At 35.1% G+C, this 72,089-nt stretch overlaps 3 protein-coding genes and 1 pseudogene across 3 annotated transcripts; 2 read left to right on the forward strand and 2 right to left on the reverse strand.

Annotated features, from left to right (window-relative positions):
* The first annotated feature begins 4,657 nt into the window (after window positions 1-4,657).
* Window positions 4,658-9,108, forward strand: LOC125828032 (hydroxyproline O-arabinosyltransferase 1-like). The gene is made up of 7 exons (XM_049507335.1): window positions 4,658-5,240; window positions 5,312-5,581; window positions 5,673-5,770; window positions 5,852-5,921; window positions 7,369-7,440; window positions 7,527-7,640; window positions 8,814-9,108. The coding sequence occupies exons 1-7, from the start codon at window positions 4,824-4,826 to the stop codon at window positions 8,871-8,873; spliced, it is 1,101 nt and encodes a 366-aa protein (XP_049363292.1). The 5' UTR covers window positions 4,658-4,823; the 3' UTR covers window positions 8,874-9,108.
* A 1,825-nt stretch (window positions 9,109-10,933) lies between these two features.
* On the forward strand, window positions 10,934-15,165 carry LOC125828033 (hydroxyproline O-arabinosyltransferase 1-like; annotated as a pseudogene).
* Window positions 15,166-16,347: 1,182 nt separating this feature from the next.
* LOC125828029 (uncharacterized) lies at window positions 16,348-19,838 on the reverse strand. Its single transcript, XM_049507333.1, has 9 exons — window positions 19,691-19,838; window positions 19,545-19,601; window positions 17,867-19,444; window positions 17,751-17,794; window positions 17,495-17,674; window positions 17,230-17,343; window positions 16,963-17,145; window positions 16,669-16,713; window positions 16,348-16,572 (listed from the first exon to the last, which is right to left on the reverse strand). The coding sequence occupies exons 3-9, from the start codon at window positions 19,431-19,433 to the stop codon at window positions 16,438-16,440; spliced, it is 2,268 nt and encodes a 755-aa protein (XP_049363290.1). The 5' UTR covers window positions 19,434-19,444; window positions 19,545-19,601; window positions 19,691-19,838; the 3' UTR covers window positions 16,348-16,437.
* Window positions 19,839-23,453: 3,615 nt separating this feature from the next.
* Window positions 23,454-24,454, reverse strand: LOC125828036 (uncharacterized). Its single transcript, XM_049507337.1, has 3 exons — window positions 24,012-24,454; window positions 23,679-23,936; window positions 23,454-23,566 (listed from the first exon to the last, which is right to left on the reverse strand). The coding sequence occupies exons 1-3, from the start codon at window positions 24,361-24,363 to the stop codon at window positions 23,514-23,516; spliced, it is 663 nt and encodes a 220-aa protein (XP_049363294.1). The 5' UTR covers window positions 24,364-24,454; the 3' UTR covers window positions 23,454-23,513.
* Window positions 24,455-72,089: the final 47,635 nt, after the last annotated feature.

Raw genomic sequence — 72,089 nt, forward strand, 5'->3', positions numbered from 1 at the left:
CTTATTAACCATGGAAGGGCACATCATCTTTCCATTCCAAGCTAAGTCATTATCCATGGAAAGGTATCATTCAATAACCAATCCAAGCTAGATTTCCTTAGGATAGCTCTTAATCTTTGATTCAATTATGTGAGAAGACCTTTCAACCTTAAAATCCTTATTATGTGAGAAAACCTTTCACAATCGTGCTTTCATGTGTATATGAGAAAATCCTTTCAATAACACATCAACAACATCATCATTGATACTTTACTCTCAAAACATTTTTAAAACATTTGCATAGATTTCATAAGAAAATGCATAATTCCATAATTTACCTTTCAAGGTTCAAAACCCACTTTCAATCATCAACATTTAGAAAGCATGGGTTAGATATGTGTTTCATCATAAATTCATGTAATTCTATCAATACATGCTTGATTTCATAAAACTCTTCCTTTATAATCAAAATCCCACATCATATGATCATAACTTTATAACATGGGGATTACATGGGTTCATGGGGAAATCATCATAAAATCATAGTATTTCATCAATTCCTGCATAAGAGATCATAATTCAATCATTTAAACCAATAATCAAGAGAACCCATGACAATTGAAGAAAATCCTAACTCAAATGGGGATTTCTAACTTTGAAAATAGAGGAATTTGTGAACTCCATGAATGGAAGGAATCCATGGATGAAAACTATCATACCTTACTATCAAAGCCCACAAGCAATTGGAGAATGGAGACTTGACCTTGAGCCCTAGCTTCACCCTTTTTCTTCTTCAAGTTCTAGAGAGAGAAATATTTGAGAGTTCTTCTTTTTGATCAATTTGAAGAGAATGAACTAATTTGGGGGTCAGAATCACTTATATAAGGGTCTCAGTGAAGGATAAAATGAAGTAGTATAGGGATAAAATAATTAGGAAAAGACCCAACTACCCTTCAACTAACTGTCAAACCTACCATCCACGGCCACGACCGACGGACCGTGGTCAAGATGACTTTCCATCCTGCACGACTGTCGTTCGTGATCAGAAACATGATTTATGTCCATTGAACCACGGTCCCCAACCACAGACCATGGTGTGACCGACGGTCTGTTGGTCAGATCATGGTCCTGGGCCTTCAGGGTCTCTTTGGGGGGTGCCTTCCACGGACCACACCTACGGTCCGTGGTCCCATCCACGAGCTATGGGTGGCCTCCATTGGTTGGCTCCTGCAGCTTCTAAAAAATGTTGTCTTACCCTCTTTCGGATCCAGGGTGTTTCAGGTGTGTGTGCTAGATGAGGGGTGTAAAACCCTGAATTTGTATTGATTAATCGACTTTAACATTGATTGTATTGCATGGAATTATTGTTGTCTTGAGGTTATAATCAAAGATCGGTGGTTAGAAATATTGATTAAGCTCTCTAACACCAATTTTGACTTGGACAAGCTTAAGGGAGTTGGGTAAGACTTAATAGTGAGGACTTGATAAAATTTACTCTATGGGTTTGAGCTAGGGATGGATTTTTTTGAGTATTTTCAGATTTAATGATATTGAACTTGGAATAGTGTATCTACTCAAGTTTTGTTTGGTGTTTTATTGGAAAATGTGTTGAAGTTCAGGAGAGTCCAAGAGGTATACGTTTGATAGTTTGGGAGCATATCAAGTGTTTCTTAGACCAAACGGTGTCCATCGTATCAATCGATGTTGTTCGGTTAATTTTTACCTATTCAAGTTGAAACCATTATCGCTGTGCACAGACCCCTAGTCTTTTCAAACTTGTTTTGATCTCATTTGTGTTAACTCCCTATTTTGTTACTTAATTTTGTCGAAATCATAGTTGTTAGATAAAAAAAAAACCCCATTTTCATATATGGTTATTGGGAATTCAATTTGCTATCATGTTTGAGTGATGAAAATCAATTGAAAAAGAGTCTCATATGCCAATCCTTGTGGTTTGACCTCGATCTCATAAGTTGGGTATTTATTTTACATATGATTGCCTATATCCTGAAAAATGGGACATAATCAAGAGTTTATCACACTCCCTGCTGTAGTAGAACGATGGAGTGCTCCTCATGGTGATCTGCCTAGTCTTGGGCACTATTGGTGAATTATCCTTCTACCGAGTTTCTGTTATTGTTCCTGATTGTCATAAGTGTTTTTGAAAAATAAATATATCTAAGCAAGTGGGTAAGTAGAGCAAGGAGTTAAATCAATATCACAATTGTCCTAGCCCCATAGAGAGCATTGAATTGTTTATTCGGATATTATTACAATTAAATTTGTTACGAGGTTAAAAACACATGGATCAACTTCACTAGTTAATTAGATATTAAGCAAATAGATGTGTTATTAAATAATTTTATAAAGAACAATATTGTAATTTAATAAATGAAAGAAATGGTATTCTTCAGATTTCGTTGCTTCAACTTCGATCCCAAATATAACTTCAAGGTATTAATTAGCTCCCAAATCAAAGGTGTCGGGGTGTGTATTCTTAAGAGTATTGCCTTGATCAATAATGTAATGAAAGAGAAAATTTATAGTGTAAGAATCTATGTATATTTCTTAGCATTGTAAAAAAATTCAACCTTTTATAAATGAATGAAACATCTATTTATAGGCAATAAATAAAATACATCAATCAATGAAATCACTACTCTTGGACTATATGTATAGACTACATAATCCAATGAAAATGGTACATTTAGAGCTACCGCTACGTACTCCAACGGGTAAATTTGTCGTGATTCATGAAATCTAGTATGGACCTAGCTAATATTCTTGTCCCTTCTTTCCTTTAATACGTCTTTTGGCCACAAGTCTTATGTCATCTTCCACGAATTTCCAACATTATCTGCAATAAACATTTGGAGAGTAATTTCCCTGGATAGTCACCCATGTTTGGAAAATTACCTAGGAATATCACTTATGTTTGTTTTAGGACCACAATATCACTCAACTTTACCTCTTTTCCTCAAAATATACTTGACACAAAAAAAACATTATCTTTCTCCTAATAGGATGCCATGTCACATTATTCCTTTTTTATTATTAACATTTTTTTTAAAAAATTTAGACAACCCATATTACCTAGTAAAAAAAAATTACATAGCCCAAAAATTTCTACCCTAGTTCTGGGGGATTAGGCGGCAAATCCAAATATGAGCTCCTCCAATTCTTCAAGAAAATATGTGGCTTCCTCCGATTTTTCAAGCGAGATAATATTTTTATATGGGCACTAATGGGCAAAGGCACATTTTTGTTGAGTCTGGAGCCAAAAGGACAATTTTTTTCTTTAAAAAACAAAAACGACACATAAAAAAAATAATCAAAAGGGAAAAATCGCTCCTGACGGAGCGATTTTGTTCTGACAAAAATTGACGTCATTCCGCTAAAAGAAATAAAAATTGTTGCCTTCGCAAAGATTTTGTCAAAAAAAAAAATTTTCTTTAAAATCACTGCTATAGCAGCGTTTTTAAGAAAAAAATTTTAAAAGTTCGATTTTGTTTAAGAAATTAATTTTTTTTAAAAAAAATCCTACCCTTGCAGAGAATTTAATAAAAAAAATTAAAAAAATAAAAACTGAAGCCAGCGATTTTCATAAAAAGCTTTGTTTAAAAAAATCTTTACCCTTTCAGCGATTTAAATGAAAATTAAAAAAAAAATTAAAACTGAAAACCGCTGCCTCGACAGCGATTTTTTCTTTAAAAAACTTGTTTTTTTTTAAAATGGTTGCCGCCGGAAATTTATGTAATTTAAAACTGGTTCTTTATGTTTTTTTTTATAAAAACGCTGCTATAGCAGCGATTTTAAAGAAATAATGTTTTTTTTAATAAAAAAATCGCTGCTAAGGGCAGCGATTTTTATTTCTTTTAACGGAACGACATCAATTTTTGTCAAAAGAAAATTGCTCCGTCAGGAGCGATTTTGTCATTTTGGTTAAAAAAAAATTTGATGTGCCGTTTTCGTTTTTTGAAGGAAAAAAATGACCCTTTTGGCTTCGGACTCCCTTTTTATTGATATTTTAATTCATTAGAGTAATAAGGTAACCATATTGTCAAACTACAAAAGGATATAATGTTTTTAAAGAATTAAAAAAATGTTAATAATAAAAAAGGAATAATGTGACATGGCATCATATTAGGAGAGAGATAATGTTTTTTTTGTGTCAAATATATTTTGAGGAAAAGAGGTAAAGTTGGATGGTATTGTGGTCCAAAAACAAACATAAGTGATATTCCTAGGTAATTTCTCAAACATGAGTGACTGTCCAGGAAAATTACTCAACATTTGGATATATAGTGATTTCAATTATTTTTTCAGTGACTTCTTGAAGGAAGCTTTTTTAATGATTTCTTTCTAGCTCATTCTTTGGTTATATTCCAATGACATGTGCGCTCCATCCTAAGCGTCCACCTAGTAATGGTTTTAAAAAAAAAATCTATGCATAAATTTATGGATAAAGTTTTATATTTAAAAAAATTAAAATCACAATTTAAAAATTACAATCATATATATTTTTTTAAATGGGGATAATTTGAAATTAAAATTATATGCATAAGGTTGATTTGAATTCAAAACATGAAATTGGATGGTAAATGTGATGGCAAAATGGCTAGTAGTAGCGAAGGGATTTGATGAATTATGAGAGGCGGGCTGTATAGTGAGTGTTTTTATTTAGGAAATATAGTCAACGTTTTTTGTGTGAGAGAGGCTCCACTTCCTTCCCACACCAACTCCCTACCAGCTGAGCAGGAGAAGACTTTGCTATCACCTTCCTTCCTTTCAGTATAATATACCCGTTTCATCGAGTAAAGGTGGAAGTTGATTGAAGAAGAAAAATGGGTTGGGGGAAAATGTTCTTCACAGTTGTGATTACGTTTTCAGCAGCATTAATCACATACAACATTCTCATCTCAGCAAATGCTTCTTTCAAGCAAGAATTTCCTGGCCCATCTTCAGCAAAAAGGTTGTTTTCTCAAGATCCAATTATCAAGATGCCATTAGAGAGATCAAATAACAACAACAACAACAACAACAAGAAGAAGAGGTTGTTTCATACAGCTGTTACATCTTCTGATTCTGTTTATAACACTTGGCAGTGTAGGATTATGTATTACTGGTTCAAAAAGTTTAAAGATGAACCTAATTCTGAGATGGGTGGCTTTACAAGGATCTTACATTCTGGAAAATCAGATAGATTCATGGATGAGATCCCTACTTTTGTTGCTCAACCACTTCCTTCTGGAATGGATCAGGTCAATCAATTTATTAGAGACTATCTACAATTTCCTATTCCTTTTCTCACATCTCAACATGTCAATTTCAGGGTTATATTGTCCTCAATAGACCATGGGCTTTTGTTCAATGGCTCCAACAAGCACAAATTGAAGAAGACTACATATTGATGTCAGAACCAGATCATGTTATTGTCAAGCCCATCCCTAACCTATCTAAAGATGGACTTGGAGCTGCATTTCCTTTCTTTTACATTGAACCCAAAAAGTACGAATCTGTACTAAGAAAGTTCTTCCCTCAACAAAACGGACCTATAACCGATATTGATCCCATAGGAAATTCACCTGTCATTGTTAGCAAGGTACTTCATTACTTTTTTTTTTTATATATATATATATGTTTGTTACTTAATTCTTCCTGTTGCTTTTCTTAACCAAAAAAATTCCCTTTAGGAAGCTTTAAAGAAGATAGCTCCCACATGGATGAATGTTTCTTTGGCCATGAAAAAGGATCCTGAAGCAGACAAAGCCTTTGGTTGGGTGCTTGAGATGTAATCACCCTGCCCTACCTAGTTACTGAAAAATAATAATGCATAATCACAAATTGTCTCAACTTTATAATTCATATGCAGGTATGCCTATGCAGTTGCATCTGCTTTGCATAATGTCGGTAATGTATTGCACAAGGAATTCATGATTCAGGTATCATCATTTGTTTTCCTATTTATTTATTCCATTGATAGTTTACATTATTGCCTTTTCCACTCCAAGCCAAAACAGAAATAAAGAAGATATGCTGTTGCCCAAACAAATTATTCAGCTATGGTGTGTGGGTTATTTTTCTTTGATCCGGTAAAAGTGCAAGTTTCATTACTGAAAAAACACCCAGAAGATGCTTACGATGTATAGCAAAACGAATCACTGGTGTCAAGTACTAATGCATTTTCAGATGCTATGCTCACTAACTACCTTGTATAGAATGCTAACCTAACTACTAATACAAATAAGACTACTATTTCTGAAAGTGCTAAGGAATGTGGAATATTGCCAAGGAAAAGCCATGTGAATGTATTCTGGGAATCATGGATCAGTATACACCTTTTCCATCTGATTTGAGTGCCTATCTAAGAGTTCCAAAGTATATTGTGCATTTGGGACTTGCTTATAGCACTGAGATATTTCTGGATATAAACATAGGCCAAATTTGAAGAGGTTTCTGAGAAAAGGCTTTCATACCATCCAGGTTCTAGAATAGCCATTTGTTTATTTATACACAATGAAACCAAAGATTTGATGTTTATATTTCATGTGCTGAAGACTTCCTCTGTGAGATGCTTCATCTCCCCTTAGCAATAGAGACAAAAATTGTTGCAGAAGTATGAATTTTGGTAAAACATTAAACCTTTTCTTTTTAAGAGAAATTTGTTGCTTCACTAGAAAACTCTTAGGGCTCGTTTGGTACGAAGAATAAGTTGACAACTAATCTCGGAATTCATTTTCTGATGAGTTTTCTCATGTTTGGTTGAGATAAAATCGCGGGATAACTTTCCTAGGATCAGTTATCCCAGGATTGTAGTGTTATTTTTATCCTGCATTGAGGGTGGGATAACTAATTCCGGGATAATTAATCCTGGGATAACTTGTTCCCCAGCAAAATGAGCCCTTTTTGTATATAAATTTTGATTCTATGTCTGGAACATGTGTAAAGACAGGAGTTGTAATTTGAATGGCAATGCAATTCTTGTAAGAAGTATCAATTTCCTGTAGCTTTTGCCTTTTCCTCTTAATTTTCGTACAATCTTTAGAAGTTTGCACTACTTTGAGCAAACTGAAATAGCATAGCTCTCCTCGTTTACTCTCAAACCTTCATCTGTTCCATATATGCATCTGCTGATACAGTAAGATTTATCTCAGATAGACCCGATTTCATTCCTTTAACCTTTTCATTGGCGTGGTTAGCAGCATTGCTTTTCTGCTTTTCATATACCAAAGTTGCAAAGACCTCCTGGTTAATGTGGTTTTATTTGTTTCATGGGGAGTACATTTGAAAATTTAAATCGTTATTTGGTTGTGAGGTGAAGTTTCATTGCATTATTTCTTCCTTATGTACCAGAAATCTAATTTTCCATGTATTGTTGAATGTTTTCAGCCTCCTTGGGATACAGAAATAGGCAAGGCGTTCATAATTCATTACACATACGGATGTGACTATGATATGAAGGTAATAGCCACTTCCTACGACTATGAGAATACCAAGTTACATGTAATAAACATAATGATGATTGATGGGAAGAACATGCATTTCAGGGAAAGATGACCTATGGAAAAATTGGAGAGTGGAGATTCGACAAAAGATCATATGATAATACCTGGCCACCGAAGAACCTTTCTCTGCCTCCACCTGGTGTTCCAGAGAGCGTGGTATGGTTTCCTGTCTTAGTCAGTCTCTATCTTAAGCTTTAGTTACCAGATCATAACAAAGAAGGGGTCCAGGAATCAGGAGGCATTTTTTTTCTTATTATCAAATTATACATCTAATAATTAAAATCATATCTTATTGTTCAAATATTTTTAAAAATAAAGCTCATAATTACTTTACTGATAAATGTCCCTTTCTATTTTGTTTTGCTTCTCCATTGCTGTTAACACTGGCATTGATATCTTTTTACTCAATGGATGATTTACTTTCAAAATAATGGTGGTAGAAGTGAATAGGTACAAAAGAGTCTTATCATCTTCTACTAAAATATTTACTAGTAGCATGTAAAATTTTCCAAATTCTGAACTCTGGTGAGATATTCCGAAAAGGTTTTGAATTATCAGAAGAAATTATCAATGGATGATTTCCTTCATCTTCATTTGCATCATGCTCTTGGTAAGAAATTGAATGCTTTCTTCACTTGATCAGAAGTTGAAACCTCGAATGTGTAGAGAACAAAATTAAACTTTTTTCATGATTAGCTTTTAAAGTCTGTTCCATATGTTAGTTTCTTTGTCAACTCTGTTCATTACACTCTGTCAGATACTTCAACATCAGTTTGAATTATTCCAAAACAAATTCTAACTTCATGAACTAGCTCCACAAATATCAACTTTCCCTCATAGATTCACCTAATCTATTTTTTTCCTTTCTCTTTTATGTGTCTAAGTAAAACAATTGATCTAGTTGATAGCTTATATATTGGTTAATGGTAACTGTGTACAATTAAGTAACTTGCCCTTAACTGGAAGTGAGCTTATTTTGATAGAACTTTTAACAGCAAATTATAGTGGGTGCGACAAAAAAGTATTTGACCTGAAACAAGGCTTATTTAAGCAAACAATAATTAGTACATATTTTATTTTTGAAATATACTTCATCTCTGTATGTTCCGAGTGCAAATGTCCCTACTAATTTTCTTTTGATCTATAAATGAGCTTAGATGACGTATATTTTTCTTCTCCATAATGGTGCCTTACAATCCACATTTAATGTTGAGAGATCTATTTTGATGTTGTGGCATGCATGAAGTGCCTGTGGTCGATGACAGAGTTCTTATTTTGACCTTTCATCCAATTTCTCTAGTTGAGTATGAATGTATTTGTTTTTGGCAGGTTACTCTGGTAAAAATGGTGAATGAAGCTACAGCTAACATTCCGAACTGGGGTTCTTAGAACTGTGTTGTGATTGAAGCTATTCCACTCACGCAAGATGTATGATGGGTTTGTAGTTTGTAGTTTCTATACCCATGTTGCACACGAGAAAATCTTGTTCCCTCCCAATGATCATTGTTAGAATATTTGAAACTTTCTTGTATGCAGTTCCATCTGTCCTTTATCCTATATGTTCCAAACCTCTGTGTATAGTTGCAAATCTATTCATATGCAGTAGGCTGCCATGTTGAAACTATTAGTTTACTAGTTGCAGCTCTTCCCATTGCTAGCGACAATGATGGGGGATCTCAAGTTTTTTGTTATTTGTTGCTTTCAGTTAGACAATATGTTCTGCATAGAGCAACAATCTGGATAACTTCAAGGTTTTGCTTGTTATCAATTTACTAGGCTGCAGTTAAAGTGAGCTACAAACATCCTCTGTACTAGTTAGAATTCAATTCACTATCATGTTTGAGTGGTGAAAATCAATTGAAGAGTCCTATATACCAATCCTTGTGGTTTGACCTCGACCTCATAAGTTGGATATTTATTTTACATATGATCGCCTGTGTCCTGAAATATGGGACATAGTCGAGAGTTTGTCACGCTCTCTACTGTAGTAGAACGATGGAATGCTCCTCATGATGATCTGCCTAGTCTTGGGCACTATTGGCAAATTATCGTTCTACCGGGTTTTTGTTATGGTTCTTGATTATCATAAGTGTTTTTGAAAAATAAATATATCTAAGCAAGTGGATAAGTAGAGCAATGAGTTAAACCAATATCACAACTGTCCTAGCCCCCACAGAGAGCATCAAATTGTTTATTAGGATATTGTTACAATTAAATTTGTCACGAGGTTAAAAATACATGGATCAACTTCACTAGTAAATTAGATATTAAGCAAATAGATGTGTTATTAAATAATTTTATAAAGAACAATATTGTAAATTAAATGAAAGTAATGGTAATCTTCAGATTTCGTTGCTTCAACTTCAATCCCAAATATAACTTCAAAGTATTAATTATCTCCCAAATCAAAGGTATTGATGTGTGTATTCTTAAGAGTATTGCCTTAATCAATAATGTAATGAAAGAGAAATTTTAGAGTGTAGGAATCTAAGTATTTATAGGCAATAAATGGAATTCATTCATCAATGAATTTACTCCTCTTGGACTATATGTATATACTACATAATCCAATGAAAATGGTCCATTTAGAGCTACCGTTACGTGCTCCAACGAGTAAATTTGTCTTGATTCACGAAATCTAGTATGGACTTAGCTAACATTTCTGTCCTTTCTTTCCTTTAATATGTCTTTTGGCCACATGTCCTTTATGTCATCTTCCACGAATTTCCACCGTTATCTACTTTAAACCTTTGGATATATATAGCGATTTCAATTACTTTTTTGGTGACTTCTTGAAGGAAGCTTTTTTTTATATATATATAATTTCTTTCTAACTCATTCTTTGGTTATATTCCAATGACAGTTGCGCTCCATCCTAAGCGTTCACCTATTAATGGTAAAAAAAATAAATTCTAAATTTATGGATCAAGTTTTATATTTAAAAATTTTAAAATCACAATTTAATGAAATTGGATGATAAATGTGATGGCACAACGCCTAGTGTTTCCTCGGTCTCTAATTACTTATCAACTTTTTCTTTTTTAATTGTCCCTAATTACATGTCCATTTTGACAAATCAAGAAATGACAAACTTTTTTTCTCTATTTTACCCTCAATTTATTATTTTGAAAAATGTAAATATTTTGAAAATCTTAAAGTTTTATTTCATCCACTTTATAATCAATAGAGTAAAATGATAAAATCACTGTATCAATTATTGTTTTTCTTAGGTGTCATTTCAAGAGAGAACAATAATTAGAGACCAGATGGAGTAATAGTGAAGGGATTGGATGAATTATGAGAGGCGGCTGCTTAAAAGATATTGGTGAAGTGAATTTTCAGTTGTAAAGGGATTTAGGAAATAAAGTCAACGATTTTGTGTGAGAGCGGCTCCACTTCCTTCCCACACCAAATTCGAGTGAATGTGGAAGTTGAGTGAAAAGAGAAAAATGGGTTGGGGGAAAATGTTCATCACAGTTGTGATTACGTTTTCAGCAGCATTAATCTCAGAAAATGCTTCTTTCAAGCAAGAATTCCCAGGACCATCTTCTGCAAAAACGTTGTTTTCTCAAGATCCAATTATCAAGATGCCATTGGAGAGATCAAATAACAACAGCAACAAGAAGAAGAAGAGGTTGTTTCATATAGCTGTTAAATCTGATGATTCTGTTTATAACACTTGGCAGTGTAGGATTATGTATTATTGGTTCAAAAAGTTTAAAGATGAACCTAATTCTGAGATGGGTGGCTTTACAAGGGTCTTACATTCTGAAAAATCAGATAAATTTCATGGATGAGATCCCTACTTTTGTTGCTCAACCACTTCCTTCTGGAATGGATCAGGTCAATCAATTTATTAGAGACTATCTACAATTTCCTATTCCGTTTCTCACATCTCCATGTCAATTTCAGGGTTATATTGTCCTCAATAGACCATGGGCTTTTGTTCAATGGCTCCAACAAGCACAAAATGAAAAAGACTACATATTGATGTCAGAACCAGATCATGTTATTGTCAAGAACATCCCTAACCTATCTAAAGATGGACTTGGAGCTGCATTTCCTTTCTTTTACATTGAACCCAAAAAGTTCGACTCTGTACTAAGAAAGTTCTTCCCTCAACAAAACGGACCTATAACTGATATTGATCCCATAGGAAGTTCCCCTGTTATTGTTACCTAGGTACTTCATTATTTCTTTTAATAAGTTTGTTACTTAATTCTTCCTGTTGCTTTTCTAAACGAAAAAAGTTACTTTAGGAAGCTTTAAAGAAGATAGCTCCCACATGGATGAATGTTTCTTTGGCTATGAAACAGGATCCTGAAGCAGACAAAGCCTTTGGTTGGGTGCTTGAGATGTAATCACCCTGCCCTACCTAGTCACTGAAAAATAATAATGCATAATCACAAATTGCCTCAACTTTATTAATTCATATGCAGGTATGCCTATGCAGTTGCATCTGCTTTGCATAATGTCGGTAATGTATTGCACAAGGAATCATGATTCAGGTATCATCATTTGTTTTCCTATTTATTTATTCCATTGTTAGTTTACATTATTGCCTTTTCCACTCCAAGCCAAAACAGAAATAAAGAAGATATGCTGTTGCCCAAACAAATTATTCAAATATGGTGTGTGGGTTATTTTTCTTTGATCCGGTAAAAGTGCTAGTTTCATTACTGAAAAAACACCCAGAAGATGCTTACGATGTATAGTAAAACGAATCACTGGTGTCATGTACTTATGCATTTTCAGATGCTATGCTCACTAACTACCTTGTATAGAATGCTAACCTAACTACTAATACGAATAGACTACTATTTCTGAAAGTGCTAAGGAATGTGGAATATTGCCAAGGAAAAGCCATGTGAATGTATTCTGGGAATCATGGATCAGTATACACCTTTTCCATCTGATTTGAGTGCCTATCTAAGAGTTCCAAAGTATATTGTGCATTTGGGACTTGCTTATAGCACTGAGATATTTCTGGATATAAACATAGGCCAAATTTGAAGAGGTTTCTGAGAAAAGGCTTTCATACCATCCAGGTTCTAGAATAGCCATTTGTTTATTTATACACAATGAAACCAAAGATTTGATGTTTATATTTCATGTGCTGAAGACTTCCTCTGTGAGATGCTTCATCTCCCCTTAGCAATAGAGACAAAAATTGTTGCAGAAGTATGAATTTTGGTAAAACATTAAACCTTTTCTTTTTAAGAGAAATTTGTTGCTTCACTAGAAAACTCTTAGGGCTCGTTTGGTACGAAGAATAAGTTGACAACTAATCTCGGAATTCATTTTCTGATGAGTTTTCTCATGTTTGGTTGAGATAAAATCGCGGGATAACTTTCCTAGGATCAGTTATCCCAGGATTGTAGTGTTATTTTTATCCTGCATTGAGGGTGGGATAACTAATTCCGGGATAATTAATCATGGTATAACTTGTTCCCCAGCAAAATGAGCCCTTTTAGTCTATAAATTTTGATTCTATGTCTGGAACATGCGTAAAGACAGGAGTTGTAATTTCAATGGCAATGCAATTCTTGTAAGAAGTATCAACTTCCTGTAGCTTTTGCCTTTTCCTCTTAATTTTTGTACGATCTTTAGAAGTTTGCACTACTTTGAGCAAACTGAAATAGCACAGCTCTCCTCGTTTATTCTCAAACCTTCATCTGTTCCATATATGCATCTGCTGATACAGTAAGATTTATCTCAGATAGACCTGATTTCATTCCTTTAAACCTTTTCATTGGTGTGGTTAGCAGCATTGCTTTTCTGCTTTTCATATACCAAAGTTGCAAAGACTTCCTGCTTACTGTGGTTTTATTTGTTTCATGGGGAGTACATCTGAAAATTTAAATCATTATTTGGTTGTGAGGTGAAGTTTCATTGCATTATTTCTTCCTTATGTACCAGAAATCTAATTTTCCATGAATTGTTGAATGTTTTCAGCCTCCTTGGGATACAGAAATAGGCAAGGTGTTCATAATTAATTACACATATGGATGTGACTATGATATGAAGGTAATAGCCACTTCTTATGACTATGAGAATACCAAGTTACATGTAATAAACATAATGATGATTGATGGGAAGAACATGCATTTCAGGGAAAGATGACCTATGGAAAAATTGGAGACTGGAAATTCGACAAAAGATCATATGATAATACCTGACCACCGAAGAACCTTTCTCTGCCTCCACCTGGTGTTCCAGAGAGCGTGGTATGGTTTCCTGTCTTAGTCAGTCTCTATCTTAAGCTTTAGTTACCAGGTCATAACAAGAAGGGGTCCAGGAATCCGGAGGCATTTTTTTTCTTATTATCAAATTATACATCTAATAATTAAAATCATATCTTATTGTTCAAATATATTTTAAAAATAAAGCTCATAATTACTTTACTGATAAACGCCCATTTCTATTTTGTTTTGCTTTCTCTATTGCTGTTAACACTGGCATTGCTATCTTTTTACTCAATGGATGATTTACTTTAGAAATAATGGTGGTAGAAGTGAAAAGGTACAAAAGAGTCTTATCATCTTCTACTAAAATATTTACTAGTAGCATGTAAAGTTTTCCAAATTCTAAACTCTGGTGAGATATTCGCAAAAGGCTTTGAAGTATCAGAAGAAATTATCAATTATAATAGCCCTCAAATTATGGAAATAGTGAACAGGGATGATTTCCTTTATCTTCATTTGCATCATGCTCTTGGTAAGAAATTGAATGCTTTCTTCACTTGATCAGAAGTTGAAGCCTCGAATGTGTAGAGAACAAAATTAAGCTTTTTTCATGATTAGCTTTTAAAGTCTGTTCCATATGTTAGTTTCTTTGTCAACTCTGTTCATTACACTCTGTCAGATACTTCAATATCAGTTTGAATTATTCCAAAACAAATTCTAACTTAATGAACTAGCTCCACAAATATCAACTTTCCCTCATAGATTCACCTAATCTATTTTTTTTTCCTTTTTCTTTTATGTGTCTAAGTAAAAAAAAACAATTGATCTAGTTGATAGGTTATATATTGGTTAATGGTAACTGTGTACAATTAAGTAACTTTCCCTTAAATGGAAGTGAGCTTATTTCGATAGAACTTTTAACAGCAAATTATAGTGGGTGGGACGAAAAAGTATTTGACCTGAAACAAGGCTTATTTAAAGCAAACAATAATTAGTACATATTTTATTTGTGAAATATACTTCATCTCTGTGTGTTCCGAGTGCCAATGTCCCTAATAATTTTCTTTTGATCTATAAATGAGCTTAGATGACGTATATTTTTCATCTCCATAAAGGTGCCTAACAATCGACATTAAATGTTGAGAGATCTATTTTGATGTTGTGGCATGCATGAAGTGTCTGTGGTCAATGACAGAGATCTTATTTTGACCTTTCATCCAATTTCTCTAGTTGAGTATGTATGTATTTGTTTTTGGCAGGTTACTCTGGTAAAAATGGTAAATGAAGCTACAGCTAACATTCCGAACTGGGGTTCTTAGAACTGTGTTGTGATTGAAGCTGTTCCACTCACGCAAGATGTATGATGGGTTCGTAATTTGTAGTTTCTATACCCACGTTGCACATGAGAAAATCTTGTTCCCTCCCAATGAGCATTGTTAGAATATTTGAAACTTTCTTGTATGCAGTTCCATCTGTCCTATATCCTATAGGTTCCAAACCTCTGTGTATAGTTGAAAATCTATTCATATGCTGTAGGCTGCCATGTTGAAACTATGAGTTTAGTAGTTGCAGCTCTTCCCATTGCTAGCGACAATGATGGGGGATCTCAAGTTTTTTGTTATTTGTTGCTTTCAGTTAAACAGAGTGTTATGCATAGAGCAACAATCTGGATACCTTCAAGGTTTTGTTTGTTATCAATTTACTAGGCTGCAGTTAAAGTGAGCTATAGACATCTCTGTTCTGTACTCTTCTGTTCTGTTCAGGTCTGAGTGAACTCCCCTACCGATGTATTTTTACATCCCACAGCTTCGGCAGACCGCTTAGCCCCGTTCATCTTCGGCGCAAGAGCGCTCGATCAGTGAGCTATTACGCACTCTTTCAAGGGTGGCTGCTTCTAGGCAAACCTCCTGGCTGTCTCTGCACCCCTACCTCCTTTATCACTGAGCGGTCATTTAGGGGCCTTAGCTGGTGATCCGGGCTGTTTCCCTCTCGACGATGAAGCTTATCCCCCATCGTCTCACTAGCCGACCTTGACCCTTGTTATTTTGAGGTCATATCTAGTATTCAGAGTTTGCCTCGATTTGGTGCTGACCATCCTAACATTGATTCTCGTGCTTTGCAAATCTTAGTTAGTTCAATAAATTAGTTAGAATTTATGCATCCTAAATTGCCTTACAAGTTGCAGAATGGCAATCTGGAGGATGGTTAATATATCATATTGACATTTAGGCATCCTAACTCCTTGAGCTTGGTGGTCAGTTCAGTAAAACTCTAACTCATCAAACATACAACATCGTATTACTCACCTTATTGCATTTAATTCAACCTTTAGGCAGTAAACATTGCATTTGTTAGCTCAATTAGTGATGCAATTTTAAAATTTCTGTTTTGTAAAATTACTTTGCAAGAGATGTAACTTACGTGGAACAATGTGATCAATTAAGATTTGTATATAGTCAATCCTAACTTGTTTTGAATTGAAATGGTGTTGTTGCTGGGGTGTATGCATTTATTAGCAGAATTGTAAGTAAGATTTGTTTGGTGCTATAACTTTAAATCAAGAAACCAAAAGACTGGGTGAAAAGAAACTGCAGATCGAGATATTTAACTAAAAATAAAATATTTATTTACATACATGCATCTGAATGTACAAGATTATAAACAATGGTACTGGCGTTTCACGAGAATATTAGCACGTACTTCTGCAGAGGCCAAATAATTACATCCATATACTTCAATTGGCTCCCAGATTATGAAGTATCAAGCTGTCAGTTTAGATACAGCCGGCAATTCTTTGAATTACAGTAGCAGGGGATTTTTTCGCCTTCATCTTCATGGTTAAAATTGTAATCATATGTTATCTCTTCTCCAGGATAGATATCTCTCTCAGCAAAGAATACTACCTGCATAATGACACTATTATTAACATATTCTGATAAGAGACAACTATGAAATATAACAAAATATAAGCGAAAAGAAGTAGAGTGGAATGTATCTACCTTCATCTCATTCCTCACAGAAATGATTCTGGCAACGCAGTTTGGCTGGTAAAATGAATTAGCAAAAGAAGAAAAGCTGAGTCCATCATACTTGATCAATCAAACTGACATCAATCTTTTATATCTTTTTCTCTTATAAAAAAAAAACATAAATTACATCAAAATTATTAAAGCAGAGATGACGAAAGAGACAAAATGTCAAACAGCAAGCACTTCATCAAAATAGTTATACGAAAGAGTAACATAATTGACCAGAGAGAATAACTGGACAAAATTGCTGCGGAAGACACCTACCAGGCATGAATGGTTCACAAATCGGGCAATCCCTCCCTTTTGGGTTGCATCAACTATATGCTCTTGATCAATCCTAAAGAAATAACAAGCACTCTTATACTGCAATTTCTTTCCTGACAGGTACTCAATTTCTCTTTTGTCAGCCACACGGAGCCCCACTATCTCACCCACATATTCAACAACCTAGAGGTAAAAAGTGAAAGTAAAGTTAAATTTGCTGATGAGAAACTTGCAAATTCAGAGGAAGAGAATAGAGACAGATGAGACCATTTCGCTTTGTAAAATAAACCTAGACGTGTAAAGACCAAGAGCATGAATGCCAGATTTATACACAACCAAACTCTTCCACGCTTTGGAGTGCTTATAGCGAACATATTCCTTCTGCAAAAATAAAGAGTAAAAAAGAAGAACACATCGGTAGCATAGACTGAAATCAAAGCGCACAAGAATTAAAAAAGCTATACACGTGACTTCTCAGTAGGAACACTATAGGTTTGACAATTGTCAAGCAACCCAACTGTTCCAGACATACCCGATAATCATATCCAACATCTTTAGGTGGAAGCCTCAGAATCTCCTTTCTTGATGGCTTTTGTCCAGTTATGTGAATCCAGGCATTTAATTGCTCCTGGGCAACAAGGCCTCCACCGCCAGACTCAGAATATTGATGAAGATTATACCGCACTCCTTCCTTTTTGCGTCCCTTGTATCCCTGAAGGTAGAACAATCTTAGAAAATCTTTATCCAGGAGTCAAGTATATCTAAACTGTTATTAAGAAACAACAAACCTCTGTTCGAGCACAGGTAGAACCTCCTTCTCCTGGATGAATACCTACAGTACCAACCAGATTATTGTTAGAAATGTCCCTAGAGCGATTTGAGAATCGGGTTATTGAAATCATACCTTCAAGTGTCAACTCATTAAGGCCCTGTTTGTGAAACTCCTTGGACAATGGCTTCTGTGGAGTTGGCAGAGAACCATCTGCAATATTACCAGTTTCTATAAGGTAATCATACCTTCTCTTCTCTAGAGAGTAGAATAAGTGAGCCCCTTGTTCACCTCCATGGCAATGGGCTCTTTTGGATTGCTCTAATGATTGGCAAGGATCCAATTCACTAGATGTCAAGAGATGACTTTTAGATTTTTTGGTAGTTACAACACAATTGGCATTACAACTTTTGACTTTCTTGAGATATGGAGAACTGTTAATGCGTCGATGTTTTTCTTTTGCACTTGCCTTCCTGAATTTTACAGAAGTCAATTTTGCAGTGGAGTTTCCAGAAGAGCTATACTTTTCCAATAAGTCACAAATTTTTCTTAGAGAAACAAATTTGACTGGTTTTGATGGATTCGCATTAGAAATTACTCCATATTTCTGCCCCACTATTGGTCTTACAGCCCTTCTATAAGCCTTCTCATGCATCTCAGGAAACATAGAGGTATCTACCAAACTGCACTTAGCTGCAGCGTCAACACCTAGATAATATCCCTCATTTGCCTGCCTAACAGGTGTTGCAGTGTCCAGTTTCAGTCTCTTTCTTCTTGGTAATTCACAAGCTACAAAGGTATCATCATCACTGACCTTTAAAAGATCTGACTGAGTACCAACAGCTTTTGCATCATGGCAATTAACTTTACCACTGCAAGAAAGAGTATTCAATGAACGCATTCTGAATCTCCTTTCTCTGAAACTTGGTTCTATGGAATACACACATTTTTCTGCACTGCCATTTTCAGATAGGGGGGGACCTTTTTCATCATTGCACGGATGTTGCAGACCAGAACCACAAGTGTCCTCTGGATAGCCACAAGCAGAGTAGACTGTAGGAAGAGTTATATCCAACTTTCTCCATTTGGTTCTTTTTCTAATCACCTTTTTGGAGAAATCAGACACTTTCTGAATATGGTGGCTCTTTTCTTGAATGCTGAAGCTAGAATGGGTCTGCATTTTGTTCAATTTTAAGGGATCTCTTAGTCGAAGTTCATCAATCAGACTATCAGAAGAATTATCAGCAAACCCTTTGGATGGTCCTGCATCCATGGGGTTGAATTCACAAGCAACACCAAGAAACTCTGCACTTTGTTCACTGCCTTGTGCATCATTAGATGACCAACATCTGTTGATTCTTGATCCTTCATCTACAACATTACTTGCCACAGTCTTTTGATCATCAGTAGTGAACTCATTGTCATGAATCACTGCAGATGCCTCACTAACAACAGGTGCAGATCCTCCAGAAGAAACATTGGATATTTCTGGCTCCTTTAGATATTCAACATTTTGAAAAGCAACATCACAACTGGGTTTGTTTCCACTGGCATCAGCACTTTGTCCCCTCATTTTTTCATTCATGTTCAGGAAACCTGTTGTTTGTTCCTTAAATGTCAGACTAGCTGCTCCAGTCACCTTTTTGGGAACATCTCTCCATTGAGAAGAGTGACACTCCAGTTTATTTATCCTATTCCGCATTAAATCACTTCCTGCCAAAGAGGCCACATTGTCCAAGGGCACTTTCTGACTGTCATTCAACTTACAAGCAAATAAATTCTTAATGCAGCCAGAAACGTCACTCTCTTCTACCTGATTAGTATCCAGAGGTTCACCAATGAAATGATGTTTTTCAACAAAAACATCCGGCTGAACAGCACAGTTACAGAGGCAAGACATAAATGAATTTGATGCTTCCGGAAAGTAATTTGCTTGCTCAACTGATGGAGAAATATTACCTTCAGAGCCTCCATGTCTAAGCCCATGTAAAACCAAGAAATCAATCAGAACAAAAATTTGAAGGACTAGAATAAGATCAAGTCAAATGAATATAAACAGACATGATCATTGAAAGAACAACTGTTACTGATTTCATTGTTATAGTATAGTTCTAAATAACTTTTCATTGATACAGTGAATTCAATTTCCCAAACCCCCTACCCTAGGAGCCCAACAGTAATCCTTTCCCACTTTGTTCCCCAAGTGACTTGAAACTCAACCTTTTGGTTAGTGGAGGGTCTTAACCATTAAGCTCCTCCTTTGTCTATGGGTATCATATAACTTTGAAGGATATATTTAATGGGCCTCGCTATATTGCAGCATTTTTATTTTTTTTTAAAAAGTAAGTAAGTTGTATATTAAAAAGAGGAAAAGCTTAGCGCTAAGATGGTGCTAAGACAGTACAAGTATTATAAGGAGATCCCTATTGTTGCAAAGATTACATGAAATTTATCATGCTATGTTCATCCTTTACATCCGCGAGATTACTCATTGCACAAAAAGCTAAAAGCCATAAACATTTGTATTTAAGCTGCTGTTCACTATCCATCTTCCCTTCGAAACATTTGGCATTCCTTTCCTTACATAAAACTAGATTGCATCATACAAGGATCCTCCTTTCTACTTTGAAGTAAAAGTAAAAATATTTCCAATAGGCAAAGGGTTCATAAATATTTTGTATTACTCCAACCACTACCTTAAGGTTTTGGATTGGATGTGCCCAAATTCTTTCAAATTTCTAGATTCGAGTCTCGCTGCAGTCCATCAACGAGATATCTCCATGTGCTTGGTGCAAGAGGAAAAATATTGCGCTCACACATCAGAGGAAGAGGGCATACTACAGACATAATGAGATCAATAAAAGGGTCCCTCTCTGCCATTCCAATTTTTAAGCTGAATTAGTTTACACAATTCAACAGCATATCAGAGCTAACATTTGGCAAGCTTAGTCTCACTCACATCTCAATTTTAAAATTATGATGTGAATTCTAGAGATGAATTGCACGTGCGGGAAGTTGTTGAGTTATACAAAATCCACATTTTCTATATGATTCTTGGTTAGATAATCATATTCCTTTTTTTGATATAGCCATGATACGGGGCCATCTTGCACACTCCTTGACTAATTCCCTGAGATACCTGTTACCTCCCACCAACACAGGTTTTGTCCACCAAGGCATAAATAGATGGGAGAATCACCTAGCGTTTTTGCCTCCCTAAGATTTGAACCTGAGATCATAGTTCTCAACCTACTTCATTGACCACTAGGCTACACTCTTGGGTGCATTGGATAATCATATTTTTTCAGACTTAGTTTGGGAGAAAATGTACTCCTAGAAGTTTCATATCAATCTTTTCTTTTTCTTTTTTTTGGCACAAATAAATTTGTTGCCACCTGACGAAATTTTGCTTCAAAGTTCACCATTCATTTTTTTTTATAATGTTTCAAAGTTCACCAATCTACACATGTTGGATTATCATCTCTTATAGAAATAAAGAAAAGAAGATTGCATATATACATTGTTGTCCTCAATATTAATTAATTTTAAGATCCGTTTTGAGGTATGCTTTCCAAAGTTGAGCCACAATCCAAGAATTTTATTTTTTGAAACATAAGCACTAGTCAATTTCCCTTGTCCCATACAACTTTAGAAATGTATTATCAACAAACTAAGTCATTTTGGGAAGCAACTTTTTCAATCTTTTTTTTTGTCCCACAGTGGTACCCAAACCAGCTTGAGGGTACCTCGCACCCTCTAGTATCTCTTCCCACCAAGGTTTAGGTTGATGGGAAGAATGCCTTAATTACATACATAGTTCTAAAGTGGAAATCACCTAGTGTCATCTCTATAATAATTTAAACTCTAAGCAACCTAATAGGCGAATTAGTCCTGCTTCAGCAAACTAATAGAGTTGAAATTTATCAATGTCAACTTCAAGCTAAGGCTGGAATTGGATAATTAAGTTGATACTATTCCTGATTTTCTGGATGATTTCCTTGAAATTTTAGCTTGAGGACAAGCTCTTCTAACGTGAGGGGAGTAATGTTGTGGATGAGGGAAAGTCCATTTAATTAAGTATTTAATTATATTTTAAAGTAGATTTATTTATTATTTAATCATATTTTAGTAGCTTTCTTTATTATTCTAGAATAGGATTTATGTTTAATAGTTTCACAAGGATTAGGTTAAGGCGTTAAGCTATAGTTATTCGCTTGGAATAGGATTTAGATTTCCTACTTTCACAAGAATTAGACTTCCTATTGATGTAATAAGACTCCTATTTAAAGGGGGTTCTGATGAATAAATCATTAAGTCATACTTTAGCAAAAAGCAAGAAATCAAAGTTCTCTCTTCCATTGAACTCTAAGGTTTCGACCTCCTTTAACGAGCTTAATTTATAGATTGCCTTGTGAATCGATCCTTCCCTAAAGACCATAACAGCTTATGCCTGACTAATTGAATGGAGTTGCCGGCTTTAATGAATCAAGTTCAAGTACCGAGGAGATTTATTTGAAGAGCTTCGGTTATCAATGAATAGGCATGTGGAAGCAACATTGCATGCATTGATTCAATTGATTTGAAGTGGAGGTTATACTACACATACATATACGACCTTGAAATAAATCTGAGTTGACTTCTAGCCTTTTATTGCTCTCGACTGGTCCTATAGCTTGCACTGAAAATGGACACAACAGCTTTGGAGGATGTTCATCAGCTTGAGGGAAATAAATTGGGTAAAGCCAGGGAACATCAGAGGAGTCCTCAACTATGGCAGTTATCTGGGAGCGAGGGAGTAGTACATACTGAATCTCTGCATACAACAAATTAATTATCTTCTAGGGTGACTCAGGCCAAGGGCAGAGTTATAACCAAACATCGACACTAACAGACAGAATTGATTGCAAATGGATAAGTAAAGTTACAGAAAATATTTCACTAGAGTTACCTTAGGTAAGGCCAGTGAACTGCATTAAAATCAGAGGAAAACTGACAGTACACTCCTGAGTCTTGAGCACGAAGCGATGCTCCACGTGATAAAGCTGAAAAATTAAAACCTTCAAGCTGATCTGGATGGACATAAACTTCCTATTCATTACAATTACAAATCAAATAAGATAGAGGGAAAACTGAAAAGGAAACAGCAGTCCTTTACCAGTAATAGGAGCTATAGTTTGAATATGCTTTCCCACATAATCACTAACACCAGAGAAGGTAGATACTGCTGCAGTCTTAGACGCATGTAACATATTCACAACATTGGGTTCATATAACTGGTTTCTGGATGTTGGTGCTTTGTAAAAAGGATTCCTGCATATCATATGCCCTTTGGAGGCTGTGGTAGAGGAACTGACAGGTGCAGGAGTAGGAACCTCCAACCTATGATGCAATGTTTGCGGTCTTGGATTCTCACTGAGTTTAACCTGCCTTCCATTCAAACACTCTTTGTTAGATAGTTCTAGAGTTTGATTTCCAATTAGAGTTGAACTTGATAATGGAAACCCCAACGGGACTGCCTGCGATGGTGGAGCTGCTGTAGACATTGGTTTACAGACAGACCTGATATTACCATTATCAAAGGGTCCATCATGAGAAATTAAAGATGTCTTCCCATACAAATTAAGGGTGTTCTGAGCATCAGGCATATCCATCATAATACCACAGGGCTTGCATGAATGAAGGTTCTTCTCATGTAAGGCCAAGCGATTGCTATGACTAAGCCCTTCCACAATTGTCTTAACAGTCCTTTTATTTTTGTAATTCTTGGAGTAGAGTCCAAAGTTCAACTCAGCAGCACTGTGTAAATTAACAATATTGTTGGCCACAACTTTATCACTGTTCCCACGTCCAAGAGCACATGAAGCGTCAACATTAAATTCCTTATTAGTCATCTTACCTCTAGCACAATGAAAATCAATTTGGTTGCACTTTAGTGTAAGGGATTTACACTGAGGTTCTCTGGGTGGAGTATGACTTCCATTAACCATATTTTTGATATCTTCAGAGTACAGTAGTCCTTCTGAAGGACCCTTGAACTGCGCTTGTACCACAGGAAATATGGAATTTCTAGTTCTGGATTCACTTGTTGCATTGTGGAGTCCATAGGCGGAGTTGACAAGGTCTGGCTGGCACTTTCCACTTATTGAACTCGAATTCAACATATGAAAATTTGACTTGCTTTCTTCCACTGCCTGTGATTCAACTGCTGTGTGACACTGACAGGTGTAAGCTTAAAGAGATATCAAGAACTAAAGGGATTAATTCACAAATAATAACAGACCTTTATGCATAAGGGGCTCTGGAAACAATGGTTGTTGGTATTCCATTGGTTTGACAATGGAATGATACTCAAAAGTTTGTGGAGCTAAAGTTCCCAACTTTTTGCTTTGCTGGGATGGATGCCCAAGTCTCAACTCAATACTTGAGGAGACATTACTTCCGTCCATTTGCAATAGTGCACTGTTGATACCGAACGATTTTGAAATTTTGAGATCTGGAAGAGAATTGAAAGTATTTGTGTCCTTAGAATTTGAACCAATATAATCTAAAGGAAATGAAGATCCATTCTCCAGGTCTTGTATCCCATCTAAGTTTGACAATGGTGGACGCTGAGGGTTCTTTGAAATAGACATATTGTTCCATGACTGTCTAGCTCCATTTGAAGCTCCAAATGTGCCGGACAGCTCAAAATTTGGAGATGAATTGGGAAGGGATGGATAAAACTCTGCCGGACTAGTACTCACTGGAAATATTTCAGGCCAGTCCCATCCACCATGATCTTCAGGAGCCCTAATCTAAATAACAATAAAAAGATCACCATTAGTGGCGCTTGTGCATTAAATGGATGTCAGTAATAAGTACTTTAAACCAATAGACATAGTAAAATAGAGAATCTAGGTTCTTAACATCTGCAGTAAATAAAAAAGACGATCAAAACCAAACTACTTAGTGCGTACAACCCTAGAAACAGTGGTCTAGCTTGCAACTCTGCGCACATGTATGCTAAAATTATAATACTACATAAGCTTTCAAAAGTAGGTGCTCCATCAATTAAACCATTGCAGGCAGAGAACATTTTATCAGGATCAGAAAGCCAATAGTTCATAAGAAAATATTCATTTAGTTCAGAGATATAGATAGCTACTAACTTATAGATTATACGGACAGTATTTAATCCAGCTAAAACCTAAGTGGAAAGTTTTCTAAGTTGACTGTACAAAGTCACCATATATAATAACTCTAGAAAAATTGCAAATTCCACTTCTACCTTCCCATAGATGATGTGAAAACAAATTGGAATGCTAAATTTAGTGATCCAAACTGTTATCTTTCTCCTTCACAATTTTACAGCAACTTTTCTCTCTAAATCGAACTAACTTAACGAAGAAGTAATTCCTTTTTGTCTTTGCTAATTATCCAGTTTAGTCTTCCAAATTCTCCTTCAATCAATCAATCAATTAAGCGTAAATCCCAAATCTCCTTAGAAAAGCTTTTGTCGAATTTCCTAAAGAAATTTAACATGTGATCCCAAAAAGACTAGCTGAGCAAACTATGTTTCCCATTACGTAGTAATTCCAAAATAGTTATGATTCCAAGAACCAAAACAGATGTACATACCAGGAAACATTGAATTGGAGATATGTCATGAACATAAGAAAAATTGATTACATAAATACAAAGAGATTTGAAAGAATGTAGGTATCAAAATAAATAAGAGGAGAGATTTTGAGGCAAAGAAGAATAGATGTTAGATACCTCACATATTCCTTACCCCTAGTTTTTGGAAGAAGAGCTTCCGCCAGTGAGCTATGGTTACACCACTGTCCATTAGAACAGCATTGCCAGGATTAAGATCAGATAAACCAGAATGCTGCAGAAAAGAAAAACTTGAAAGAGTTGTAAAGAAAAGTAAATAAATGCATGGAGTAGTCCAAGTAAATACCTGACAAAACCTAGAAATAGACATATGTGAACCATGGCAGAAGCAAATAACTCCAAGAATAGGAGTAGTTGTGAGAACCAGGTATCCGGCTGCATATGCATTGAGTGAGAAAAGTAGTATTGATGGAAAATGAAAGTAATTAGTGAGTTAGTTAGTTACTCACTTAAACCGAAACTAAACACACGGAGTGGGGAACCTCTTGAAAACATTACTAGTTTGGTGTCGCCAATTTCACATTTTGTATTAAGGCTAGGGTTTCTCCATCGCTGAAATATTGTGACAATTCAACAGCAGATACAACTACTTCTCCATTCCTACAAACAGATCCATTCATACTTTGGCTTTTCAACACTGATTTTTGATTGCATGACTCAGCACGATTACATATATCCACATTTCAATTTCAATTCCACGGAAGATCCAATTCTTGTACTATTCCATTTCCCAGTTGTGACATCGGAAGTATTTTGACCTGCATTAGGAAACTACGGCAGTGAGAAAAACAAATGAATTATATGAGGGGGAGAAGATCCACTATATCAACTCTTTTTAAATTACTTTACCAAAAACAAAACAAGTCTTTTTCAATCAATTTTTATACATGGTAATAATTGTTCATTATAACAAAGTTATGTGTCATTTGGAAAGGAAAAAAAGCCTTAACACCATTTTGGTCATCACAGCATTATGACCAGAGCCAGTACTATTAACCAGTGTTTTAAAGAACTCAATTGGGACTTGCCTCGGGTGGATCTCTAGCAAAACGCCTCAAGACTCAAGTGTGAGACTTAGTTCTGTAACACTTACACTCTAAGCATCTAGTTGTACACCCTAAGCACACCCAACACCCAATGCTCGGGGCTTGCCTAACAAATCTTACATAAATTATGTGTTAAATTCTTTTGTTAACATTGTTGACCAACATAATTCTTAATAAGTGAATGATACTTAATCGTTTTTTAATTTATAGAAATAAGAAGATTGAGAGTCCTCAAATAACAAGTTGTAGTATCACATATTTACTATTTGGTAACACAGGAAGACTGATTGTATATTACGTAACATTTCTTTTAAAAATACATAGCTAAAATTTATGTTTTTCACTTATCATTGGTCTTCATGTTTTTGTCATATGCCTTAAAATTATCATATTTTATTTAGTTATTCGAAAGTAATTTTATTTTTATCCATGATAGAGTGATGTTTTTATTATAATACTAATAAGTTTTATTGATTATCTTTTTTTGGGGGGGTAAATTGTATATTATGATATTAATATATTTTTAGAAATAATGATTCTTTTATTATTAGAAAGTTAAGATATTAGATTATTTATACTTGTATAATAAAAATATTATAAGTTTTATTTTCTATGAGTTTCTTTGATCATGTTTGTAATTATTTAAAACTATTAATGTATTTTTATAATATTCTGTTATTATATTATTACACTATATATTGTAAATTAAAAATCTAAAGATCCATAAGGCTTACGCCCCACGTCTCAAGGCTTATGTCTCACCCTATGCTAAGTAAAACGGCTTGTCCCACGCCCCCGCCTTTTAAAACATTGCTATTAACTATTGTTAATAGTAGTAACATGTGATATATATACCAAAAGAAAAAAGGCAACATTTATGAGGCGTTTTGTGCATAAAAGTACTCAGCTATAGGTTATATTGTCTAATAAAACATGCCTTATTCTCGCATTATCAATTTCAAGCTTTAGAATGTCGCAGAAGTCAAATAATCATCATATCATACCATCATATATCATATATTACTATAACTAAGAAGAGCTTAACCCCAAAATTGATTTACCGTTTTGACCCTACAGTATAACTTAAGTATTAATTTATTAAAAATTAAATTTGTTGATAATCTCCGCCCTAATTTAATTCTCCAGAAACGTACAGTTGTTGCTCAATCTCCCTCGATCACTGTAACTGCCCTTTTCCAACTCTCAAGTTCCATTGCTTTAATTCGGATCCAAAATGAAAATACCCTTCGGATATTGAATAACCAATTAAGAATCTTTTAAATAAATAATAATAATGTCACTAAGAGTCTTTTCCACTACTCTACTAAATATGTGTACGAAATATAACATATATCTCATATCTTTTGATATTTATGCTAAATTAATTTTAAATGGTCAACCCAATTCAATGAATACTACTACTAATAACTTGAAAATAAGACCACATCTCTTCATCTGCTGTGATTATTTTTGCATTTTGTGATCTTTCCATCTTCTCAAACCTTTATGTATACTTCATTCATCTATATAATTCCCCCCAACAACATGTCATTGTCCATTAATATGTTTCTCTTTTCTGTGCCTCAATTAAATACATCATTGTCGGGTAAAAAAAATTTCTCCTCTTTATTTATCAAAAGCTGCTCTGTTTTCCCTGTTTACCGTGTATGCCTTTATCTAGGTTATTTCATTTCATTCTCTTTATCATGAGTAGTTATGTTCTTGATATTGTTATTTCTGTGATCTCACGTAAATTTATCTTTTTCTTTATCAATAGCCACTTTGTTTTCCCTGTTTTCTGTTTATTTATTTATCCAAGTTATTACGTTTCACCTGTAAGTGTTGCACATAAATGGAATTTGGGAGGTCCCCTGGTTGATATCGTTGGATGTTGGATACATAAAGAGATTGATGATGGATATAGAAGTGGAGGTGGTGCATACCTATCGGGAAGGGAACAATCTGGCGAATTTTTTTGCTAACCATGCTGTTGATTTTGCAGGTACACCGAAGACAATTCTCAAATTTACAGGAAACTCCTCTTCAAGCACAAACAATTATTCAAATGGAAAGGGACAATATACCAAATCTAAGAATTAAAAGAGTACAAAATACAGGTTACGGAACACAAAGTTGATAATGATCGAAAGTTCAACAAATACATATGTGATGCTTCAGTAAATTCTAGATACTTTATTTTTCAACTGGAAGGTTATTTTTTCAAACAGTGGTATCAACTCCTTAGGGGTTCAATCTGTTGAGAGGATAAACTAATAGTTTGAAAAGTAAAGTAAATGGAGCTTCAAATCTTTCACTTTGAATAGGATCAGAGGTAACTTTACCTTCATTTGGGGGTCCATTTTTTTGATGTAGAGATACAGAGCCACATCCTTGTTGAGCCAGCATAGATCTACCACAATCATGTTGAAGAAGTCTTCATTGGGGTAGAATCATAACGTCAGTGAGAATTTTTGACGTATAAGTGATTACAAGCCGAACATAGTGTTGTTTGTAGAGAATGGTGGTCGAAAAGATGAGATGGTGTGGAATAAACCAAGTTGCCAGCGGTCATCTTAATTTGTTGCTAAGGATTCCTGATGGATCTATTAATGGAGTTCTTAAACCCTTCAACTGCTCTTGCCTATTTTTAATTTAGTAGTTTCCAATTTGTAATTTGGGTCTTGGCCACTTTTGGGCTTAGAATTTTGTTCCCTTTTGTTTATTAATAAATGGCCCTTCTTGGGTATTTCATTTTATTTTTAAAAAAAACATATGAAATCCCTTAACCCACCCAAAAAACTAACGACAACATATATGTGAAAGTGTTGGATTTGTGGGAATGTTCGAAAATGATGGCATGTTGGAAGAGGAATATTGGCAGACATTGGAGGCAAAGTCATTTTTTCGACAGAGGAAAACGTAGGCAACGATGGAAATGGTCTATTAGCTGTTGGAACTGTTGGCAAAGATGTAATGCTTGGCAATGGTGGCAACGTATGTTGGTAAATTAGGAATAGTAAGTAATTGTGGCATTGTTTGTTGAGGCAACAAGGGGATCATTGGCAAATTTGGAAGTTGCAGTAGGCTACGAGCAGCATGACTTGTGGTGATGTTTGATAAGGAAAATAATGTTATGATCACGCAGAGGATTGAGCAATTGCTGAAAGGCACCGTTGTTGTATAATTTGCTAGATGACTTTGTTTTACAAGGAAATTATGTTGTGTTTTGAGTTGATTTGAGTTTAATCATCTCTATAGGGTTTATATAGGGGAAATTCTTTGGGCCTATATGCATAATTGGATGAGATGTTAGGTGTTAGTTAACCTTCTTGAATGTTGGTTTGAGGAAATTGATTTGCCGCTTTGCCGCTTTGAGATGCCCACAGATTAGCCAAGACTACCTAAAGGATCAACAATTTAATGCCAAAACTATAACTAGGAGACATAAATTAGTTTTTGATTGTATACGTAAAGTGTTTTTCATGTCGTGTTGCATACCTTTTATTAAAATACAAACCTTTTTTTAAAAAAAATTGCTTTAATGTAAGCAGTACTTCATTGGAACAAATAAACTGAATTAGTTATTAATTTTGTCACTAATCTACTGCTAATTTTTTCATATCAAATGAATTAACCTTAAGAATCAACAATTTTCAAAGTAAAAATGCATATCACTTAACCGTAGTTAAGTGTTAAAAAAGTGTATATGCAAGATGTATGTCTTACATTCATTGGTTTTGTGTAAACACCCAGTGTGGATAAACTTTCACCTAACAATGATCGGTCCATGTTACAAAAGACTCTTCTCTAAATGGATTTCCTTGTTGATTGTTTAGCCAAATATATTGAACTTCAAAATATTATTTAGCTGACTAGTTATTTGAGCATCAATTATTAGGCAGTTAAACATATTTCCTAAGTAGTTGAAAAACATTAGAAGGATCAACAAATAAAGTTATTGCCATAACAAGTCAAAATATTGTCAGCCAAAATTTTTCGTTTTGAAGTCATTTCGTTTGTAATACTTTCATTACAATAATTTTTTTCTTTTTTATTGATTTATCTCAATTTGAAATTACATTTACTATTTCTTCATGTTGTAATACTTTTAACATGTTTCTTGCTTTCGGCACCACCAAAATTGGTAATATTTCTCCACCTTGTATTTACTTGCTTCAATTAACGTGATATTTATACTATTGTTAGTTGAAGTTGTTCGGTTTTAAAATTAAAAAATAAGAATTAGTATATGTTTGGTGAATATTCTATTCTTGAGCATCTTTATTGTTTGACCTAAAGAATACTAATTAGATAGAAATAATTCACATTTATGTCACAAATATATATTGTATTAATACATCCTAGCTACTACATCCATACAATGACAAGCGTGGAAGAGCTCGAAAATCAATGCCTACCTATTAGCAAGTTTGAAGAAATATGCAACTGAGTGGGTGATTAAAGTCTTAATCATTCGATGAAGCTTAACAAAGAGTACAAAAATACAAATGATGAGGGTATTCATTGGCAACTAATATTCGTCGACGAAGAGGTACTGTATTTTAATATCTTATTATATTCATTACTTAATATGTTGACTGAGAGTCTACTGATTATGATTCTTACCACAAGGAACAAAAATACAAACAATTCTTTTCAACAAAGATGTTCATGCTTGGAACAACTCTTTTGCACTTAATCAAAGTTACTACATTATAAATGGAAAGTTAAATGAAGCTAAACCAAACTTTTTATCTGTGCATAATTACCTAGAAGTAGCATTCATGAACAACATAAAGGTCGTTGAGGACAAAAGTCAATATAAGACTCAACAATTTTCGAATGTATTTATTTCCTTTGATGAAGCTGGAAAAATCACTGATGGGAGTTTTTTCGGTAAATTTCACTACATGTTCATTGTGTATTACACCCATGAAGAAAATCTATATTAAATAATACATTTTTATTTAGATTTGGTGAGTATTTTACTCAAAGTAAAAGCATTAAATGAAGAAGGACGAAGCATAAGACGAGAAGTAATCGTTATAGATGAAAGGTAACTTTATACTTTCTATGCATCCTTCATATAGATATGTCACGTTATTAAGATTTTATCATAAAGATATCCTTTTTTTTTTACATATATAGGTATGATCGAAAAGTCATGACTTTATGGGGAGACTTTGCTGAAATCGAAGGACAAATGTTACAGAGCCTTGAAAGTGACAAATCAGTGCTTGCCTTTTGTGATGTGAAAACCTCCATTTTATCTAGGTATAAATCTTCTCAATTGATATATTTGAATCAAGTTTCAAACTACATAAAAGTATCACTGAATTAATTACTCCTGGCAAAATAGGAATTTTGTCATTTCCACGACTCCTATTAGTAGTTTGCTAATCAATTTATAATTTGAAAAAGCAAACAATCTCCAACAATGGTAAGTAATACATGCTTCTTCGCACTTATTCATAGCCTCCCCACACACTATGTCATTGATGGTTTGTATTCATTACTTTTAAATTATAGGAAAGACAACATGAAGGCACAAAAGATTGACATAAGGCTAATGCCAAGCAGACTAATGCAAACAGTCCGCCAAGTGAGAAATACTAATATTTTAAACGGTTCACTTGCCATTGTGAAGGTACTTTCCTCTGCAAAATCCAGTGTATACTCAAATTATATGTTTAAAACATAATTAAGTGATTTTCTTAATTTACGTATAGGACATGTACTATAAGTTCAATGCTACAGTTTCTGGCATTGACAATAACACTGACAGTAACATAGACCCATGGTATCATGCTTGCAAGAAATGCTACAGGCGAGTTACTGTTATAAGTAATAGTGCAACTTGTACCTACGGTAGGACTGAAGATATTGATTATGAGGAGAGGTAAACTACACAAACGACTATCAACAAATATTACTTACTCCACCAAATAAATGAGCAATTAATGAGTAATTATTGAAATGAATTTAAGATATAGTTATCAAATAAATAAAGTCATACTAATCTTCAAATGTGTTTTAGATATCGGTTAAAGATTGATGTCACTGTTGAGGATCAATTTCTAAGGATTACATTATTTGATGCGGCACAATACTATTTGGGTTGTGACGTAAAAGACTATGTTTACCCTACATCTGAAAAGGCAAATCACTTACTCTATAAAATATCAGCCCATATAAATAACGTTATCGTATTGTTACTGAAATACTAACATATAAAGGTTTCTTATTGCACAGAAAGAAGAATCTGAATACTATCATAAGTTGGTATCGAGTAAGGGGAAATAATTCCGTATCCTTATGAAGATTGATCATAACTTTTCAAAGGTGGAGACAAACATAAATGTGATAGCTATGGAGATACATGAGGTTCCAAAGAAATTTGCAGCAGCTGAAATCAAAGTTGAAACTCCGATTAAAAAACAAAGAAACTAGAGGATCAAGAAACTTAGAGATAATGAAAAGATGAAAGGGATAGCTGCGGAGATACCTCATGTTGAAAAAGATATTGCAGCTGTTGAAATCGAGATTGAAATCCAAAAAAAAAAAAACAGATGTAAGAGGACCAAGAAGGTTAAAGAAGCCACTGTAGAGGAACATCCACTGAAAGTGAGCATACATGAGGTTGGAAAGCAGAATGTACTAGATGGAAGTGAGGATGAAACCCTAATAATTCAACTACAAAGAAAAAGGACCAGTAAGATTAAAGAAAAAAACCTCATGCCACATCCGATGAAAAATAAAATTAAAGTGGAAAAAAACTAATATATAGTTAATTTAAAAAGTCCTTATGTTTAACTACCAATGCTTATTATCTACCAAATACTAATCTTTAAAAGTTACTTTACTTTTCTCAATGAACAACTTCACCTAACATCTCTTTTATTAGTAACTTACTTTTCCTTACTTCCAAATAGACCAACTACAGTATTTTGCAGCAATCTAAACCTCATACAACTAAAAAGGTATCCATGCATCCTACATTATATGTATTTCTTAACTATATATAGAAAAATGAACACTACAGAATAATAGGTGTCTATTGCCTATATATGTCAAATTAAACACTTCAAACAGTAATATCATTAATGATTTCGCTATGTTCTAGATCATTGCAAAATGACATATGCCCATTGGGACAAGACAAGAGAAGTGTCACACCATCGACCAAAATTTGTCATCACCAAATCAACAAATGACACACAACCAACATCGAGGTATATCTAATATGTTTAATACTTATCATAGTTCAGAATTAAATTTAACCCTTTTGTTCAATTCACTTCAAAGGTGATAAAGGTAAATCCACTGCTTCTGGACGTAACATTGATCAACATGCCAAAACAACAATAGATCAAACACACTATACATGTGAGATCTTAGACACCTCCCAACAAATTCTATTGTTTAACGATGTGTGACTTGCCTCTCTTTAAGACCCACTACTTAAGTAACCTACATTTACATTTGCTTTTCACAAATTAATGTTTTACATACACTTTTCATGTATGTACTAAATATATTACTCACTCTATCTTACTCTAATAACCATTGCAAACTATTGTCTTGTTATGTCAAATTCAACAGGTGATAAGAAAAAACCATTCCTTCTACCAGTGAAGCTGATCGTCATTACAACCACACAAAAAATGATATAAGAAACACAGGTAAGAACTTAGATAATCATGTAAAATTCTAGATACATGAGTAGTCCGTATATGGTGAACACATTTGCATACAAACATATATAAGTATTACATGTTTTGTCTAAATATATAAAATGCTCTTCCTCTTATAGAGAAAAGACGATTGCGTAGTGCATTGCGAAAGGTGAAAAAATATATATTAGCAAGCCAAATAATAACACATCTAGAAGATGAACATCCACGTTTGAAGAAGCAACCTAAAATAAATTGGCTATTTAGAGCACTATTTGAAGAGTCTGAAGCTGGAGGTACATTGGAAATAACCTATTCATATCCTACATAACTTGAACATTCAATACCTTTATGAAATTGGAGTTTTAACATACATCTCCCACCATATTTATATATGTAGGAACTGTTGCTTACAACTTATCTTTATCATATCTGCACGTGTTAAAAATCGTCCCAAAATGCATTTATTATGCTGCAAAAAGATTTGAACATGAACCTCCAACATTCTGTTGTGCAAGAGGATATATCAAATTGGCAACGACTAAATCTCTGACTGAACGATATGAAATGATTGTGGCTTCTACTGCAGACGTTATAAAGTTTCGCAAAAATATTTGTGCATATAATATCATCTTTGCTTTTACATTTTTTGGTGTTAACCTGGATAAGGAAATAGCATCTGCAAGAAAATGAGTGTACACATTCAGGGCATAAGATCAAATTTATCACAATCTACCATCATTGGTACCGTGTGATAACAATCCCTGTTAATTCCAACTATACTTGTTTGATATAGACAATGAGTTGACCAACAAGATATCAAAGGTGAAAGAAGGACTTCTGTCCTATAGAATCACAAAACAGATCAAACAGGTAATGGAGGAAAGCCCATATGCGCAAATATTTCGCCAACTAAAAGACCAATCAAGTTTCCATAATTTGCAACTTTGAATTGTTGCAAATGCCTCTTTGGATCAACGAGTGTACAACACACCCTCAGTAAATCAAGTTGCAACAATTTGGATAGATGAAAACAATCCAAATATACTTTTTGAGCGAGAAATAATTGTTCATGAGCATTCAGGGTACAAACATAGAGTCAAACACTAACTAGGCTGTTATGAACCTTTTCAATATCGTTTGCTCTTCCCAAGTTTTAAACAAGTGGATCCAACAATTCAGTTGCGTTTTATACTCTGATAAGGTATAGGGCGGCTCTGGCAATGTGGGTAAGACGTTGTATCATCACTAGGCTCATAGTGATGGTTGTCGGTTAGAGAAACTTCCCAGTAAAGTAAAGTAAAGTATATTTTTATACATATATTTCAGTAGTATTTACTATTATTGCATTCCTACAATAAGAGCTTAAATGATTTTCATCATTATTTATACTATATTTCAATTGAGTTATTTTCAACCTTTCAGTTCAGTTATTTGTGTTATTCAGTCCTATTACATACTCGTACACTCAATGTTCTAATGTTATTCGACCTGCATCATTTCAGGGTGCAGATTTAGGTACTTAGGATCATCAACAAGAGACCCATTGAGACTACATCATCCGCTTATCATATCTTTGTAGAGTAGAGGATTCATAAATAGACATTCTTGTAGTATTCAATTTTATATACCTTATTTAAAACTTTATTTTTAATACTCAGTATATTCAGATTAAATTTAAAGATTTGATAAGGTGCTTTAAAATAATTCTTTAGTTTTGATGCTTGTGTATTCTTGAGTTAGTCTTCCGCTTGTAGTCAACTAGGATGGGGGTTCTCTTGGGACCAGCAATGGTTCTCAAGTGCTGGCCACATCCAAGGTGTAGGCTCGAGTCGTGACATCACAACCTGAGTCAGTATCCGAATAGCATTTCTGAACTTAACGTAGGTGACACCGCCCTGAGGGGGTTGCACTTTAAGTGCATTGAGATCTTCTTGACCTTGATGATTAGAATTCCTCCTAGTAAGACGTCCACGAATAGCTCTTTGTGGAGGCATGATCTGAAAAGAAACGCGTAAGCACGAGTTAAAAGAAAAATTTATATAGTTAAACTATATCGCACGAAGGGGAGTATGAAAAAAAATGAGACAATTCCTAATATCATGTAGCCTCCCTATAATTGATGTGGGGTGCTCCACACTGATAAGAAGGACTCTACTAGATACAACTTCATAGACACCATAGGGCATTTGAACTCTATGCTCAGATACCAAGTTTGTCATGCCCCGATCCTGCACCCTGGATGTGATCAATACTCGAGAACCATTTATAATCCCCAAGCGAATCCTTGGCCTGAATGACTACTTAGCAAAACACTTAATCAAACATTTCTAGTTTTAAATAATTGAAGGGAAACATTTAAGTCAAATACTGTTTGAACTGTCTGAGAATACTGAATGTATACAGTAATAGCTTAGCAAAATATCTAAAGATAAATACAGAGAGACTCTCTAACATTGTCTATCTATAAAGTCTCTACTGTCTGAGATAGGCATCGGGACAGACCCATGACAACCTTAAATAAAACTACTAAAACAAATAAATGACTAGAGTCCTCCGAAAGCAAGAAGGCCTCAACAAAAGTGGGTAAAAAGTTGGGTGATATCAACGATGCACCTATTGATGATCCTGAAACCTGTATCTGCATCATAAGATGATGTAGGTCGAATGACATTAGTACATTGAATGTACGAGTATGTAATAAGGCTGGGTGAACTATTAACTGGAATAAAAATATTAGTCAACTGAAGTAAAGCATAAACATGAGATAAAATCATTTAAAATTCACATATAAAAAGCAATTATAGCAAATATTGAACTAAACTGGAATATATATATATATATATATATACACACACTCTTTACTTTACTGGGGAGTTTCTCCAATTAACAATTATCACTATGAGCCTCGTAATGATACAACGTTTTACCCACGTTGCTAGAGTCGCTCTATACCTTGCTGGAATATAGAATGCAACTGAACTGATGAATCCACTAAAATGTCTTCTTGAGGCAGGTGAGGAGTCGACCGTCTTGCGGTACGATCCTATCTACATTGGATACGTAGTTTATGGGATTTGAGTTGTCTGAACTCTTACCCCATATCGATGCTCAATACTACTTCCAAAATAATATATTGGTATAATGTGCTCATAGTTTGATAAACTATCTGTCTATCTGAATAAAGGGTTAGACCAAGCTCAAATCAGTGAGTCGAAGCACAAATCTTTCTAAAATATATCTTTCAAAGTCATGTATATAACTTAAATCATGAAAAAGTTTTCTAACTTGCATATCTCATAAATATTCAAATTTAATTTTCATAATAGCATAAAGGCTTTAAAATCATGCTTTGAAATATAAGCTGAAATTATAACAATGTCAACAACAATGAAAAACCTTACTAAGGAAGAAAATAGGTCAAGAATCTTTAATTGTGAATAATTAATTTAAAGAAATAGAGCAATTGGGTCAAAATTAGGGATGAATTCGAAAGTGGGTTTGATAATCCTAACTATGGAATTTAGTTCATGAACATTGATAAATCTTGGATATGAGGATGAAAGGAATTCCTCATTGAAGTCTTACATACCTTGATCGCTCCAATTACCGAAGAAAAGTATGATCTTGGAAGAAGACCTACAAAACCTTTCTTGAACCTTGGAGATGAGTTCTTGAGGAGCTTTCTTGAAAAATATATGAATTTCATGAGTATGAGTCATTAATTTGTGTTAAGATGAAGAAATTATGAAGTTCTATGGCCAAATCTTACCTTGGATGATGGATGAACTTTGGAGAAAGTTTTTTTTTTTTTAAAAAACTTTTCTTTCTAGGGTAAATTTATGAATTAGGTAGGTGAACTACGTTTTTGGAGGGTCATTAAAGCCTCGGATGCCCACACTCTCACGCAAAAAATGCTTCAGGGGCGCGCACAGAAAATGCCTCGGCCGCGCGCCCAACGCGTGGCAAGACATAGTCCACTAAAAATGGCATAACTTTTCACTCTGAACTTCAATTAATGCAAACTAGGTGGCGTTAGAACTAAGACTCATACATCTTTAATTTGATAGGTTTTATTCCACGTAGTTCTTTATATAGTGAGAGATATGGTCATTTGAAGTTGACTCTTGCGTGAACTAATGCGAAAAACTTAGCCGATAGAAAGACTTTGAACTTGACTTAGTGTTAGAGGTCCCTGATGACCATAAATCACTTCCGATACCGTTGATACATTTGGTAACACACCTTAAAATACATGAGCAAGTAATACATCACCTGGTTCAAGCTCATGTACTTAGACGAACGATTCAGATTCTAAAAGTAGAGTTACGATGTGTTACAACAGTACATACAATTAAAAACATAACATTTTATGGCTTAAGATACGATGTTATTTGTGTATTTGGAGGGCTTATAATGATATCTAGGAGTACTATATTATAATCTACAAAAATTAAAACTTATACGATATGTAGTGTTTGCATATGGGACACACGTGCAACACCACGTTCCCAGAAACTAGTTACACTAAATGTAGAAAGCTCTCAAGTTAAAAGTGAATATACGTTTTATCATTATAAATTATTAAAAATATATAAAATATCTAATTAATTAAATATATACTAATGCTAAATTCTAGAAGTTGGAGGATGTTAAGTAAAAAACTTTATCATGGTAATTAAAAATACACTCTCATTGTAACAAAAACAAAAGTACACAAAAACGTGTGAAAAAGTAACGGACGACTTTTATGGATGTGAAAGCTAAATGAGCAATAATCAATTCATGAGTGTCTACATAAAATGTAGGAGAGAATGAAATATATAATATATTAAAGTATGATAAATCACAACAACGACATTAGAACAATTACTACAAGTATTTTAAAAGGCGGGGGCGTGAGGTGAGACATTTTATGCAGTATGGGGTGAGATGTAAGCCCAATGACATGGGACGTAAGTTTTATGTATCTACTAGGCGTAGTTTTATTTATATTCAATTCATAATTTTATTACTAAGAAAATAAGCAAAAGTAAGACTTTCAGTTATTTTACAAATAAATTTTAATGAATTACCTATAATATATAGAAAAATATATTATGATTTTTTATTTGGGAAAGGTATTAATAACCAATAATGAAGAAAAAAGTATTACAATTACTATTTGAGAAATATTATTATACCAATAATAAAATAATATGATTTAAAGCAAAAAAGGTTTTAAAAAAAACGCCTAGGGCGTACATTTTTATGCCCAAGGCTTACGTTTTTACACTTGAAACTTATGCCTCAAATTCTAGGACTTACACCCTATGGATCTACGTCTTTAATTTGTGCCGGGAGCATTTTTGACACACCCCGCCCTGAGACTCGCATGGGACTCGCTCCAAAAAAACATTTTAAAAAATGCTGATTACTACAATATTAATATTGTAAAAAAATTTCCACTACTCTAAATTGAATAGTATATAAAGTGCAATATATTTCATTTTGTTCACCTCCATACTATATTTCTTTCAGTTCATTGAAACCTATGACAAAATGGTTACTTGCATTATCATTTGGATTTGAATTTATGTTTGTATATTTATTAGTTGTGTTTGATCCAAAGTGTTTTATCATTTTCATTGCTATGTAACTTTATTGATTTTATTTTGTTTAAGGACGTTTAGCTTGGTAAGTTTGTAAAGAAAAATAATATTATTAGCAGACTTATTGTTGATTGAATCAGTGGTAGTACTAGAATATTCATTGTACTTAATATGAATATACTTTTAGATGATCGATTCTATAAAATGTTTTAGATCTACCTTTAATTTCAATCTTATTTTCATATGCATTATATTTAGTATGAGGTTATAGAGATCAGATATGGTCAAATTTTATGGGGGCGATCCATATCATCCATCTACCTTGAGTTTTTTTTATTTTTTTCTTTCCATTGACACTTTTATTTTGATTTTTACTTCTTTTTTTATTATTTTCTTTCTTGTCTGACAAAAATATTTTGTTCTTGCAGTTATTTTATCTTTGTATTGTTGCAATTCTCTTGATGGACATATTTAAAGAAAGAGTGATGAGAGAAATGTAATTCTTCACCATTGTTTTTTAGGTAAAACTCATCGGTAGCCTCCTAAAGTTGATACCAATTTTCAATTAGACACTTTAACTAGGTTTTATTCATTTTAGACACCTGATGTTAGGCCCCACTGTGTCATTTTGACACTTTTTATAATGTGTGTTTTACACTTGCTAATGACGTGTAAAGTGTCAAATTAAATAATGACACCTGTCATTTGTGTCCAAAATAATTCTTAAATAATCAATTTTGAACAAAACATAAAGAAGCCAATAAAGGTGACCCATGGCATTTTGCCCACATAATTAAAAAGAAAAAAATTTAACTGATTACATTTTTTTCAAGCCTTCTTATTGTCTTCTCCAAATGCCCGTCCCTCCTTGCCCCTTTGGTCTTCTTAGTCATACACCAAACTCAAATCATAAGGTATAAATTTTACAACTTGTACATAAACAGTCCGATATTTATAACATCCGTAAGAATTTGAAATCTTAAAATTGAAATTCTTACATAAAATTTCAATATAGGTCGATTCAAATAGCTTCGATGCACCAAATCACACCTCACAAAACAATAAATTTCAGGAAAGAACAAAAGCTTCGACATGACTCCAAATTCTTCTAAATCAATAACAAAGCAGTTAAATTAATTTAAAATCATCAAAATTAACTGAACAAAAACATTAACAGAAAAGTAAAGTCAGAAGGCCAATGAAGGAAGATGCGTGAAAAAATCAAATCCACTCCTATATGCAAACATTAAATTCCTCCAAGAAAGAATCTCATGATTATTTAAATATTTAAATTTTCAAATAGGTATATTCCTAAATTTCTAAAATATTCACCATGGATGGAGTGAAGCTTGGAGAAATGGTGCCCGAAAAATGCTGAAAAAGAAAAAAAATAAATTAAAAATTGATTAAATATGTTTTTCATGCGCAATTAGCCAGTGTATTACACTTTCTATGACACGTAAGGTAAAAGTGTCAAAATAACACAACAGTATCTTATATGAGGTGTCTAAAATGAACGAAGTTAGGTTAAGGTCTCTAAGTGAAATTTAGTGCCAACTTTAAGGGGTCACTGATGTGTTCAGGAAAAACACATACACAACCACTCAAACTTGCCCTTATTTTTCATTTTGGCACTTCAACTTAGCCTTGTTCCATTTTAACCCTTAAACTCCATCTTTTATGTACCACTAGTATCTGGATATGTGTGTTGCACGTATATCCCATATTATATGGTTGCATAATATATGTCTATAGTTATAAATTTATGTATAAATAAAAAAAAAAATTGATTGTAATATAAATTGGAAAACATGTATAAGATAAGAAATCAAAACAGATACCCTCAAATTTCAAACTATAAGCATAATAAGAATATATATTTCTAATGAGTTTAATAAATCATACCTCGCAATAATCCCTGCAATTCATTGAGAAACTTTCAATCCATACATCAACATTCAACCGTGTATATATAAAGAAAACTTGTAATGTACAACAACAATTATATCTATATTTTTGAAAACACTATAAAGTCAATTTTCCTTTTTGCATTATAATATGGATTGCACACAACAACTTCTATTAAAAAAATGAAAGACAAAATTAGGAAAAATAATATCAATAAATTGGAATGAAAAATGTAAAATTGTAATGAGAGGAAGAGAAGAAAAATTCAGTAGAATATATTTACCTAACCATGAATAAGGAAGTATGTTGAGTAAAAGAAGAGTAATGCAAAAGTGTGAGCCGGAGGAAATTGAAAAATATAATAATTTGTATTGAATAATGAAAAGACAACTCTTCAATTTCTGTAAAATATTTATAACTACGAGCTCAAGATAATATAAATTTATTAATTTAATAAATGACATAAATAAATAACATACATTGTACGTAATCATAACTTTTCAAATTCTTCTGTTATGAGATTTATGATTATAATTAAAAGCAATATCAATGTACTCATTTATCAAGAAAATAACAATTTAATTATTAAAGGGCTTATGAACTTCAAGTTCTACCATTATGTGATTAAAATATTTGTATTTAATTAAATAATTAATCAAATGTTAATTTAGTAAAGGAGGAAAATGGTAATTCAACTTTTTACTTTGGAGCTTCCCACTTATAGTAATATATGATTTAAACACGAAATACTAATTTTTATAATTTTAATTTATGTTCTTCAATTGCAGTTTCTTATTTTAAAAATTGACGTCTTTCTATTAATTTTCATAAAAAAATTAATAATTAATAAAGGAACATAGATTTTTTCTTTGAAATAATAATATTACTTTTTGAATTTTCTCTGTATTTTTGTATGAATAAATCGACGAAAGTTTTTTGATTTTCTTTCTTAAACATTCAATTATATTAAATAACACTATATATATATATATATATATATATATATATTCTTATCATTTAGGCTATCTGCATTTAACGCAAATACTCACTTTTAATTTTTAATATAACTCAATACAAATAAAACAAGCCCACCTTCAATATGAGTAAAGAAAGAGACTCTTGCTAATTGCTAATAACACTACTAAAAAGATGTTAAAACTCAACCGACTTTGTCGGAATGCCGATGGTTTTTAAGAAAGAAAACCAAGACAATATTGTCGGTTATTTTTCACACAAAAACTACAGAAAAACTCTCATTTTTTAAAAATTATTTTTAAAAAATTAATGTTTGTTCATTAATTTAATTTTTTTACTAAAATTAGCTGACACATGTTTGATTCTTAAAATAAGAAACTGAAATTGAAGAACATATATAAAAATAAAGAATTCATTAAAATAGTATTTCATGTTAAATTGGTACATAAAAATGGAGTTTAAGGGTTAAAATAGAACAAGACTAAGTTGGAGTATCAAAATGAAAAATAAAGGCATGTTAGAGGGGTTGTGTATGTGTTTGACCTACTTTCTATGAGACATTGTACATGAAAGGTGGATATCATCAACAAGAGAATGAAACTTTTGCAAATGAAATAGAATAATTAAATTAACGGTTAAGAATGAAATAATATGTATAAGAAAGAGTCTAATAATAAATATATGTTCATTCTAAACAATGAGTTTATATATTTTTGAGAATGTCAAACAATTCTCACACATTCGATTTCTTTCTCCTCTATAAGATTTTTATCATTGTATGACCATTCATTGCAACTTTGATCAATTCAAAACTGCATTGTGAAAGTTTAACCATTATTATAAGCCTTTAGAATAATTGATATGAAATTAATTTTTTCATTCTTCTTCTTTCACTTTTACATTTAATTAATTATAGCTTTATTTAAATGTATCATCTTATATTACTTTACCTTTAACTATAAAAAAAATGAGAAATGATGCTATAATGGGCATGTGATTTTGCTTATAATGGTGTGAATAGTCGGAGAATATATTGGAGATAAAGTTAGGCAAAAATAATTCATTCATAGAGATGCTAGAAATATGAGGCGATATAAACTTTTTCAACACATTTATATTTTTTTATAAATTTTTAAAAAAAGTTATGATCAAGATTATAATTTACTACTTTTAAATAATTTATGTTGATATCAAATAAAATTGATACATGTGCAACACACATGCCCTAAACTACTGAATTAATACAAAGAAAAGGCTTCAAGTGTTACTACCTAGAAGTTATCACAATCTAAGCAAACTCATCATATACTATTAGTAATTAAATGATGACTTTCTTCATATCATTAAAAGATTTGCACCGTAAAATCTGATTTTTTTCCGTATGAGTTACATGCATTTGGTAGTAGTGTAAGATTCGTAAAATAATACATAAAATAGCAAAAAGCTAATACTCCCTCCGTTTCACAAAGAATGACCTCCTTTCATTTTTAGTCAGTTTCAAAAAAATGACCTCTTTCCTTTTTTGGTAACATTTTAATTTTTGCTTTCTATGTGGCATGTTTAAGACCACAAGATTAAGGGCAATTTGTACATTTGACATAACTTTAATTTAGGACCACAAGATTCAAAAGTCTTCTTTAATTTCTTAAACTTCGTGCCAAGTCAAACCAAACCAATCTTTTTGAAACGGAGGGAGTATATGTTTTCTTATAATAATCGATCACATATCACATTTTCCTCCAAAATTACACATATTTAAAAAATACTCGAAATTAACATGCAAGAAATAAAAAATTAAGAAAATTATAAATATCACCTACAAAAAAAATAAGAAGAGCAGAACTTGAGCATGAGACTCGAGGAGTGATGAAGAAACAACGGGTGGAGCGTTGACCACTGATGGGCAATGAAATGAGATGATTTTAGACAAGTTTTGAGTATGAACCTTTGTAATTAATTGTTTACTTTTAATATGAGCAGGTGTTGCTAATTCAAGTGTTGAACATAATTAGAGAAAAAGACCAACAAGAATGCTAAAGGAAGAAAAAGAACAAAAATATACATCTTCAAAGCTGCTGCCCCTCCGCACGCTCAAGAAGCCTCGCTGGTTCTCTACGCGTTCAAGTGCCCAGCGGCATGAGGCATGCAAAAAACTAAAATAAGGGTAGTTTTGAAATTTTGTGTAACACCTTGTATCCTAAACAGACCTAACCATACCTAACCAGAAGATTTTCCAGAAGTTGCCGGTGCAACCCATGGACCGTAGGGTGACCCACGGTCCGTCCTAGTGGTCTGTGGTTCACCACCTGCAATCCCCTCCCAGAAAAGCCTAGAAAATTATTCTAAGGCATGACCCACGGCCGAACCCACGGATAAAAGGTCAGACCACAGACCGTGGTCCAGGTTTATGGATCAAGGCCTTAGAACTTGGTCTCTGAAGGCGATCGACGGACTGACAGGACAGACCGTTGGTCAGTTCATGGACCGTCGATCAGTCTGTAGGTCGAGATCCTCAGGACCCCCTAGAACCTATTCTCAAAAGTTGATCGACAGACTGACAGGATGGACCGTGGGTCAATCCATGGACCGTCGATCAGTCTCGTCGGTGGCTTCAACAGATTTTAAGTCAGGGGTCGTTTGGTCTTTTTCTCAACATCGTTTAACCCCTAAACTAGGTAGTTTTTGTCAGTTTTAGCCTAGTAAATTAATTAGAACTTCCCCTAATAAATTATTCACCAAAATCAAGTGAAACTTAGAGCAAATCAAGAACGCAGTGAGTTTTCATCAGTTCCAGCCCTGAAATCAAAAGATTTCTCCGTGAATTTCATCACCACGTATGTGGGATTTCACTTGTGGGTTCATTTCACCTATTAGGTCCTTAGATTTCAGTTAGAATCTTGATTCCCTTAATATTATCTAGACCTAGGGTTTCTTGAATGTTAGAAATTGTTGGGTTTTAGCTGATAGAATGATCCAAATTAGATTATCAGATTGTTGCTTAGTTTCTTGTATGATATTCAGAACCTTAGCTATGTAGTTATTTTAGTTCATGAATTACACATGCTAGGTCTGTTATTTCAGATATACATGGTTCAGTGTACGAATGTCACATGATTAGTTATAATTGTTGCATTCTCAGAGTTTGCATGTCAGTAATTGAGCTATCCAGTACTTCAGCATTTTAGTCATAATATTGCTTATATACATTCTAATTGGGAGTAGGCTTAGATCGAGTGGACTAGGGTTCAACGTACCCAAATAGTCCCAGAATTACGTGCCTCCGTAGGTTTATAAGTCCCCTCTGTGGGCATTACATTTTAGTGATCACGCTAGTCATGCCTCTATACCTCTGGCAGGGTATATTGGGCCCTCTCGATGGCATCGAACACCACATTTAGCTCATGTGGTTTTATGTCAGTTATTACTATCTCCCACAGTCACATTCTATTGCATTGACCATGTTATCAGTTACAGTCAAATTTCAGTCTCAGCATGTTATAAACTTGGTCATTGGATTCAGTTATGTCATGTTCAGTATTCTCAGTATAGTATCAACTTATCTCTTATCATTGCGATCAGATATATGCTTGTTCAGTTATATTTATTATTCAGCTTTACTTTATTCTGCATGCTCATTACCTTTCAAGTACTGACGCATACTCTGCGCTATATCTTCTCGTGATGTAGGTTCAGGTCCTCAGCTTCCAGATCACGCATAGACCGGTTCCCGATCTTTAGCTCAACAGTATCAGTGGTGAGTCCTCATTCTTTGAGGACAACAAACATATTTCTTTTGATTTTAGTCTTTAGTTTCAGTTTTTGCTAGATTTAGCTGGGGCATGTCCCAACACTTCTAGTCAGTTAGAGGCTTATTTCAGACAAAGTTAGTTTCAACTTTAGCATTTGAGTTTGACCATTCAGTTGTTGTTAAACTCTCAGTTTTTATATATTCAGATAGTTATGGGTATTCCCCATCATTTCATTTCAGTTTATCTTATGATTTAGCTTCCTTACAGTCTCTTCTTACTTGAGTTTATTTAGTATGCTTATGATATGCCAGCAGGGTTAACTTGGGTCACTCGTGATCCTAGGTCTCGTGTTCGCATCCTGGGGGTAGCTTTGAGGCGTGACAAACTTGTTATCAGAGCGCTAGGTTCAAGAGTCCTAGGATGTCTGAAAAGCCGCACTAAGTAGAGCTCCTTTCATGGGTGTGAAGTGCACCACATCTAATGAGAGGGAGGCTACAAAGTGTTTTAGGAAAAAACTTCATTTTTTTGATATTTATACTGCGTGAGGTATGATCTAATTCCTCGTGTCTAACTCGATGTTATGCGCTTTCAGATCATGCCTCTTCGTAGAGCTTAGGGATGGAATGTGAATGCCCGCAACGCTAACACAATTCCTCAAGTCCCAAATCTAGAAGTTTCGAATGCTGAGTTTCAGAACGCCATTCAGCTTTTGGCTCAGGATGTGACCAACCAGAACAACTAGCAAGTTCCAGTTCCTGCAAATGCTAGTGGTGGATCAGTGGCAGCCAGGGTTCGTGATTTTGTTAGGATGAATCTACCTAAGTTTTTAGGGTCGCAGATTGGTGAGGATCCCCAAAACTTCATAGATGAGGTCAAGAATATCTTTGGAATGATGCAACAAACCGGGAATGATAGGGTTGAGTTGGCATCTTACCAACTTAAGGATGTGGCACACATTTGGTTCACTCAGTGGAAGGAAAACAAAGGGTACATATGTAGTTCCTATTACTTGGGAGTGTTTTAGTGAAGCTTTTCTGGATAGATTCTTCCCAAGAGAGTTGAGAAAGGCTAGAGCTCAGGAGTTCATGAATTTGAGGCAAGGTAACATGATAGTCCAAGAGTACGGACTCAAGTTCATCCAATTCTCCAGGTATGCTCCTCACATGGTTGCTGATTCCAGGGCTCAAATGAACAAGTTTCTATATGGGGTATCTGACTTAGTAAAAATAGAATGTAGGAATGCTATGTTGCTGGAAAATATGAACATCTCTAGGCTCATAACTCATGCTCAGCAGGTTGAGGGAGATAAGGTTAAGGAGCAGGCTAGGGATAATAAGAAGGCTAGAACAGGAAACTATGAGTATTCTCAACATAAATCGTGTGGTGGAAATCGCTTGCAGTTTCATCCAAAGTCTTCAGCTCCAACACCTTCATCAACTAGTGTTCCATCTTCCAGGTTTCGACAGGATCAAAAAGGTAGGGCATCAGGCTCTAAGTCTCAGGGGAGTGTTTCAGGCACCAGAACCTACCCAACTTGTCCAAAGTGTAGTAAGAACCATCTGAGAGAGTGTCTTGAAGGAAAGGAAAGATGTTTTGGGTATGGTCAGTCTGGTCACAGGTTGAGAGATTGTCCTTTTGCTAAACAGGGTCAAGAAGGCAACAATGGTAGAGCTCAGTCTACAACTTTAGCAGCACCGGTAGGTAGCCCGACTCAGCAGGGTAACTCATCTGGTACAGGTGGAGGACAACGCCAAAACAGGTTGTATGCTCTTCAGGCTCGCCAGGATCAAGAAGATTATCCTGATGTAGTCACTGGTACGTTACGAGTTTTTAACTTAGATGTTTATGCTTTGTAGATTCAGGGTCTACTCTTTCCTTTGTAACTCCTTATATAGAAGTCAACTTCAATGTTAGTCCAGAAACTCTTTCAGAACCCATCTTAGTCTCTACTCCAGTCGGTGACCTAGTTATAGCTAGACGGGTATACAAAAATTTCCCTATCACAGTTTCCTAAAATGTCACCTCAGCAGATCCTGTAGAGTTAGAAATGGTAGACTTCGATGCCATTCTAGGCATGGATTTGTTACATTGATGTTATGCCTCAGTCGATTGTAGAATTAGGATCGTTCGTTTTCAGTTTCTAGATGAACCAATCTTAGAATGGAAGGGTAGTAGCTTAACGCCTATGGGTCGATTCATTTCTTACCTTTAGGCCAGAAAGACGATCTTTAAGGGTTGTCCATATCATCTAGTTTGGGTTAAGGATTCAAGCTCCGAAACCCCAACTCTTGAGTCAGTTCTAGTAGTGAATGAGTTCCCAGAAGATCTTCCCGGAGTTACTCCCGAAAGGGAAATCAACTTTGGAATTGATCTTCTTCCTGATACCCAACTTTTTTCTATTGCTCCTTACAGAATGGCTCTAGTTGAGCTTAAGGAATTGAAAGAGAAGTTGAAAGACCTTCTAGATAAGGGCTTCATTAGACCTAGTATTTCTCTATGGGGTGCACCGGTGTTGTTCGTGAAGAAGAAAGATATTTCTCTCAGGATGTGCATTGACTATAGGAAGTTGAACAAAGTCACAATCAAGAATAAGTATCCCATCCCTAGGATTGATGACTTGTTTGACCAACTTCAGGGTGCTAGTCATTTCTCAAAGATAGACCTCAAATCCTGTTATCATCAGCTCAGAGTCAGAGATAGTTACATTCCGAAAACAGCCTTCAGAACTTGGTATGGTTATTATGAATTTGTAGTTATGTCATTTGGACTAACCAATGCTCCTGCAACTTTCATGGATTTGATGAACTGTGTGTTCAAGCAGTATTTGGACTTGTTCGTTATCGTCTTTATTGATGATATCCTCATTTACTTTAGGAATGACGAAGAACATGCGACTCATTTGAGGGTTGTCCTGCAAACTCTCAAAGATCGCCAGTTATTTTCTAAGTTCAGTAATGTGAGTTTTGGTTGCAGTCTGTTACTTTCCTTGGGCATATTGTGTCTTGCGAAGGGATCCAAGTGGATTCTCAGAAAATAAAAGTAGTGAAACAATGGCCCAAACCTACCTCTCCTACAGATATTATAAGTTTCTTGGGTTTGGCTGGCTATTACAAAAGGTTCGTGGAAGGATTTTCATCCATAGCTTCTCCATTGACTAAGTTAACTAAAAAAGATTTTAAGTTCCAGTGGTCAGATGATTGTGAGAAACTCTTCGCAGAACTGAAAACTAGGTTGACTACAACTCCTGTTTTGACTCTACCATAGGGTTCAGACGGTTATGTGATCTGTTGTGATGCATCCAAAGTCGGCTTAGGTTGTGTGTTGATGCAGCGAGGTGAGGTCATAACTTATGCTTCTAGACAAGTTAAGGTGCATGAGAAGAATCACCTGAATCATGACCTCGAGCTTGCAGTAGTGGTGTTTGCACTTAAGATTTGGAGACATTACTTGTATGGTGTTCACGTAGATGTGTTTAGAGACCATAAGAGCCTTCAATATGTGTTCACCTAGAAAGAGTTGAATCTTTGTCAGAGGATATGGCTTGAGTTTCTCAAGAATTATGATATGAATGTGCATCACCATCCCGATAAGGCCAATGTAGTAGAATATGCCCTTAGTAGACTATTTATAGGTACTGTAGCACATGTTGAGAAAGAAAGAAAAGAACTAGCAAAGGATGTTTACAGGCTTGCTCGCTTGGGAGTTCACCTTATGAGCATATTAGATGGTGGTGTAACAGTTCATAATGGGTCAAAACCTTCATTGGCAGCGGAGGTTAAAGAGAAGCAAGACAATGACCCAATATTGCTTCAACTAAAGGGTGCAGTTCATCAACAGAGAGTTGAGGTTTTCTCCTAAGGGGGAGATCTGTGCTTCGCTAGCAGGGTCAATTATGTGTTCCTAAGTGGGTGAGTTGAGACAACATGTTTTTGCAGAAGCCCATAACTCCAGGTATTCTATTCATCCATGTGCCACTAAGATGAACCATGATCTGCGGGAAGTCTTTTGGTGGAATGGTATGAAAAGGGATGATGTTCGACGTAATCAACTGACACTATTTCGGTTCAAGTGCCAAACGATCGCGTGTAGTGATATAACCCAACCAAGGGTTGGGATCATTCCCACATGGAGTGGTTTTGAGAATTAATAGAAGAATGTACTGACTAGCCTATGTAGCATTAACTTAATTTAAGATTGAAAAAGCTTTGATGGGGTGCTCAAGATTCGTTTGGAACCCCGTGCGTGCAAAAAAATATGCTACTCTATCAAATTCGGCATTTTGAACTCAATGGAAACCATCAAAACATTCATCTGAGGTCATCTTGATGAAAAGTTGGTCCCACAGTCAAGCTCCATTTAAAGCCAAAATCCACAAGGTAGCTTAGAATGAGCCCGGAAGCCTCAGGATCTATACAAAAGGTTCTTCTACACTAAATTTGATGTTCCAAACCTAACTGAGTCATCAAAACACATTCTCAGGCCATATTCATGAACTTTGGGCTGAAGTCAACCGTTCAAGTTTCCAAGGCATAAAAATATGAAAATTTGCACAAAACTCAAACGAATGACCCGAAGACAAAACTGTCAGTTCCAATAAGTTATAAATCAATTGGGTCCACTACAGGAAAGTTTTAAATGTTGAAAAGCTTAGAAATTAGTTGCAATGACCTAGAGGTTCATTACAACATTTGGCAATACTATTTTGTTAAGAGCATTTCCTTTCTTTTTGAAGGATTATGCTAAGATCATGCTATAAAGCTTACCTTATGGATCAATTTGCACCTAAGATGAAATGACAATAAAGTTTCTAGATAAGTGTTTATGTTATGACCTAAAGTATATGATGTTTGCGTAGTCAAAACACAACTTCCAATTCAAGTGGGTTGGGGTCGAGTCCCAAGGGAGCGATTTCTGAGAATTAAGAGTTAAGTGCGAATATGCTAGAGTTAACCATAGCTAATAACATTATCGAGTAAAAACATGATAAATTAAGGGGTTGACACGAATGTCAATTATCAATGGGGGTTTGTATTCAATTAATTAACAAAAACAATGAAAATAAGAAGATGCAAATTAGGGAGACGGGATTCTTGGATGTGATAGGAATATGAGATAAACTACACAATCGAGTAAATGTTATTGATAGTCAATTGTTGAACATTTGTAACTAGGCTAGACTTTAGTGGGGGTAAATTCTCTCTCGAGCAACATACCCTGAATCAACTCGGTTTCTCTCGAACACCGAGTTGCCGCTTTTAAGCATAACCTCCGCCTTAGACCATTCACTCTCTTGAGCTGAATGTGTGGAAAAAAGCCTAGGGTTCACTCTCGAGCTGAACCCACGACGACCTAATAACCACCAACTATCGATTTAGTAGTCTTAGTTTTAAAACCTTTCTCTCGAGCAAGCCAAAAACACTAAGATGAAATCGTATTTGCAACTACAATCCCAATAAGTTCAAACACAACTACTAAACGAAATCACATTTAAACAGCAATAGACTAACAATAAACAATACCCAACAGGAAATTTAACCCATATTCACAAAATCACACCCCAAGAATTGGGGTTTTAGCTAGACATAGAAATAAGGAAGAAAATGATTCCAAATCGAAGTAACATCAACTGGGTATGATTTATATTCACTTCAATCGAGTCTAAGATGAAGAATCTTCAACACCCACTTCCAATTTCTTGGAATTGGAAGTCTTCAAATCTTCAAAAGCTAAGCAAAATGTTCTCTACTTGAAAACTTAGAAAAATAAAAATGTTGTCTCTGAAATTGCATACAAAGATAAAAATTCAAACTAGTATTTATAGTTGTCAAAAAATATGCTGCGAAGGATCACTCGGCGCAGTTAGTCGGGATCACCGATGCACTCGCCGATCCGCCCTTTGGTCTGCTTCATCGCCTTTCAGCTTTTGCCTTCAACATCTTCGCGTTCTGGATCATTGGACGATATAGTACTGCTTCGCGAAACTATTCGGCGACGCGCCGACTGCTCCCTTTCATCGCCAACTTGATCTTTTCCTTCAGGGCTCAGTACACTGGAACTTTGGGCAAGGTTAAGGCGCATTAGGCGATCCTCAGGCCTTCTTTTCTTCGTCTTTTCAGCCGTTTTGTTCCTTTTTGCCAAGTAGTGTACATGCTTTGTGTCAAACTCCAAATACCTGAAACTTAAGGATTTACATGAGTGATTGAGATAAAATATGCATTTGAGGACACTAATTCTTTTAAAATGAAGCCCTAAATGAGTCCAAATTGTGGACTCATCAGTATACCCTAGGCGTAACATAACATTTAGAATCTCAAAAGGCCCCACATAAACGACTTAGCATACATCATACAAGATAATTGAAATAATTTTTTCAAAGAAACAATCTTATATTATAGAAAAGTTTGATAAAGCGTGAGTCTAACATAGTCTCAACAATCTATTTAAAAGTCAAAAAGAGTGATTGGGACGTAACCCATACACCACATACATCATCCAAAAATTAGAAAGACATAAAGCAAGTAAAGATGTCTCATTTCTTGGAATATGAGGACTCACCAACTTTTGAATTCGATAGAATAATTAACTAGCCACGAATGTTAGAGGTACTAGTGTCAGACCCTATAGTAATGAAACAATGTATGCACAAGTATGCATTAGTACATGGAATGTACCGAGTACAAGGCAATATGCATAAACATATATGATAGCATGAAAAACTTAAAACAAGTGAGATATGACCAACATTTGGGAATTTAAAGGCTTAATGAAGCAACAACATATATTTCACAAGATATGGCCAACACATTTAAAATAAGAGACATAAGAAGGCTTTTGAAGAAACATATACATTTTGGGGATATTAGTTTTAACCAACAATATGACCATAAGAGTTATTCCATAGAATCTGGTATATCCCTCATACCAAAAGAAAGGGATTCTACATGCTAAGGTAACATCCATACACATCATGTTTTCGTAAAGTGGATCCACTAGCTAGGTCATTTGAGACAATCCTAAGGGGACACATAGTTTGGGACTAGAGGTTGCTACTAGAGATTACCTTCTTTGAGCCTCCACCTCAAAGCCCTCTCGGTGCTAAGTCTAAATTCCAATGGAATAAATAAAAATGAAATATCATTATAACATAGGAAATGCAATGATCAATACCAATCTACATCTTAAAGATGAAAACATAGAATTGCTACTTAAATTACATTTCAATTATAGGTGAGAAAACCTTTCACCAATGTAAATCCATATGTGAGAAATACCTTTCATAATCATGGTCATATTCGTTAAACCTTTCACAACAATATTGATACTTTCATCTAAAAGCACCCCATTATCATAAACATCATTTTGATAAGACATGCATAATCCTTCAAAATTCATATTTCATGGGTTCATCATAAGTTCATAATTGAAAGTCACGGATCATGCTTGGGTTTATATAAATTCAACTAGATATCATGTAATTTACATCAAATCATGTAATAGAAGATTTAAACAATAATAAATTCATAATTGAATGAAACCCATATAGAATTAGGAAGAACCCTAGTTTGATCAATTGAAATTGATGTGAATAATTGGAAACCTTGGGGACCCCATGGAGGAATAAACTATATGGGTGAATACCCAAATAACTTGCTACTCAAAGCCCAAGATGAATTGTGATTTGCTGACCTTGGAGTGAACCCTAGCTTATTCTTCTGATCTACAAACCATTGAGCTTTCTACAATCCGTACTGGTCAACCGTAGACCAAGTATTAGATCTTAAAATAACCCAAATTTTGGCAGGACCCTTCAACGGCCCATAGGGATTCCTATGATTTGTAGACCCTAACTATAGAACTTAACTTTAACCCCAAAATTTTCACTAAGTCTGGATTGTTTCTACGGAACCAATCTATGACCTGTAGATCACTCGACGGGCCGTACTGGTCATCCGTAGGCTGAGGTACTGGGACTCGATTTTCAAAAAATATTTCACCATTCATACAGTATTGGTCTACGACCCATTGAAATTTCTACGAACAGTAGACTGGTCTCGCAGACCTGAATCAATAGCTAACATTCATGCAACCTATTTCCTTTTCAAAATTTGAGGTGTTACAATATCTCCCCCTTGGGAATATTTATCCTAGAATGAACTCAAGGCAACATAAATAAGGTAAGGGAAGGATCTACATGAATGCAATCACATATATGCACATAATCAAAGAGGAATTCGACTCAAAACTAAAATATGCTCAAATATCATTTCATAAACAAACATGTATGTATAAGGAATCATGAGAATGACTAAGATACATGAATCCGTAAGAATGAACCATGAAGGGCAACATCCTCAAGCTAGGGTAGGATCAGAGGGAAAGAGATAATCATATCGGGACATCATATCTGCCTCGGCCTCCCAAGTATCACCCTCAACTATTTGATTCCTCCACAACACCTTTATGGATGCAACCTCTTTGTTCCTCAACTTTCTAACTTGCCGGTCCAAAATCTCAACTGGATCTTCTTCATAAGAAAGACTTTCCTTTATACCAAGACTTTCCAATGGCACAATCAATGTGGGATCACCAATACACTTCTTCAATAAAGAGACATGGAACACTGGATGCACTGACTATAATTTGGAGGGTAAGTCTAATTCATAATCCACCTGGCCTATCCACCTCAATGCTTGATACAGACCAACATAACGGGGACTAAGATTCCCATTCTTACTAAACCTTATGACACCCTTTATAGGCAAAATTTTCAAGTAGATACATCAACATCAAACTCAAGATCCATTCTTCTAACATCGGTATAGGACTTTTCTCGACTCTGAGTCATTTTCAACCTTCTCTAATAAGCCAAACTTTCTCCATAACCTCATATACCAATTTAGGACCAATCAAAGTAACCTCACCAACTTCAAACCAACCTATGTGGGATATATACCTCTTACCATAAAGAGCTTCAAATGGAGTCATACTAATACTTGAATGATAGCTATTACTATATGCAAACTCAATCAAAGGCAAGTGATAATTCCAATTACCCTTGAAGTCAATTACACATCCCCTCAACATATCCTCCATAGTATAGATAGTACGCTCTAATTGCTCGTCGATTTAAGGATGAAAGGGCGTACTAAGCTTAACTTGGGTACCAAGACCTTTTTGGAAATACTTCCAAAATTGTGAAGTGAATTGGGTACCACTGTCAAAGATAATGGATAAGGGAAACCCAATGCAACCTAACCATCTTCCTTAGATACAAATTAGAATAATTTTCCACCAAAAAAGAAACCTTGATGGGAAGGAAATGAGCTCTATGAACATCATGAACAATATTCTTCTTATCTTCCTCAACATGTGCAACACTACCTGTTGATAGTCGACTAAGAGCATGTGCCACCACATTCACCTTCTTGGGGTGATAGAGGACACTCATGTCGTAATCCTTTAGCAACTCAAGCCACCTCATTTGGTGAAGATTTAGATCTTTTTGCTTGAACACATATTGCAAAATTTTGTGGTTGGTAAAAATATCAATGTGGAAACCATACAAATAATGCCTCCAAATCTTTAAGGCAAAAACAACCACTGCTAATTCCAAATCATGGGTAGGATATTTTTTTTCATGAATCTTGAGTTTACTTGAAGCATAATCAATAACATTCCCATTTTGCATAAGAACACATCCTAATCCAATTATTGAAGCATCACAATATAGAACAAACCCATCAGAGCCTTCTAGTAAAGTCAAAATAGGAGTCGAAGTGAGTTTGTCCTTCAACTCATGAAAAATCTTTTCACAAGCTTTCGACAATAAGAACTTTACCTTATTTTGGGTCAATGTAGTCAATGGAGAGGCAATCAAAGAAAACCCTTCTACAGACCTTTATAATACCCAAAAAAACCCAAGAAGCTGCGAATATTACAAGGGGATAGAGGTCTAGGCCAATTTTTAACTAATTCAATCTTCTTAGGATCTACCTTAATACCCGTACCGAAAACAATATGACCAAGAAAAGGCACAAATTTCAACCAAAAATCTCACTTACTATACTTGGAAAATAATTATCGGTCCTTGAGGACTTTCAACACAATCTTGAAATGATTGGGATGATCATCCTCACTCCACGAGTAAATTAAGATGTTATCAACAAACACAATCACAAATATATCAAAGTATTTTCTAAACATTCTATTCATTAAGTCCATCAATGCGGCCGGAGCATTTCTCAACCCAAATGACTATTCCTAGTTCTAAAAGTCGTCTTCTAGATGTCATTTTCTTTCACCTGCAATTGGTGATAACCTGATAAGAGGTCAATCTTAGAGAAGAAACTTGCACCTTGGAGTTGATCAAACAAGTTATCAATCCTTGGAAGAGGGTGCTTATTCTTAATGGTAACCTTTTTCTACTGCCGGTAATTAATACTCATGCGAAGTAAACCATTCTTCTTACGAACAAACAAAACTGGAGAACCCCATGGAGAGATACTCAGTCGGATGGAACCTTTATCCAACAAATCTTTCAATTTCTTATTTAATTTCTTAAGTTCTGCCAAAGACATATGGTAAGGAGGAATAGAGATAGGTTGCATATTTGGGAGAAGGTCAATATCGAAGTCTATTTCCCTTTTGGGAGGAACATCGGGTAAATCACCGAGAAATACTTTTGGAAACTTATTTTCAACGAGGATCTATTGAAGAGTAGGGGTTTCATAATCAGTATCCCTAACCCGAACAAGATGGAAATCATTTTTCTAGCTTTAAGACAAGAAACAAACTGACCCTTAGGCATATAATTTCCCCCTTTCCACTCTAAGACGAGCTTATTTGGAAACTAAAACTTATCCACATGGGTTCTACAATCAATAGAAGCATAACTAGAATGGAGCCAATCCATACCAAGAATAACATCAAAATCAAACATATTAAGCTCTACTAGATTAACATGAGTGACTCTATGGGTCATGGAGACAGGATAATTTCTATAGACTTTCTTAGCCACACTAGACTCACTAATGGAACTAGAGATAGAAAAAGGATCTAACAACACATCAAGAGAAACAGAAAATTGCATAACCACAAATGGTGTTACAGAAGACAATGTAGCACAAGGATCAAGCAGAGCATAAACATCAAGATAAAATACTTTCAACATACTGGTACCCACATTAGGAGAACCCTCTTGATCATGTCGAGTTTGAAGTGCATAGAATCAATTTTTCATTGGAGCACTCGAACTTCAACCACTAGGCGGAGCTTGCCTACCATATTTTTCCTTGTTGATCCTAGATGGATGATCTCTCAAGTGGTGACCACTTTTACCACAACCAAAACAATTATCCTTACCCATCAAACACTTTTCCGGATGACTCTTGTATCCTTACCTAAACAACTATTGTATTTCAGTTGTTTCACTATCATCACGAACTATGTGAGGCCTGTTAGGCCTCAGAGGTGCCTCACTTTCACTAATGGCTCCAACATCATTTTTCTGTTGGTCAGTGTTCCAAAGAAGTGCAGCATATCTTGATCATAGCAATATTGCATCGAAGTTACCCACTGATTTTCTTGTCCGTAAGACAACCAATTGGTATAAGCAAGCATATAAATACCACAATCCCTGCATCTAACAAAAGAAAACTAATGCTCCCTATATTTGCTTTGTATTCTAAAAATAAATTGTCCAAGTCATTGAAAAATACACATTCACATTCGTTTAACAATATTGTCTTCAAGTTTGTTAAATGTATGTATTTACTTTCATACTTCTACCCATCTGATCAAAATTATATCCTTAGTCATTAAAATTGTATTACTGGACTGCCAATATATTTATATTCTTATCAAATCTAGTTTTTGTATTCCAATCAACCACTTACAAAATATAATGCAATTATCATATCTTTTTCTATAATGGATACAATATTTTTGAGCCAGACAAAAAAGATTCTTCAATTGCACTACGCGAATACAAAAATATTTTTCTACGAACATTCCACGGTCATTCTTATTTTGTATTCAAACAAATTAACATTAAAACTATCCAGCAAAACTAATACGTCCCAATGTTTTCAAAATATACAATTTACAATTCAAGGAAAATAGATACGATTTACAATTATCAAAACTTTCCATTGTCATTTCCGAATCAAACAAATTTAGGATCTAGCAATTAAGTAATACCTGATCAATTTTGTATTTCACCGATTACATCGAATTTTCAATTTGGGAATTCCTTCTCTGAAGTTGCATCCCAACGAAATTGTACCCATTTTCGAAATCTTCTTCCCAAATTGAGAAAATGCAATTTAATCGAATTCACATTAACAGAGATTGAGTATTATCAATGGAAATTAAAAAAAATTGATATTAGAAATTTGATCATGAACAAGTGGGATGGATTCCCTGTCGTTTATTTTTGAATTTGTAACTGATGAGAATTTTAAGTGATATGTTCCTTTTTAAAAACATTCTCTCTCCTAAATTTCTCCTTTTATTATTAAATAATTGTATTCTTTCCATTAAAACAAATAAAGAAAGCGTGAATCAGATGCATAACAAACTAAAATATTGACTTTTTTAATAAATATTAAAAATGTGATTAAGGGGTCCTATTAAATGCTAAAATATTGATATTTTGAATTTTTTCCTTCAAATCTTTGCCCCATCCCAACACTTTTTGCTATTTACTCAAACGAAAAAAGTATTTAAGCACATATCCCCAAATTTTTAAATAATTTTGAGATAAGCGTAAAAAACACACCTAAATTATGCTTTTTTTTTTTTAGTTTTATACCTAAACTATTGAGAGTGTGACTTTCATACCTAAATTATCACATATTAGTTTGAGAAACAGACATCTATCTTTTATAACACTCTCATCATAATGTGTGTAACACACTCTCTGATTTATTTTAAAAAATTATCACATCACACTCCACATGAACCGAAAATTCCACCTTGACAAATTTTAATAAAATATTAGTATTAGTTAAAATTAAAGATTAATAAATTATTATCCCAAAAATTAATATTTTTTTATAAAATAAAATGTAAAATATTTTTCTTATCCCACTCCATCACTTCCACTCACCATATCCCCCCCCCCCCCCCCCCCCATTTTGTTAGTTTTTTTTTAAGAAGAATTTCTTTTATAAAAATATTATTTTTTGTTTACTTCACCCCGCCGCCCTTCAAATATTATTCTTTTATTTTTTTTTAAAAATAATTCTACCCACTCCACCTAACCCTCTGTTTCCAAATATTTTTCTCATTTTGTGTTAGACATATACATATCGAAAATATTTTTTACTTGTCGTCGGAAGAATTTTTTAAAAATAAATTCTTATTTATGTTATATTCGGTACACAGGTATAAGAAAAAATCTAAAAAATTATGTACATATCTAACACAAAACGAGAAAAATATAAAGAAACAAAATTAGGAGTGGAGGTTTAAATAAGGTGGCGTATAATTTTTTTTTTTTTTTAAAATAATATCAATTTTTGTATGGAATGAATGGGTGGTTTTTTTTTGTTACGGGGGAGGGGTGTCACGACCCGAGCCTACACCCTGGACGTGCCCGACATTCAAGAACCATTGCTGGTCCCCAAGCAAACCATCATCCTAGCCGACTACAAGCGAAAGACTAATTCAAGCATACATAAGCATCAAATTGAAAGAAACGTTTAAAAACATTTAACTAAATCTCAAAACTTCACTGAATATATTGAGTATGAAACATAAGTTTTAAATAAAATATCTGAGTTGTTGCCACTAGTTTTCGAAACCAGTGGCTTAATCTTGAATTTTATTATGTTTCATCATCTTATAAATTGAGTTTTAGTATATTGAGATATGTAATTAAATATTAGGTGGATCGAATTATTTAAATTCCATTAAAGTTATGCTAATTTGAGGAATTAAGACCTACCCTTAGGTTTGAACTTTAGGAAATTGATTATAGAATTCAGTGAGTTTTGGTCTACGCTAGACATAGAATAATATGAGTTTTTATAGACTCGTTAACTTACAGATTATGCATATATACTTGATAGATTGGAAAGGTTCGGAGGCATTGAGGAAAGGAAAAGCATTGGAGAAGTAGTTTGCCTGACTTCGATTCTTCGGTGGAGGTAGGTTATGGTTTATTCTATTTAATAGATATACTCTTAATAGTGATTTATATGCATTGAGTGATATTGTGAAGTTCTCTATGTACTTGATTGTGTGATTTGTGATTGGTCTGAAATCCTGACACCGTGGAATATATAATCTTGAACCCTCTCTATCGAAGTGATGCCTTGAAAAAAGAAGGCTTGATGAAATATTGTTAATGAAGTAAAAAGTGGTGATAATAAATGATAAATTAACAATATATTGGATCGGATGCCACGAGTCGGCATGATATTATTGGATAGAATGCCACGAGCCGGCATGATATTATTGGATCGGATGTCACATTTCGACACGGTAACATTAAAGGAAAACATACATATATATATATATATATATATATATATATAACGTAATGTACTCAATCTCAAAGATCTCAATTCCCAAAATGGCTTGGTTTGGAGGCATGAGTCCTTATGTGTGATCTTGATATTGTTGACTAATTACGTACTTACTTTAGTGTTTTTTTCAGTAGTTCATGATGTTTGTTGCTTGCCACCTGCTAAGTGTCATAGTTGATTTTATACTATTATTCATTACATATTAGTTTCTATTTTGGGTTGGCCAATGATACCTTTTCTTTTGTGGAGTGCAACAAGTGTACTATCGACTTTGACTCGCCCTCAGCTTAGCCAGTCTCTAGCACATCAAATTTCAGGGTGAGCTATTCCTTCAAGCTCGTGTTAGATTCTCCCAGTCATGGCATGATGTCCTTAAATTTCGGGCGTAGGCTATCCTACTTATTTAATTTGGTTTCTTTAATACTTTTAGACTTGTTATTTTAAGAATAGATGTCCTTGATATGATGACTTCCAGGTTTTGGGGATAATATGTTATAGACTTTAGAGGTTTATTTGATTGGTTACTTTAATAAGTTTTGAGTTTCCGCATTATTGTTGTCATTCGTAGTTGAACAATTGATATAATTTGGGGTTGAATTGGTTGGTTTGCTCACTTAGGAGGTTAAGTGTGGGCGTCAATCATGACTCGTTTTGGGTTGTGACAAACTTGGTATCAGAGCCATAGGTTCGGTGATCTCATCACATAAGGACAAGTCTATTAGAGTCTTGCAGAACTGTACGGGGATGATGTTTGCGTAATCAACGACACGTCTTACAGTTCGGGTATCTACGGTCGTGCAACAATATAGTAACCCAACCAAGGGTTGGGGTCGTGTCGCAACGGAGCGGTGGTGAAAATTTATAGAAAATTAGAATTTCATTCTAATTAGTTATAGATAAATACATTAACGATTAAAAACATTGTAAATTAAAGGGGGGGGACACAAAAGTGTCAAATATCGATTTGGGGGTTTTGTCACAAGTATAGCAAAAATAGTAAAAATAACAAAGAAATCTATGAATGAGAGGGGAATTCTTGGGATGTGATCGGAACATGGGATAAACAAGATTGTTGGGTACATGCTTTTGATAGAAAACTTATAGAGTAATTTTGACTAGGCTAAGCTTTAAATGGATATAAGCTCTCTCTCGAGCAACTTACCCCGTTTCAAATGGGTTCCTCTCGGACACCCACTTGCCGCATGAAGACCAGTCTACGCCTTACCCCACTCACTCTCTCGAGCTGAGTGTTGGGATATAGGACTAGGGTTCACTCTCTCGAGCTGAACCTCATGTCGACCCACTCCTTAGGCCATCAATTTAGTAGTCTTGGTTTCGCGACTTCTCTCTCGAGCAAGTCGAAAACACATGAGTGAACTTGTATTTGCAACTACAAATCCATTAAATTCATCCACAACTACTAAATGAAATCAAAATTAAACTACATTTAAACTATCAGCAAGCAAGACCCAACAACTAATCTAACCCATATTCACAAAATCACACCCCAAGAATTGAGGTTTTTAGCCACACATCAAGAGATAGAAATTTATACCTAAATGAGCTTGCATTCAAATGGGTATGAAGATTTATGTCTTGTTACAAACCAAAAATGAAGAATCCAAAAGACCCAAGTTCAAATCCTTAGAGATGAAACCCTCTTTTTCTTCAAGCCTTCAAAACCCTCTCAAACTTAGAGCAAAAATACCAAAAAGTACAATTCTATATGAAAATTATAATAATTGTTCCACACTTAAAACTACAACTCTAACTAGTATTTATCGCTTCCACAAATTTGTGTTGTAGCGGATCATTTGGCGTCATTAGTCGGAATCGCTGATCAACTCGGCGATTCTCCCTTTGGTGTAGTTCATCGCCGTCTTGCACCAACCTTCAGCATCGTCGTGCTCTGGGTCATTGGGCGACATGGTACTGCTTCACAAAACTGTTCGGCGATGTGCCGACTGCTTTCTTTTTCCGCTGACTTGATCTTTTCCTTCAAGGCTCAGCACACTGGAACAAAAGGCGAAGTAAGACCCTTCGGCGACTCGGTGATCCTCAAGCCTTCATTTCTTCGTTCTTTTCAACCTTTTTGTTCCTTTTTTAGACGTAGTGTCCATGCTTTCCTTCAAACATCAAATACCTGAAACTTAAGGGGTTTCATTAGATATTGAGATGAAATAAGCATTTGAGGGTACAATTTCTATTAAAATATAGTCCTAAATGAGTCCAATTTGTGGACTCATCAGGGGACGCTTTTACTTTTCTTCGAGAGGCTATAGGACTTTAGGAAAACTCTTATCTTTCTTTCTTTCATGCTATTACTTGAATCCAATTGGTATCTAGGTGATACAAATTGGTATCTAACCTTCTTCACTCTCTTTCGCAAATGGTCAGGATTAGAGCAACAGTTGTGGCAGCACCAACACAAGCAAGACAGGGTGTGCCTGAGCCAACCATTGTGGCTGCACCCCGAGGGGGAACAGTGGCGAGAGGTTGTGGTAGAGGTCGCGGGAGAAGGACCACCAAAGGCAGAGGAAAGCATTTGGTCCAACTAGGGATAGAGTAGTGACCCCTCCATCGGTTGACGAGGCAGTGAGAGAGGGTGATGAGGGGGAGGATGAGTAGATTCGTGAAAAGGAAGTACCACCCCAGCCTACTCTAGAGATGATCAATCAGTTTCTCACTTATCTCAGTGGGTTATCTGATCAGGTCTAGGCACCACCAGTGTTTTCTGCACTAGCACCTCAGGTTCAGGGAGTACAACATGCAGCTATTGTGGCTCCCACCATAGATTCGTCCTTGGAAACATACATGTTTCCCCAATTGACTACAATGCCTATAATGACTAGTAATCAGCATGATCTTTTTATAAAGTTCTTAAAGTTAAAATCTCCAGTTTTCAAGGGTACTGAATCTGAAGATACTTATGATTTCCTGGTTGATTGTCATGAGCTGCTACATAAGATGGACATAGTGGAGTGATTCGATGTTGAGTTTATGACCTATTAGTTTTAGGGGGATGCCAAAATGTGGTGGCGGTCTCATGTTGAGTGTCGACCAGCAAAGGCACCACCTATGACTTTGACAACATTTTCTAGCTTCTTTATGGAGAATTATATACCCCAGACTTTGAGTGATAGGAAGAGAGATGAGTTCCTGAACATAGAGCAATGAAAGATGTCTGTTGCAGCTTATGAGGCCAAATTTCGTGCATTATCTAGGTATGCCACTCAGGTTTGCTTCAGTCTGCAAGAGAGGATTCGCCACTTTGTGAAGGGATTGAGGTCAGATTTGCAGATTCCAGCTTTACAGGAAGCTGCTTCTGCAAAATCTTTTCAGGAAATGGTTGATTTTGTGATAGAGGTAGAGGAGGTGAAGCCGGATGACTTCATCAAGGTGTCAACATTTAAGAAGTTTTGTAAGGGAGGTGAGTTTAGTGGTTCGCATTCTAGAGGGCAGAGTTCAGGGGGTTATCCACTCCGTCATATTCAGTCTTCGTTACAGGCTTCAGTTGAGGGTCTGTCACAGACCAGTCAACCTTTTTCTGAGTTTGGGGGTTATCTTCAGTCATCTTCGTCTTCATAGAGACCTACACTAGATTCAAGGACTTGTTATGGATGTGGGGAGGTCGTACATATCAAGAAATATTGTCCAAAGCAGATTCAAACTCGGTACGATCAGAGTTACAGATCCCTAACAGTTAGAGGTAGAGGCGGTCATGGTAGAGGCCATCATTTTGGAGGACGTGGTGGCCAAGGTAATGGTGGTCACAAGTTCAGCTGGGGTGGCGGGCAGGTTGGAACTACTGGAGCGCAGCCCGGCAGGGGCAATGGATAGACAGGTGATAGCGCCCATTGTTATGCTATCCCTGGGAGGCCATAGGCAGAGACATCTGATGTTTTTATCATAGGTACTCTTCTAGTCTGTGATCGCATGCCTTCTGTAATGTTTGATCCTAGATCCACATTTTCATATGTATCTTTCTCGTTCGCTACTGGTCTTGATTTGCATTGTGACTTGCTTGACATGCCTATTGGTGTCTCTACTCTTGTTGGTGAGTCTGTGATAGCTGAGAAGGTGTATAGGTCTTGCCTTGTGACTTTTGTGGGGAGCAACACTTATGTAGATTTGATTATTCTAGAGATAGTTGACTTTGATGTAATTCTGGGTATGACCTAGCTTTCTCCAAATTTTGCTATCTTAGATTGTAATGCTAAGACTGTAACCTTGGCCAAGCCTGGGATAGATCCACTAGTGTGGGAAGGTGACTATATTTCCACCCCATTTTGTATTATATCATTTCTTCGCACTAAGAGGTTGGTGAGTAAGGGTTGTTTAGCTTTCTTGGCACATCTTAGAGACGATACTTCCAAAGTGCCTTCAATCGAGTCTGTTTCGATAGTCCGTGAGTTTATGAAAGTTTATCCTGTAGACTTGCCTGGTATGCCACTAGATAAAGATATTGATTTTTGTTTTGACCTGGAGCCAGGGACTCGCCTCATATCCATTCCACCTTATAGAATGGCACCAGTTGAGTTGGGGGATTTAAAGGCCCAACTTCAGGAGTTGTTAGGTAAAGTTTTTATTAGACCGAGTGCATCTCCTTGGGGTGCTCCAGTTTTATTTGTGAAGAAGAAGGATGGTAGTTTTTGGATGTGCATAGACTACAGGTAGCTGAATAAGGTAACTATTAAGAATAAATACCCCATTTCTCGCATTGATGACTTGTTCGATCAGTTACAGTGTGTTTGTGTCTTCTCTAAAATTGATTTGAGGTTCGATTATCATCAATTGAAAATGCGGGCAACAGACATGCCAAAGACTGCTTTTCGAACCAGGTACGGGCATTATGAATTTTTAGTAATGTCTTTCGAGCTTACGAATGCCCCTGCTGCTTTCATGAGTCTGATGAACGGAATTTTTAAGCCATATTTGGACCTTTTTATTATTTTATTCATTGATGATATACTGATATACTCAAAGAGCATGAAGGAACATGAGAAACATTTGAGAATTGTATTGGGGTTGTTAAGGGAGAAATGGCTTTATGCCAAATTCTCCAAGTGTGAGCTTTGGCTCGATTCAGTGTCCTTCTTGGGGCATGTGGTTTCTAAGGATGGAGTGATGGTGGATCCCACTAAGATTGAAGCAGTGAAGAGTTGGGTAAGGCCTACTAATGTTTCAGAGGTAAGGAGCTTTGTTGGTTTAGCTAGCTACTACCATCGGTTTATTAAGGGATTTTCTTCCATTGCTTCCCAACTGACCAACTTGACCAAGAAAAATATTCCCTTTATATGGTCGGATGAGTGTGAAGAGAGTTTTCTGAAACTCAAGACCTTGTTGACTACTGCACTGATTCTTGATTTGCCTGTGGAAAGTAAGAAGTTCATTGTTTATTGTGATGCATCTTATTCTGGTTTAGGTGCAGTGCTAATGCAAGAGAGAAATGTAATTGCCTCTTCTTCAAGGCAATTGAAAGTGCATGAACGTAACTATCCAACCTACGATTTGGAGTTGGCGGCAGTTGTATTTGCATTGAAAGAGTTGAGGCATTGTTTATATGGGGTCAAATGTGAAGTGTATACAGATCATCCAATTTAAAATATGTGTTCACTCAAAAGGATTTGAATTTGAGGCAGAGGAGGTGGATGGAGTTATTGAAAGACTATGATATTACTATTTTATATCACCCGGGAAAAGCTTATGTTGTGGCAGATGCCCTAAGTAGAAAAACATGGAGCATGGGGAGTTTAGCCCACTTACAAATTTCTAGACGCCCATTGGCTAGAGAGGATCAAACTCTGGCTAATGACTTTATGAGGCTGGAAGTACTTCAGAAAGGAGGATTTTTTGCCTGTGTGGAGGCAAAATCTTCTTTTCTTGACAAGATTAAGGGAAAGCAGTTTGATGATGAGAAGCTGAGTCGAATTCGAGATATGGTGTTGCAGGGAGAGGCTAAAAAGGTTGTGATTGATGAGGAAGGCGTCTTGATAATTAAGGGGCGGGTATATATGCCCCGTGTTGATAATTTGACTCATACTATTCTTGCATGGGCTAATAGTTTGAGGTATTCTATACATCCTGGTGCAACCAAGATGTATCGTGATCTGAGACAACATTATTAGTGGAGTAGAATGAAGTGTGACATTGTTGATTTTGTTTCCCAATGTCCAAATTGTCAGAAGGTAAAGTATGAACATCAGAGGCCTGGAGGAACACTTCAGAGAATGCCCATTCCGGAATGGAAGTGGGAAAGAATTGCAATTGATTTTGTGGTTGGTCTTCCAAAGACATTGGGTAAGTTTGATTCTATTTGGGTAATTATTGACAGGTTAACTAAGTCTGTTCACTTCATTCCGGTCAAGATGACTTACAATGCAGAGAAGTTAGCCAAACTCTATATCCGTGAGATTGTTCTATTGCATGGAGTTCCAATCTCCATCATATCAGATAGAGGTACGCAATTTACTTATAACTTTTGGAGGACCTTGCATGCTGAATTAGGTACTAAATTGGATCTTAGTACAACATTTCACCCTCAGACCGATGGGCAGTCTGAGCGAACAATTCAAGTGCTGGAGGATATGCTTCGTGCGTGCGTGATAGATTTTGGTGGTCATTGGGATCAGTTCTTACCCTTGGCAGAGTTCTCGTACAATAATAGCTATCACTCGAGTATTGATATAGACCCATTTGAGGCATTGTATGGGAGGAGATATAGGTCTCCCATTGGTTGGTTTGATTCATTCGAGGTGAGATATTGGGGTACCGATCTTTTGAGCGAATCGTTAGAGAAAGTGAAATTCTTATAGGAGAAGCTTCTGGCAGCTCAGAGCAAACAGAATGAGTATGCAAATCGGAAGGTCATCTTATAAATTTAGTTTTAGTATATTGAGATAGGTAATTAAATATTAGGTGGATCGAATTATTTAAATTCCATTAAAGTTATGCTAATTGGAGGAATTAAGACCTACCCTTAGGTTTGAACTTTAGGAAATTGATTATAGAATTAGGTGAGTTTTGGGTCTAGGCTAGACATAGAATAATATGAGTGTTTATAGACTCATTAACTTACAAATTATGCATATATACTTGATAGATTGGAAAGGCTCGGAGGCATTGAAGAAAGGAAAAGCATTGGAAAAGTAGTTTGCTTGACTTTGGTTCTTCGGTGGAGGTAGGTTATGGTTTATTCTATTTAATAGATATACTTTTAATAGTGATTAATATGCATTGAGTGATATTGTCAAGTTCTCTATGTACTTGATTGTGTGGCTTGGTTTTGTGGTTTGTGATTGGTCTGAAATCCTGAGACCATGGAATTTATAATCTTGAACCCTCTCTATTAAAATGATGCCTTGAATAAAAAAGTCTTGATGAAATATTGTTAATGAAGTGAAAAGTGGTGATAATAAATGATAAATTAACGATATATTGGATCGGATGCCACGAGCCGGCATGATATTATTGGATCGAGTGTCACATTCCGACAAGGAAAACATATATATATAACGTAATGTACTTAATCTCAAAAAACTCAATTCCCAAAATGGCTTGGTTTGGAGGCATGAGTCCTCATGTGTGATCTTGATATTGTTGACTGATTACGTACTTACTTTAGTGTTGTTGTCATTGGTTCATGTTGTTTGTTGCTTGCCACCTTCTTAGTGCCATAGTTGATTTTATACTATTATTCATTACATATTAGTTTCTATTTTGGGTTGGCCGATGATACATACTTAGTACATGTTCCTTGTACTAACCCCTATTTGTGTTTTTTTCATTTTCTTTTGTGGAGTGCAACAAGTGTACCATCGACTTCGACTCGCCCTCAGCTCTGGCTAGTCTCCAACACATCAGATTTCAGGGTGAGCTATTTCTTCTAGCTCGTGCTGGATTCTCCCGTTCATGACATGATGTCCTTAAATTTCGAACGTAGGCAATCCTACTTATTTCATTTGTTTTTTTACTACTTTTAGACTTGGTATTTTGAGAATAGATGTCCTTGATGTGATGACTTTCAGGTTTTAGGGATAATATGTAATAGACTTTAGAGGTTTATTTGATTGGTTACTTTAATAAGTTTTGAGCTTCCGCATTATTGTTGTCATTCGTAGTTGAACAATTGACATAATTTGGGGTTGAATTCGTTGGTTCGCTCACTTAGGAGGTTAAGTGTGGGTGTCACTCATGACTCGTTGATACGCTCAAATTACACCTCCCTACAAAAGTATAAGCGATCGTTGTCAAGTAAAGAACCCAACTTGTAGGTTGGGGTCGATCCCACGAGGAAAATGGTTTAGACGTTACTTAAACCAACAATTATATTCAATTAGTCAAATTACTTCCAGAAACAGATAATTAAAGGGGGGTTTGTTTGTGTGAAACAAATAGTAAGAATTTAATAAGTAATCAGTAGTAAAAACTCAATTTTGGTTGTTATCAAGATAAGAAAAATAACTAGGGTATACGTGTTCCCCACAAGCTCATAACGCAATAATCCTAGTAACAACAATCCTTTCCTAGTGTATTACATGCAAAGTGATAAGTTAGGTATCTCTAAATCTTTAGTCCGGCATCTAGAAAATTTCACCCCGCACCTTGGTCTGGCTACGTGTGTATAATTTACTAACCCTTACCTTTACCTCATATTAGACATCATAATCAATGTTTGGCTTAGTTATTACTTCGCACCAATTGACACTAGCCTATTAGATAGTATCACACTAAATCTATGTTGATAATTCTTTTCTTGTTGATCACCTCCTTGGTCCGGCAAGTAGCAACAAGGCGAGTTCTAACGCGTGCACTCATTAAAAAGACTTCTAAACGAAAGAATTATCAATGCATGCAAAACACTATTCAAGAATTGCTTATTTACTAGTCATAATTTGTTAATCGCTCATGGTTCCCACAACCCTAGTTGTGGATTTAGTTACACATATTAGCAAGAACACAATTTAGTGTTTTAGATGAAGAAATCATGAACTTACGTAACGAGAATAATAAACCCAGAAATTCAACTTGAATTGCAAAGCCAAAGTCTTCAAAACGAACTTAAGAAATCAATAATTGCTAAAGTTGCAAATTAATCTCCAAAGTTGCAAAGTAAAACTAGAATAATAATGTCTAACCCCCAAAAAGGAGGTTTACCTGCCCTATTTATAGAAAACAAATCCTAAATTAAAAGGGAAACAAATTAAGGAAAGTTTGTTCAGGCACGCGTCTTCATTCCACGAAACTGACTTACGGACCGTCGATGGATCTACGGTCTGTAAGTCCCTTCCGTCAGCCAGGACTTAGAAAATATTTCAGCTTCCAAAAATCAGCTTCTCTGAAGCAAACGACGGACTTGCAGTACGGACCGTAGATCGATCTACGGTCCGTCAATCCCCTCCATAGCTTCACACTTAGAATCTTCAAAAATCAGGTACTGGAACCCTCGCAATATCATTCTACGGATCACTCAGTACGGTCCGTAGATCAATCTACGGACCATCAATGGCCACCGTGGTTCCACACTTGGTCAGATTTCCCTGATTTGTCATCCATACCTTGCCTGCTAATCTACGGTCATCACCCACAGACCGTCAATGGACCTACGGTCCGTAGATCACCTCCGTGAATGCCCTTTTTCTGCATTTCTTTCAGCTGTCTCTATACCTCCGCACCTGAACATCTTTCCTGCAAAATATGATAAAAATACATAAAAACCAATACAAAATGGACCTAGACACATACAACTTGTAAGTGAAATGTATTAGAAATACCGTAAACTCACGGTATATCACTCGTTTTGGGTTGTGACAATCTGAAACTAAAAGAATTTCCAAAACTGTCTATCTATGAAGCTCTACTATTAAGGAAGGATGTCGGGACAAGACCCACGACACCTCAAAACAACTAATTGGAAAGTAATTGTGAAGTCCTCTGCAGTACAATGAGGCTTACCAAAGCTAAGTGGAGTGTAGAGTGATCTCAACGAAGCGCCAATTGATAATCATGAAAACCTATATTTGCATCATAAAAGGATGCAAGTCGAATAACATCAGTACATGGAATGTACGAGTATGTAATATAGCTTAATAACAAATAACTGAAAGAAAGGACTAAAATAGATAACAATGTACTCAAGTTGAATGTAAAGAAATAAATGAGTTAAATCATTTAAAGCTTTACAAAATACTTTCTCATCTCTGAACTCAACATAATAAGTGATATATAAAAATACACTTTAACTCTATTGGGAGATTCTCTAACCGACAATATCACTATGAGCTACGTGATAATACAACGTCTTACCCACGCTGCCAGAACTGTCCTATACCTTCACAGGGTATAGAACACCTCAACTAAGTGGTTCCACTAAGTTATGCTTAAAAGCAATAAGGAATCATCTAAAAAGAATGACCCTTACCCATGTTGGCATACATGGTTTATGGGGGCTGTGAGTTGTTTGAACTCTCCCCTATATTGGTGCTCAATACATAATTCTTCCTCTGGTTTGAGATAATTGCTCAAACTACCCTCTTAAAATAGTTAACTACTCTTGAAATAACTTTTGAACTCATATCTCATTTAGAAATCTCAATTTCTCTTTTATCAATGTAAAAATTGATGCCTCTGGGAATACATAGTCCCCTTATACTCATACTTGAAAACTCTTTCTCAAAAACATTTCAAAATCATATTATAATATGATCATTGAAGACTCGGGAAGTCATACTGCATAAACATTGATGGCATACTCGATTGTCATACTAATCATGTTTTAGAAACTCTTTCTCGAAACTCATCTTTACTTCCTCAAAACTCAGTTTAAAACTCAAGTGTTGGCTTTAAAAAGCTTCTCAAAATTTATAACTCAATTCATAGTGTTCATGCGGAATTATGGACATGAACGACTCAAATCAGGGATCTTAATAGTAATGTGGAAACTTACTACTCAGAACGCAAGAACTCAAGGACACTACTCATCTCAAGAATACTCAATTCATAGGGTTCATGTTGAAATATAGACATGAAATCAAGAATCTTAATGCATAACATATAGCAACTCAATAATTAAGAATATAATTTTAAAAAGAATCAAGAACTCAAGAATACTCAAATCTAGGGATAGAATCCTAGATTTCTTTTTTACTGATTTGAAAGTAGATGTAGGGCGTGAGGACGAACTAGTCCAACACTATGATAGCCTTACACACCTGAAAGAACAAGGTTAGA

Source organism: Solanum verrucosum, unplaced genomic scaffold, assembly GCF_900185275.1.
Source record: "Solanum verrucosum unplaced genomic scaffold, falcon-dt-bn FXZP01000136.1, whole genome shotgun sequence".
NCBI lineage: Eukaryota > Viridiplantae > Streptophyta > Magnoliopsida > Solanales > Solanaceae > Solanum > Solanum verrucosum.

What these genes read in the sequence shown, in the direction of transcription:
- LOC125828032 (XM_049507335.1), top strand. Translation starts at nt 4,824, where the DNA reads ATGGGTTGGGGGAAAATGTTCTTCACAGTTGTGATTACGTTTTCAGCA. An exon ending in TTCCTTCTGGAATGGATCAG is followed by an intron (nt 5,241 to 5,311) that starts GTCAATCAATTT and finishes TGTCAATTTCAG; the next exon opens with GGTTATATTGTCCTCAATAG. An exon ending in GATGTGACTATGATATGAAG is followed by an intron (nt 7,441 to 7,526) that starts GTAATAGCCACT and finishes CATGCATTTCAG; the next exon opens with GGAAAGATGACCTATGGAAA.
- LOC125828029 (XM_049507333.1), bottom strand. Translation starts at nt 19,433, where the DNA reads ATGCGGAATAGGATAAATAAACTGGAGTGTCACTCTTCTCAATGGAGA. An exon ending in TAATGAGTTGACACTTGAAG is followed by an intron (nt 17,795 to 17,866) that starts GTATGATTTCAA and finishes TTGGTACTGTAG; the next exon opens with GTATTCATCCAGGAGAAGGA. An exon ending in CTGTGAGGAATGAGATGAAG is followed by an intron (nt 16,573 to 16,668) that starts GTAGATACATTC and finishes GTCATTATGCAG; the next exon opens with GTAGTATTCTTTGCTGAGAG.
- LOC125828036 (XM_049507337.1), bottom strand. Translation starts at nt 24,363, where the DNA reads ATGTCTATTTCAAAGAACCCTCAGCGTCCACCATTGTCAAACTTAGAT. An exon ending in AGAGCCCCTTATGCATAAAG is followed by an intron (nt 23,937 to 24,011) that starts GTCTGTTATTAT and finishes AGTGTCACACAG; the next exon opens with CAGTTGAATCACAGGCAGTG. An exon ending in TCCACCCAGAGAACCTCAGT is followed by an intron (nt 23,567 to 23,678) that starts GTAAATCCCTTA and finishes ACGTGGGAACAG; the next exon opens with TGATAAAGTTGTGGCCAACA.